Genomic DNA, 72,089 nt, shown 5'->3' with positions numbered 1-72,089 from the left:
CAATTAAATTGTTAACCTAAACTTTTATGGATTTATTAAACCTCTTTTAATTATCCACCTTAATTAATTAATAAAACCATAAGGGTGTGATTTGAACTTTTCAAAACATTACTAGGGTTTTAGAATTTAACATTCCTAATTAAACTTTTAATCAACTTTTAAATTCCAAAACTTGAGGGCAAGTTTTGAAACATTTCAAAACATTAGGGTTTAGAATTTAAATATACATCAAAATTAAACTATTAATCAAAATTTAAATTCCAAAACTTGAGGGCAAGTTTTGAAACCTTTTCAAAACATTAGGGTTTCAACTATTTAAATTTCAAAACAACAAAAGTTTTGGGTTCAAATTTAAACTATAAAACCTAAGGGGAAAATATGAAACTTTTCAAAGCACAAGGATCAAATAGCAAATAATCTAAATTAACATTTAATCACATAATTATCCATATTTGATTTATTTAATGATTTCTTGCAAAACAATTTACCAATTTAATTAAAATAATTAATCAATTATCACATAAGGAAACAAATATTTTATTAATTGATAAATATATTCAATTAGATCAAGAATATAGTCAAATATATCATAAAATCGGATTTATATTGATCTAATATGATAAGACAACTATCCTTAAGCAAAAACAGCAAGAAATCCCGGTTTACCCTCCATCTGACCAGCCGACTCGCCGAGTCAGGCATGGACTCGTCGAGTCACCTTGGACTCGGCGAGTTCATCTATGGACTCGGCGAGTCCAGCCTCTAGAACCACAAAAATTGAATTTTTCAATCACATAATGCATCAATACAATAGAAACCAGTCTAGGCTCTGATACCACTGATGAGTTTTGGTCATAAGACATCCTATGTGCTCATACAAACCCTAATGCTTGGATCTAGGTTTCTCTATTGTACATGCAAGTTATCCAAGACTATAAACCCTAATTCTAGCATTCAAGTAATCATATTAACATGAGAATAGGTTTAATATGTTACCTTGATTGTTATGTAGCAATAACAATCCCAAATCTCCTTGTATTGACTTTAGAAAGCTTAGAGTCACAATTATCACTCCTCTAATGGTTCACAAACACCATAAGCAAGAGGATGAAGATGAGAGAGGATGGAGGCTGCCCAAAACGTGTTCTAACCCTAGAATAGTGATTCCCCCACGTTTTTGGGTCATAAGGGTCTTATATATAGTGAGGCTATTAGGGTTATCTAACAAGGAAACCCTAATTTGGATGCTTAAGCCCTAAGCAACCGATGGACTCCTTTAATTAGGGCCTTGGACGATTTCCTTATGGGCTTCCCCATAGAATTCGTCCACTCCTTAATTTAAGACAATCCATAGCCCAAATTGCAATTATCTTATAATTACAATTCCAGTCCCTTAAGTTTAATTAATCTCTTTTAGTCACAAAATTAATTACTAATTAATTCTTGACTAATACTAATTAAACATTATGATTTCTCCTTTAATATATTATTCTCATAATATATTAATAAACCATATTTAATCCTTTCTCTCCATAATTCATCCTATCAAGTTGCTTTGGTGAAGGCAACCCAAAAGGACCATGCACCATCGGGTCAAGTACATACCAAAATAGTTATGGACTTAGACACTAATCCAACAAAGTGCTATGCCGACAGGAGGCGTTTAGACTTGGAGTTTCTGGTGGGTGACATGGTCCTCCTGAAGGTATCACCCTGGAAGGGTGTCATTAGGTTCTGGAAGAGGAGCAAGTTGGGCCCCAGGTTCATTGGTCCTTTTAGGGTTTTGGCCCGGGTGGGTCGGGCTACCTATCGATTGGATCTTCTAGCAGAGCTTAGCCAGATCCACAACACTTTTCATGTTTCTCATTTGAGAAAGTGTTTGGTGGACGAGTCAGCAGTTGTACCCATGGAGGATATTCAGGTTGATAGCAACCTGAATTATATCGAGAGACCAGTTGCAATCTTAGATCGAAAGGCGAAGACCTTGAGGAACAAGGTGGTTTAGTTGGTGAAGGTGTAGTGGCAGCACCGGAAGGGTTCGGAGTGGACATGGAAGGCGGAGGAGGAGATGAGGGAGCACTACCCCGAGTTGTTTCTAGAGACAGCAGACTTCGATGACGAAGTCTAAGATAAGTTGGGGAGAGTTGTAACGCCCCGTTCCTGGTACGTATTTATTTTGATTAAATGTTCTTTTAGGAAGATCTACTCGGCGAGTTGTAGCCCTAACTCGCCGAGTAGATGTCGAGTGGATGCGGGCTTTAAGTGATCTACTCGGCGAGTCCATGCCTGGACTCGGCGAGTAGGCCAATCAGGAGGAGACCCTAATCCTTAGGGTTTGCACCCTATTTAAACGTCCTTACATCCCCATCTCAGCCTCCATCACCCTCAGAGCATTCCTTATCGAAAACCCTAGCCTCCATTGATAAGTTTGAGTGATTGTTGCCTTGTTAAGGGACTTTTGGTGCACCTTGGAGCAAGTAGAAGAAGGGAGATGTTGAAGAGGTCAAGGAGGGGGACTTAGATCCAGAACACATTCATTTGTGGTCATCTATTCTGGTAATAAAGTTTCCATCTTAGTTATTGATCTATTAGATCTTGTTTGTCCCTAAATTGTTGCTTTTAAGCCCTAAAACCCCAAATCCTTGAAGAGAAACCTTATGGTTGGGTTATCCTTCAGATCTAGACTCTCATTACCTTCTTGAAGTGTAAAGTTTCAGTCATATTGGTGATTAAGGTCCCTCTTGAGCTTAGAACCCCATTAAGAGCTTAGTTTGGACATTTGAAGCCTCTAAAGCTATGCATGCACGTAAAGTTTGCAACTTTACATGATAAGCATGCCCTAGAAGCCTAGATCTATGGTTTGGAGCCGCTGCATGACTCAAATCAGGTCTGTATAGAAAAAGGACTGAATGAACTCGGCGAGTAGAATGATGGACTCGGCGAGTCCTATGAAGTTAGCCGTGGACTTGGCGAGTTGGATGAGCAACTCGGCGAGTCCGATGAAGATTGCCTTAGACTCGACGAGTTGTTCTTCAACTCGGCGAGTCAGATGAAGTTGGACTTAGTATGTATGCATCGAGGAAGAACGCGTCGAGTCTTCGCTAAGCTCGACGAGTAGAAATGGGTGTAGAACTAGAACAGATGGAAGGAACTCGGCGAGTTGGCGAGCCAACTTGGCAAGTCCGGGCAACCAGAAAGTTGACTTTGACCAGGATGTTGACTTTGACCGGGGGGTAAAATACTCATTTTACCCTAAGATTAGTTATCAGTATCTGACTTAGTGTTTATGGAAATTGTAGCCGGGGAGTTCCGGTTCAGTAGTTAGGCGCTCAGGAAGCAGACTTTCAGCACCTACTTCGAGGTGAGTTACCTTCCAGTAGCGGTGGGTCTAAGGCCACAATGCCGGCCCACTAGTAGGAATTGTATGATTAGATGATTGTCTCTGTGATATTCATCTAGGGTTGCCACTACCTGTGTTATGTTTAGGTGTTTGTACGATATGATGCTATGTGCTAGCGATAGTAGGGGAGATAGTCCCCAGGTTACCGGTCGATAGGGCCGAAGGGGCAGTCGTGCCCAGCCATGCTAAATAGATTAGGTGATACGTGTTATGTGGTAGTGGCAGGGGTGAAATAGTCCCTAGTATCCGGTCGAAAGGATCGAAGGGGAGACCAGCACCCAGATATGCTAGTCAGTATCAGGTCGAAAGGACCGAAGGGGAGACCAGCACCCAGATATGCTAGTCTGTATCCGGTCGAATGGACCGAAGGGGAGACCCGTACCCAGATATGCTAGTCAGTATCCGGTCGAAAGGACCGAAGGGGAGACCAGCACCCAGATATGCTAGTCAGTATCCGGTCGAAAGGACCGAAGGGGATACCAACACCCAGATATGCTAGTCAGTATCCGGTCGAAAGGACCGAAGGGGAGACCAGCACCCAGATATGCTAGTCAGTATCCGGTCGAAAGGACCGAAGGGGAGACCAGCACCCAGATATGCTAGTCATTATCTGGTCGAGAGGACCGAAGGGGTAGGCCGGGCACCCAAATATGTCTGACAATATTTTTACGTTATATGGTTATTTGGTATGCGGTATGTTGGGGGAACTCACTAAGCTTCGTGCTTACGGTTTTTAGTTGTTGTTTCAGGTACATCTTCAGCCAAGGGGAAGGAGCTGGCGCGGTAGCGGCATATCACACACACACGCTCTTATTTTTCCGCACTATGAGACATTCTGGGATTTGTACTCTGATATTATTATGAATTACGTTATGGTTTACAAACGCAAGACATGGTTTATTAAATGATATGGTCGAATGATATTTTGTTACTAACGTTTTGCAAATTACTTAATTAAAAATGAAATTTTTGGTCCATAATTTTGGGATGTTATATGGAGGATATCAAGGTCAACCAAAATCCATGGGATTTCAAAACACATACAACCTAAATTGGAGGAATAACTCAAACAACCCATACCCACCAAATCAAAACCTACCAAACATTTTGATGAGACCCAATTTTCTCAATACCCATCACAAACCCTCCCCCCCCCCCCCCCCATATACCCAAACATCTCATCCCACTCCAAATTACCAACAACCTCTACAACAAGGTCAATCAATTGGAAACCATCAAATGAGTCTTCAAGAACTCGTCACTTCTCTTGCTCAAAGCCAAACCCAATTTCAACAAGAGACTAAGAACACTTTCTCCAATAGTCAAGCACAAATTGGAGACTTGGCCACTGCTCTCAACAAGATAGAACAAATGGGTAGACTTCCATCTCAAACCAAGAAGAATCCCAATGTGAGTGAAATCACCTTGAAAAGTGGGAAAACACTTGGAGAAAGCAACCTCAAAAGAGTTTCAAGAGAAGAAAAAGATGAGGTTATTGTTGTTGAACCTTCGAAAGTGGTAGTTCCTCCAAAGGAACCGGTTGTTCCAAACATTGAGCAACCCGAATATTCCAACAAGCCTATCAAGCCAATGGTCATACCATCATCCTTCCTTTCCCGGTTAGCCTTTTCCAAGAAGATAGAGGAAGAAAATGAATTATTTGAAACTTTCCGCAAGCTCCAAATCAACATTCCACGATTGAATGTTATTAAGCAAATTCCAAGTTATGCAAAATTCCTCAAGGATTTATGCACCAAGAAGAGAAAATTCAAGGCAAATGAAAAGATTCAAGTCAATGCAAATGTGTCTGCGGTTATCTAAAAGAAGTTATCTCCCAAATTCAAGGATTCGGGAATATTTGCTATCCCTTGTACCATTGGTGATTTGCATGTCGAAAGTGCCATGTTAGATCTTGGATCCTCGATCAATGTGATGCCATATTCAGTTTTTTAATCTCTTAATGTTGGACCTTTGGAAGAAATCAGAGTAATCATTCAATTAGCAGACAAGTCAAGTGTGTCTCCAAGAGGACTGTTGAAGGATGTGTTAGTACAAGTTAATCAACTTGTTTTTCCCACGGATTTTTATGTCATTGATCTTGAAGAGAAGACTACTTCCAAATCATCTATGATGCTACTTGTAAGACCTTTCATGCATACCGCTCACACAATCATTGATGTCCATAAAGGAAAGATAACTATGGAGTTTGATGGAGAAACCTTTCACTTCAACATCTTTGAAACAATGAGGTACCCTAGCAACATTTCTCCATTGTATCGGGTTGATGTGATTGAGCCAATAAATGGGATAAGCCCTAATGTATGCACATACAAGATACTCATGGAAGATGATTACAAGCATAAGATGGAAGCTCAAATAAGATTGAATCATCCAATGATGGAAGTGATCAAGAAGAAGATAATTAAAAGGTTCAAAAGGTGCAAAGAGAAGAAAAAGACATTTCATGACAAGCACATAACCCAAAAACACTTTACCCCGGGTCAAAAAGTTCTTCTTTATCATTCACATTTAAAGCTATTCCAAGGAAAACTGCGATCTCGATGGCACAAACATTTTATTGTTATAAAAGTGTTTGATCATGGTGCGGTTGATATTAGGAATTTGGAAACGAATCAAATATTCAAAGTGAATGGGCACCGTTTGAAACCATTTTATGAAGGCTTTGACATAGGAGAATTCGACAATGTAACATTGGAAACTTCGATTTATGAGGATTGAAGGAAGCGGGACTATGTCTTGGCAAAGACATTAAATAAATGCATTGTGAATAAATAATCTCCACTTGAAGTTTGGATGTTTTTAGGCTTGAAGTTGGTCGAAAATAAGCATATTGAGGTTTATCAATGATCTTGATAAAGTATGGAAGAAAACCGGTGCTTGTGGAGCGAAAAATTACAAAAAATGTCAAAATCTGCAACTTACGCGACCCAGCCCCAGTCGCGCAAATCCGAGCTCCAAAATTCCTCCACCACGAGTTATAATCTGATGTGCGCGCATGGCTGATCCCCCACCCACACAAGTTTTGCGAGACCGGAACCCCACCCGCACAAATATGCCACTTCATAAGAAAATTTCGAGCCATTTCATATGCTTCCTTTGCACGACCAAGCTTTCATCCATGGGTATTTAGGCGGCCAAGAACTCCACCCACACATCATTGTATGACACATGTGTTGCTTCCATACCGTCCTCGCGAGACTCCACCACCTTGATCCCTGTATTATCCTTCCTTACTCTCATGCTAAGCATTGAGGACAATGCTTCAATTTAAGCTTGGGGTGTGGTATTCTTATCTCTTATTTTTTATTTCATTTAGGTATATAGTTGCATTTAAAGTAAGTCATTTAGGTCATTCATAAAAATTGCATAAAAATTTCAAAAATATTGCATATTTTTTTTCTTTCTTTTCTAATTTTCATACTTTTTAGATGCATTCTAGTTTAAGTTCATGCATTTTTGTTCTCTCTTGTCTTCTCACCCCTATAGGTACCATAGCAGCGATTCATAAGTATTGAATCATAGATTAGTCTCGGGCCTTGATATGGAATTCCTTGTTTTGGATAAATGGGACACGCTTTGAGCCTCATAGACCACTTTGAGACTGCTTGTGTGGGAGTCAGATGCAGGTAGCTTGATTGGGTCTAGGTGCAGAGGGATGTGGTTGGTCAAACTGATGTGTGCGAGCAAAGATTATCCCGGTAAGGTATTTTGAAGACATTGAAGACTCAAATCTTGGTTTTGAAGGGAGTACCCCTTAGTACTCCCGAGTCTCGTCCGAGTCTTACTTAGTTAGATTCTTACCGCCTTTTTAAGATATGTCATCATTGTTCTAGGGGTCTAGAGTAGATAGTTAGATAGATTTTGTTTATCACACCTTGCATTGAAGGGCTTGATGAACTTTGAAGTGGGTCCCCCAATTCCCAATCTTTTAGGACCAACTTTTTTTTTTCAGTAACACCTATTTTTGAGTCATACCCCACCCTTTTAGTAGATCTTGACACATTGTCAATGATCATTGTATTGATCTTAACCTCTATCTATAACTCCATTTTCACTATTAGAGTCCAATGTTACATGGTGAAATTCCTTAGACCTTACAAGAAGAAAGACAAGAAGAAAACACCAAAAAATGAAGAAATTGGAAAAGTGAAGACAAAAAGAAACAATGAAGAAGATTAATGAAAAAGCAACAAAAACAAAGAAGAAAAATGAAGAAAAAAAAGAGCAACACAAAAAGAAGTACAAGAATCCAAATCTTCTCTTCAAAAAAAAACACAAAAAAAGGGAGAGAAATAAGAAGACACAAGATCGAACAACAAGGAGACTGAAGACCAAATAACAGAAGTTCAAGATTGAAGATTTAAGTTGTTAGGTTTAGATTTAGGTTAAGTAGAATTTTTATTATTTTATTTTATTTTGATTTTGGTGAGAAAAGGCAATGAAGATGAGACGGTAGAGTGTAAAGGACAGTACCAGGGAGAAGCCTCTGAAACTGGATGTTTGCCCGGAGGCCGTGCTGCAAAACCCTATTTCGTATTAAACACTTTAGTCTGACAAATGTAGGAATCATCGTGTGTGAAGAGGCGCCTTTCCTTCATGCATTATGATATGCATTGATGATTTAAAGTGCCCCCACTAGGCACATCTCTGTTTCCTTTGTCTTGTACACCGTGACTACATCCAGTCGTGATCTATTCGCCCTTCAAGTGGTTCGAGAATGTGATTTATGGCTCTAAAGAGGGGAACATTTTGAAGATGCGTAGGATCCATGAAAGACTGATTCTGACCATGTTGACTGATATTGACCAAGTTCTATGGTATCTTTCTTTTTCCATTTTCAGTTTAGCTCATCGCGAGCTCATTTTAGTCTTGTTCTAACTTGAGGACAAGTTAGGTTTAAGCTTGGGGTGATTTGATAGCTTATTTTATTTCCTTATTTTTATTAGTTTATTTTAGATTTTTAGATCTTTTTATTAATATTGCATTGTATATTCTTTATTTTCCTTATCATGGATTGTGTCGGGTACTTTCTATTTTGCATGAGATATTTTGTAGGGTTTTGGAGCTCATTGCGGTTGCGGTTTGACTGAAGTTGGGCTTGGTGGGCTTTTCGATGCATTATTGGGCTTGGCGGATCCACCAAAGGAGATTTAGGCTTAAAAAGCTAAAGGCTTAGATGAAGTGGGCTTGTGAAGATGGGTCATGGATTATTATTTTGGGCTTGGAGCATCCATATTTGAAGCTAAAAGATGATTAGTTAATTTGAATCATGTGGGATATGGAGGGGACCAAGGGAATCTTTGGTAGTGGAATGGTTAGTGGAGGAAAAATGAGCCAATAACATTCCAGCAATATTTGTGCGGGTGGATTCTCACGTGCGCGGGTACCCGCGCAACTGCCCAAAATTGGGCATTTTGGTCATTGTGTTTACCATTTACCTTGGGGGGGGGGGGGGGTTGGATCTTTCAGCATAACTTTGATTTTACACCATTAGAGAACTGAAGAAGGTGATTTTGAAGCTTGAGACTCATTTCTTTTCATCTTTCCAAGTTATTGGTAGTTTCTTTATTAAATTAGACTTTTGTGATTGTTATTCTATTGCCATGAGTGGCTAAACTCTCTATTTTGGTTAACTTTGGCTAAAACCTTTGAATGTTTGTGGGTTTTTGAAGGATTCTTGTTTATTTATCATTTATCTTATGTTTATGGTTCTAGTTCATATTTCTTATGCTTGTTTAATTCTTTGATCATGAGCTTGGTACTTGAATGAGCAATTGTTGGTTTATTTCTTTGGTTTAGCATTGAATCATTGAGTTTACTTAGAACAAGAGCTTTATGATGGTAGAAATCATCTCTAGCTTATGAATCATAACTCCTTTATGGATGCGTAAGCATTGGCATCCTCTATGAATTGGGGATTCCTTCTTCTTAAGGCTAATTGACTTCATGGGTTCAATTGCTTCAACTGACCCTTGATTTTGATTAAGAAGGTATGTTGTGGGATTCCCCAACCTCCATACAACTTATGAGGAATCTTGGAATATCATGCTTCATGATTGCTATAACCAATTTGGGATGAATGATAAGCTTCCTGTTGAATCCTAATGATAAACACACAAATGTTCATTGTGTTGAATTGCCTTGGTTAACCAATTGACATCAATATTTTAGCATCTCATCATCTTGCTTAATTGCAAGCTTTTTTAGTTATTCAAGTCTTTTAGTTTTCAAGCAATCACAACCCCCCTTTTTAGTTTAATTGTAGTTAGTTAGTTTATTTACACTAGTTCTATTAGATTGCATTAGTAGTTGAATACAACCATTTCTCCGAGGATCGATACCCCTTTTTACCATTATATTACGTTTTATTTGCATACAAAGGGTGTAATTTGCTTGGTGGACTTGACATCCCACTAGGTTTTATATATGATTTTCTGATCACATGAGAGTTGAGTGATATTGTAGTGAGTTTTTCCTCTATAAAGTATGTGTACAAAGTTTTGGTTCATTAATGATATGAGTTGTACAAGTTGGGAAATTCACCTTGTGTTTTTGACATGGTATTAGAGCCTGAGGTTGCTTTGATCATCGTTCCGATCATCGTTCTTTGAGTGTTTCTTGCGATGACGTGATACAAAGGTTAGCTGTTCTTGTGATCTTCTTGTTTCCACTTTTATCTTTGTTTTTTCCTAAATATCTAGGGTTTTAGTGGTATGTTTTTGAAATATGCTTAGATATGACACTCATCGTGTCAAATCTAGGGTTTCGTTACTGATTCTTATTGACCGTGTCTTCATTCTTTTTAAGTTCTCCATTACTACAATCTGTTTGGCTGATCTGCAGATCCTCTAGAGAACTGTCTGGATCTTTTAGGATCTGTGAACGTTTGGTGAACACTACGTGATTGAGCAACTCTATCTTCATCATATTGGTCGTTCAATCTTTGATTAAGTTTTCAAAATAACTCATTAGAAAACAAATTTTGATCTAGAATAACTCTTTTATGAGAACATACCTTCAATCTGAAAAAACTCTATCTGAGAACGAAACCTAAGAGAAATGACACATGTCTTCAATCTTATCGTTTGTTGCTTTGGACTGTTGTGAGCCTTTATTGTTCCCTTCTACGCTGATTCCTAGTTATAGTTATGGGAGATCCTTGTTGTCTTGAGTACACAAGTTAATTGTTTGTTCATTTTATGTGTTTCATGTCTTGTTATTTTTTTGTTTTCTCGACTCTTTATTGGTTGTCTTAGGCCCCAACATACCGTGGTGACTATCTAGACGTTTAACCAATACAATTGTCTATTTTTTGTTTGATCTTCTATGTGTAGTGATTACTTGTTTCTTGGTTGTTTCATTATGACCGGTACCGGTGATATTCCTAGTGGCAGTGGTAAACATGATATTCCTATTGAATTTGATGATCCTTTGTATATTCATCAATCAGACAATTATGTCACGAAAATTATAACTATAAACTAATGGGAAATGAAAACTTTCTTTTGTGGAGAAGTTCCACGTCTAGAGATCTTAAAGCTAGGAATAAACTACGGTTTGTTAATAGAACTCTTACAAAGTAAATTATTGAACAAACTAAGACCTTAAAGTGGGAAAGGGCCAATGTTTCTGTATGATCTTGGATTATATCTTCTATATGTAATGCCCCATTTCTGGTATGTAATTTAATTAAAGTATCTTCATTTCTTAAGGGGTACTCGACGAGTCTGTAGCCCGACTCGTCGAGTAGAAGCGGGATGACCACACGATTTACGTTGGCTACTCGGAGAGTCCATATGCTGGGACTCGGCGAGTCTGCCTGTTTGGATGAAGCCCTAATTTCAAGGGTTTGCACCCTATTTAAACACATTTATGCACCCTAAACCAGCCTCCATCACCCTTAGAGCGTCCCTTACTAAAACCTAGCCTCCCTTTAAGCTTTTTGGAGTATTTCTCATATTGTGAAGGATTTTTGGTGCATTTTTGAAATTAGAAGAAGAAGAGAGAAGAGAGGTTTTCAAGAGGAGCAAAGGAGATCTGAGTTTCTTGTGTCATTTCAGCCTCCATTAAGGTATAAAGCTCGAATTTTGACTTGTCATCATGTAGATCTTCTTAAAAGCTTGCTTGTGCTCAAGGTTCCCACCTTAATTGAGCTAAACACCCATTCCAAACCTAGATCTCCTCTTTAAGCTTCTTATCGGGCATTTTAGCTTATCATGAGCATGCATGAACGTAAAGTTAGAAACTTTATATGTGAAATCAGTCCTAGGAACCCAGATCTATGAATTGGACGCAATAGAATTGAGAAAAATCGACTGTATAGTAATGGCATGCTTGGGACTCGGCGAGTTGTTCTTTAGACTCGGCGAGTCGAGTCGCGAGTCCTCGGTTTTTCACCGATTTGAGAGTTTAGGGTGAATCGATGAGTAGAGTAAGAACTCAGTGAGTTAAGACTTGGATTTGGAAGCAGTCGGACTCGACGTGTTGTTCATACGACTCGACGAGTCAAAGACTGGGTGTGTTCTTCTGTTGAAAGGGAACTCGACGAGTTGTTCATACAACTCGGCGAGTCGGATGAAGATTAGATTCAATGTTAGTATCGAAGAAGAACCCGTCAAGTCTTTGCCAAACTCGACGAGTAGAAGCGAGTAGAGGATTAGAATGGATGATGGGGACTCCACGATTTGGCGGTCCAACTTAGCAAGTCTGGTCTACTGAAAGTGGACTTTGACCTGGAGGGTGACTTGTTCAGGGGTAAATAGTCATTTTACCCAGAAATTTGTTATCAGTATTTTATTTAGTGTTTATGGGATTTGTAGTCGGGGAGTTCCGGAGCACCAGTCAGCCAGTTTTAGAGCCAGTATCTCAGCAGCCAGCGTTACGAGGTGAGTTTCCTTCCATTAGGAACGGGTCTACGGCCACAATGCCGACCCGTTTAGTTAGCAGTAGTTCCGGACGTCGGTCTGATGCAGTAGTTAGAGTGGTTGATGTCTTTGCGATTCAAGCATGTTTTGTGTTATGTGTTCCGGACTTTGGTCTGATGTAGTATTCAATGTATGTGTTCATGCTAGTTGATATGTTTATGCTATGCTACGTTCAGTTAGTTTCCGGACTTCGGTCCGATGCAGGGGACGGGATCTCAGTCAGTTTCGGACTTCGGTCCGATGCAGTTAGTTCCGGACTTCGGTCTGATGCAGGGGACGGGGTCCCTGTCAGTTCCGGACTTCAATCCGATGCAGAGGGCAAGGCCCTGATTAGTTCCAGACTTCGGTCCAATGCAGTTTCCGGACATCGGTCTGATGTAGTGGGCAAGGCCCAATAGTTGTTTATATGTTATTGTATGGTATGTGGTAGTTTGGGGGAGCTCACTAAGCGTTGTGCTTACAGTTTCAGTGTTGGTTTCAGGTACTTTCACTACCAAGGGGAAGAGCTCGGGATGATGGCATGGCACACACCATAGTTGCAGTTTATTCCTAGAAGTTTTATTTAGATATTTTAATGTGATATTAACTTCAGTTTGAATTAATACATTTACTATGATATTTTGAGACATACGATTCACGGTTTTATTATATAATAGTTGATGTTGTGGTTTTTAGTAATATTAAAAAAAAAAAATTTGGGTCGTATTTTGGGTCGTTACACTATATATGATTCCATTTATGCTAGTCATGCTTTATTTGAAGTAGTTGAAGACATTTGGAAGGATTTGTTTGAAACTTACAATAAATAAGATGGTTCTATGCTTTTTAATATACATCAACAAATCAATTCTTTAAACAGAAATGTCTTTATCTGACTACTTCAATAAGCTTTATTCATTATGGAAAGAATTTGATTGGCTTACTAGTATTACTAAGTGAACTTGTGAGGCTACTACTAAACTAAATGATGATTCTAAACCAATGAAACTCATGAAGTTATTAAGTAGGCTTGATGACCCTTATAGTCAAGTTAAAAGTCGTATTCTTCTTATGGATCCTTTACCCAATGTGAAATATGCGTTTTCTATAATTTCATGTAAGAAATATTATCAAAGAAATGGATCTTTGTCCAATTCACAATCTCTAGCTAAGTCTTAACCTGCTGTATTTAATAGTAAATTTAACAAGATGTTCAATTATAATAATTCTAATCAAGGGGTTCATTGTAAGCACTGTGGTCTAAAAGGTCATTTCATAATTGGTTATCCTAAAAATTTCAAAACAGAAACGAGTCTGTGAACCAAAGTAGTTAGAACAAAACCTTTTTTGTAAATTCTTTTGTATCTCTTGCATTACCTAACACTTCTCTTTTTTTTAGTCTATTGAGGAGTCTTGTAACACCCGTTTCCCTGGTATGTATTTAATTTAATTATTTATGTATTTTGAAAGAATGACTCGACGAGTTGCTGGCCTTAACTCGTCGAGTAGAGGGCAGACTATGCGCGAGGTTTTAGTTATCGACTCGGCGAGTATCTTGGCCAGGGTGAAACCCTAGATTCGGGGTTTGCACCCTATTTAAGCACCTTATTTAGCCTTCAACCCAACCTCCATCACCTCCACTCCCCACTTTCGAAACCCTAATCAACCTTGCGTGTTCTTGAGCTATTTTTCTTGCCATTTTGTGATTTGAAGCTAGAAGGAGAAAGGAAAGGCTAGAAGATCCAAGGAGAAGGCAGAAGATCTAGAGCTTGGGTTGCATTTCAGACTTGTTAGAGGTATAAAGCTTATACTTTAGCTCCTTTTCACTTAGATCTTCATTTAAGCTTGCTTGTTGTCACTTTTGGGCCATTTCTAAGGTCATTTCCGAGTTTTAGGCTCTTGGTGGAGTTAGGACTTAAGATATGGGCTCTCTTGAGCTTTAGAAGCTCTAAGCTGCCACCTTTATTAAGACATGACACCCTACTTCATGCACTAGGTCTCCATTTTAGCTTAGTTTTTGGTGTTTAAGTTCCATAACACCATGCATGCACGTAAATTTAGCAACTTTACGTGTTATGTTGGCCTAACATGTCCAGATCTGTGAGTTTGTGACATTAGAACGGATTAGAATCGACGATCAGCTTAGTAGCAAATATAAAAGATTCTGACGAATTGTGAAGGGGTTGTCGCAAGTGGCTACTAGATAGCGGTGTTGGGTGAAAGAGGTTGGTAGTGTTTTCGTTGGACCTCCGATGAAGGTGATTAACAGTGGTCCTGACTATTTTCGACAATGGATACGGTGCTTTTGCGTATTCCAAAGACTTTATGGTAGAACTAATAAATCAAAAAGAATTAATATTATACATTCAAAAAAAATTAATGATCCGCTAAAATATTATTTATTATATATAGAATATAATAAATTAAATGTAATATGCCAATAAAAAATCTAATACTTTTAAAAAAAATCCAATAGATTTTTTTAAAAAAATAGCTAATAGAAATTAATAAAATAATAATATAATATTTATTAATATATAAATATTATATATTAAAAAATAAAATTAAATGATATATAATAATCAGAAAAAAAAAATTAATCCAATAAAAGTAAAATTAAAAAAAAATTAATGTATAATAGTTCAATAAAATTAAAAAAAAATTAATGTATAATAGTTCAATAAAATTAAAAAGAAAGAAGAATTAATATATAATAATTCAATAAATTTAAAAAGAAAAATTATAGAAATGGTCCTCGTAATTTGTTAAAAAGAGATAACTACAAAAATAGTCTCTGAGGGTAAAATTGTCATTTTAAAAAAGTTAACAGCCAAATGTTAAAATTAACGAAATAAGGACTAAAATCACACCTAAACCACCAAATAATGATTTTTTGCTAATAAATTTTTTTAGACCTTATCTAAGGAAATTGACAAACCACAGGACCATTTTTGCAATTTTGTCAAATAAAAAGTATTGTCTCAACTTTTCATATGAAGTCTTAGGGCGATGTTACTTTTTGTGATTTTTTGTGAAGTCACGAAATGTCTCGTGTTTTTGCAGTTTTCTTTCTGTCTAAACTACAAAAACAATCACTGGACTATTTATTTACTATTTAGAGGAATTTAGTCATCAGAAAAGAAACCCTTTCAATCCCCCGAGTACACGGAATAATAGTTGTTGGTCCTACAAGGCTACAATTTGCACACAACTTCATAATAGTTTATGAACCTTAAACCTTAAACTTTTCAAATAAGGCCAATAAATTACAAAAATTACAGCATATATAACACTTACCCTTTACAATTTTCTCAAATGGAGTCTATCGTGATTTAAAAGGTAGAGAATTACAAGAACATGGTTATTATTGGTAAAAGTATAGTAAATCGCTCACATGAGCAACAAGACAAAATTCATTGCCACATTTCGCCATTAGCTCCATAACAAAGTCCTTATTATTCATGCGCAAGTCATGGTTTTTATGAACTTATGGATTAGCATAGTCCATGGGACCATAAGGTTGAAATAAGTCGGCCCAAAACCCCTTTTTACGTCGAGGGTTCCAACCCATGTCTTTGCAGAGTTGATCATTATACCATATATCCAAAGCTGTTATGCATGACCTTTGATAGTATTCACCAGATGATTTTTTCATATAATCATCCCAGTTTGAGATATCTTTCTCCATTTCTTCAATGCTTGGTAGCTTGAATCCCCCATCGAGAAGCTCTACAACCCATCTGCACCTTATTTCCGATGTGAACAGGTTCGAAAAACTCTCTGAGAACCCAATTACAGCTAATTGTGGTATTCTTGGCTGAATGCATTCCCTAATACAATACAAAAGATTAGCATGCTGTTTGTGTTTACAAGCATGATTTTTTATGCAGTTTTGGACATGACAAAACAGATTGTACCATGTCAATTAGACCGGAGATAAAATTTTCAATTTTTTGTTGGTGTGGCAAAAAGTGCAATATTTTGTAAAGGGCCTCCTCAACCTCATCATGAAAAATAGCCCTAAAATTTCTAGCATGCTTTTTAGGCTAAAAAGCATGCTAGATGTCTCAGCATTAATGTCACTAAACTCTTCGCAACGGATTTGCTCATTGCTAAAAAGTTCCTCACAGATTTTGGCCTCGAATGTGTCGCTAATTCATCAATACATCAATAATGACCCATTTTAGTGACAGTGAATCCGGAGCTAATGGCCTATTTTTAGTGACAGATTGAATGGTTCATGTGTCTTGCTCACCTGTAGAGAGAAACTCTGGAATCTGGTGAAACCGCAATGAAATGGCGAAAATCTTGTGATGTGAAAATGTTTTTGAGCTTGTGAATCCCTTTGAATCCGGTAGCTAATATGACTATATCCGTTTGAATCTGTTTATTTCCTCCATCGACCACAATGCCATCCTTGTAAAATCCAAAACCGGGAGATTTCTGTAAGTGAATTCTTCCGGTTTCGACTCGGTTGAAGAAGTCTTTGGGCATTGCCGCAAGTAAACACGAACGCATGTCATTAGAGAAGCTACGCTCAGGTACCATGTTGAATTTCGCTAGAGGAAGATTCTTTTTTATGTGGGTTTCGACCAGCTTTGAAATACCCCACCTCTGGTATAAGATATAAAAACGTACATTTATTGATTTGTTTATTCTAACATCTTGTTTTTATTTCTTCCTATTACATGATTATACATAGAAAATTCACCGTGTCATCTATATGCAAAACAATTTTTACTACTATAACTCAACTGACACAACTGACAGATGTTTTAAAGCATAATATTCTAATAAGAAAAAAAATGAAAATATAATATTATAATTGAATAAAATTTTCAAAATAGAAAGTATCCTCCCTAATAAACGTTGTAACTTGTCATTCTCCCTAATAAACGTTGTAACTTGTCATTCTCTTATGCATTATATCACATGTTATTTTATAGTAAATTTAGATTAAATTATATCCATGTGTCATTTTGTGGTTTTTTCCATTTTATTAATTTCTATATAATACTTGAATGTAATAAATATAATAATAAACGTATATCCAAATTATTAATGCAACTTTTTTTTTATAATTTCTAAATTTTATAAATTGAATATAATTAGTTTACTTGTTTATTTATTTAAGTCATTTTTTTAGATTTAAAAGATAAATAAGCACTTGAATTTTAATAATTAAATATTTTACTTTTTTGTTATAAATTTAAATTTTCGAAATTGTTAGATCTTCATGTTAGTTTAATTTTTTTAGTACTTGAGTCTCACAAGTAATTCATAATATAAGGAAAAATAATAAAAAAAATACAATGTTGTAATAAAACCAAGGAAAGTAGAATGTTATAATAGAGAAGTAAATGAGCCTTAAGCTCAAGCTCGGATAAGGTGCTTACAAGAGGTGATAGAAGGGTTGCCAACATACCGAGTAGAAAACCTTCTCCGGGTTTATGTACCATAAGCTCTGAAAAGCGGTTTAAATATAAATATTGCAACGGAATTCCCCATGGACTGAAATCAGACATCTTCCATCGGTCTTTTCTATATACAATGGTACATGGATTTTCTGGTCCTGATATCATCAGAAACGAAGCTAAGGAAAACCAGATACGGTTATATAAATGCAGCGTTTCATTCTTTAACCAATTATGCAACCATTTCTCGCTTTTTTACCATTTAATTGGAAAATATCTAAGCACTTTTACAAATGTATTAAAACATGTTTAAGGTTTTATCAATTTATGCAACTAGCACGAATGATGAAAATTTACGGTTATAATGTTGCATATTTGGTCGTAAATGAAACATAGTAGTATACTTCATCTAAATATGTTGTATGCAATTGTAGATAGATTATGATCATGTGCATCGAACCATTTTCTGATGAACATTCCATGGCGATATCAAGCCCTTGTTTTTGGAACCCTACAACAACAACTCTCTTCCCTTTAACGAATTGCTTAGCTCTTTCATGATCCATAGCAGAATAGTCCATGGAGTGAATTACTTTGCCATGGAAAACTTCCGGGCTTGTGTCGTGAGTGAATGATGGTATGTTTGGAACATCTTTGAATCTTCCCACACACAAAATCACAAAATCTGCTTCGTACACCTGTTTTGGAAGTAACTTTAATCTCTCAAAGGAATTGGAATCTAAAGAAAGTAAAAATGTGTCACATGTTTAGTTGCCAGGAGAATGAAATTCAATTTCATTGATTTCTTAAAATCATCTTTCAAGCAACTAATTGTTGTATCTTCAACAAGGAGGAAATGCTTGAAATTTGTTATCCGCGCGCACATGACAACACATTATGAAACAAACTTTAAACAACTTACAAAATTTAATAATTAAAGAAGAAACATACGCACTATGATATTAATAATAGCCAAATTTGTTATGAAGTTTTAGGAAAAAGAAAAACTAATTGTGGTATCTACAACAAAAAGTAAATACTTGAAATTAAATCCCGTGAGTTTAAGATCGAATGTTGGAATCAATCACTCAAAGAATTTTGTGAATTCCACTTACCTTCGTGGATGGTGTTTGACTTTGACTTGTCTCAACAGTGACTTTCCATTTACCTTGCGGAAAAGTTCCGTTGATTCCATTCCAATGCGACCACATATGCGAGGATTCTCCATGGAAGTCAATTTCTTTCACTCCGGAATGGAATCGAATATGCTTCATCAAGTCAAAATGAGTGGCATAGGAGCGAAGATAACTTAGGACTTGGTCTTGTGTAGGGTAGTCATCAATCACTGAAGAAGGCCATGGGAAATCTGAAAACTGGTACATCCCTTTGAATGTTTGTAGCTTAGTGGTTCGTATGGTTTTAGCCCATACCCCACCAATATCTCCATCAGACTCGAAAACAATCGGATCAAAGCCTTTGGAAAGACAGTATTTACATGCTACAAGACCACTAATTCCAGCTCCAATGATTACCACTTGTTTCTTCTCCATGCGATAAAGACGTTGAATTTCTGTACTGGTGTACAAATCAATTGGGTTGAAGACTTGAAGTCTGGAGTGGTTAGGATTGGGTAACAAGTACTAGGACGAAAACCAAAACTTTTTGTTTGGCGGTGGGTGATTACTACGAGGTCAAGATTTGTCGGGACATGGATAATTGTTAGTGGAATGAGGAGATTCCCTTTTAATACAACATTGTAATAAAATACGATTCTAAGGGAGGGAGTCATTTTCTACTAATCCATTTGTTATATCAGTTTTTGTCCTTTTTTTTTTTTTTTTTTTTTCAACCCACAACCAGTGGCGGACGCAGAAAATTGTCACAGCAGTGGCATAATTTTTTTTTTGTCCGAATATAATAATATAAAAAAAGTTAAAAGTACTAGTACATCAAATCGATCCATTACATCTTAATATCTAAATTTGACATCTACGGGTACACATTTTTTTGAAACCGATTCATTACATCTTCGATCTTCACTTTCATAAGCGCTTCTTTTTCAACATAAGAAATCATGGCATCGTTCAAAAAATCATCACCTATTTTGTTACGCAAATCCGTCTTCAAAAACTTCATCGCTGAAAAACATCTTTCAACCGTTGCGGTTGCAACGGGTAAAACCAAAACCAACTTCAACAACCTATAAATCATAGGATAAGACCGATGTTTCCCCGTTTCCACCATCAAACGAGAAAGGTCGGAAATTCCTTGCAAACTAGTGAACCGGTCATCTTTATGCAAAGCGTGATAATATATTTGAAGTTCACCATCAAGTTGCATCCTCTCCGCATCATCAAAATCTTTTGTGTATAACTCACTCAACTTTAACAATTTTGTTTTGTTAAATTTAGCAAATGAATCACAAGGACTCAAAGCCCCCATGTATTCTAGTAATTGGGTGCTAAGTTCACTAAATCGGACCCCGAATTCTATAATTTGCATATCCATGACGGTGTTGAAAATTTCAACTTCAAAATGAAATTGATTAGTAACTTTAGTCTTACGGCCTCTTGATGTGACATAATTTTCCGTCATCTCCACAATATTAATATCATGTTTTTGACAAAAAGAAAATACATTCGATAAAAGTTTAGCAAACCCCGTGTCTCTTAAAAACTTCAATGCGTCCATTGTCCCTCTAATCAAAGAAGCCGCTTCTAAAATATTTTGATCCTTTTTTTGAAGATGCTTTGACAATACGTTCGTGAGGTGTAAAATTTCATACATGATGTAAGTAAAACATGAAATCTAATGTCTTGAAATATTTTAAGATACCAAATGCTTGATTTCGGTTACTTAAAGTGGATCCTTCCTCTTCGACATAAGCAAGAACATGACGAACCTCCGGAAATAAGTTCATCAAACTTGTGATGGTTTTGAAATGTGAACCCCATCTTGTATCTCCTGCTCGAATAAGAGAGCTCTCTTGGTTTAACCCTCTTCCAGTTTCAAGTTCACCATTTCCAATTGACATTTGCACCCTTTCTCTTTGACTTTCCCGTAGCATGTCTTGTCTTTTACATGAACCACCTACCACATTAACCACCAAAGAAAGTTGCTCAAAGAAATCATCAACACCATCATGCTTCTTTGCTACACCCACAATAACTAACTGAAGTTGGTGTGCAAAGCAATGCACATAATGCGCTGAATCATTATCTTGTAAAATCAAAGCTTTTAGACCATTAAATGCACCACGCATATTGCTTGCCCCATCGTAACCTTGTCCTCTTACCTGATAAAAAAAAGATAATAAACATTAAAGCGAATAATATTCAAATAAAATTCATAATAAGGAAGAAAAAAATGTTATATTTACCTGAGACATACTCAAATTGTTACGGGTAAAAACGTCATCTATGGCTGCTTTAAGAGTCAAAGAGGATGTATCCTTCACGTGCACTACTCCAATGAATCTTTCCTTCACCACTCCACGGTTGTCGACATACCTCAAAACTATGGCCATTTGTTCTTTTTTTGATACATCACTCGATTCATCAACCAATAAAGAAAACACATCTTTACCAATTTCTTTGCAAATATCTAAAACTATCTCTGTTGAAAAGCATTCAACAATTTGCTTTTGAGTCCTCGGGCACGTCACTTGATTATTTTGAGGAGCATTTTCTAATGTAACATTGCGAATGCCTTCATTATGGTCTCTCAAGAAAGATAATAACTCCAAGAAAAGCCCTCTATTAAGAGAGTCACTCGACTCATCATGACCCCGAAATGATAAACCATTTTTCAATAAAAATTTACAACACCAAATTGAAGCACCTAAACGAAGTTTATAATTACTCTCCTCAATCTTGGTTTGCTTGTTGAAGGCTGCACTAATAGATTGTTTTTCTTTCAATAAAAATTCACAATTTTCTTTTGCTTTGTGATGAAAACTATCAATACCACCCATATGATCTCTCAATGATTGTCTTTTATTCTAACTATCAAAACCTTGTGAAACAAATGCATCTCTCCCATATTGTTTTCCCACCATGTCTCCACATACATAGCAAAATAAACAAAATGCTTTGTTCTCTTTTATGCTATATTCTAACCAATCAAAGTCATCAAACCACTTAACAACAAAACGTCTTTCTTTTGAACCTATTTTCTTTGAAGGGAAAATATGGCCCCTTGGTTGACAAGGTCCTTAAAGCAAATATGCCCTCCTTATTTCATCTCTTTGATTTGGATGGTAAGTTGTAATCTTTGGTCTTACACCCGGGTCTTTTGGAAGATCTTTCTATTCAACATTTGTAATTGGAGTAGTTGTAGGTTGTGGATTTACATTAGAACCGAAGGGAATGACTGATTAGAAGGACATGCTCTTTTAGAGGATGCTTCAAAACTTAAATCATTGGAGCATGGTATTTTGGAGGATTCTCCAACACTTGATTTATTGATGCTTGTTCTTCCAAAAAAAGACCCAATTTTATCCTAACAATTCAATATCAAACAAATAAGCCATCCAAGATTCCAAGTAATTTCAAGTAATTTCAAGGTTAACAAATAACAACTACTAATTTCAAGTAAACAAGTAATTTCAAGGTTAACAACTACTAATTTCACCTAAACAATAAGAAATTTCAACAAAAAAGTAACTAATTTGACTAATTTCATAAACCTAAAATTATCAATAATTACTTGTTTCATTGTATTTATAGGATTGAAAGGAGTTCCAAGCCAAGCCAAACAAAATTGAATGGTTGAACACTTGAATCGATTGAAAGAAGCAAGTGTCCCAATGTCCGATTTTTTTTTTTCTTCGTCGATGGCCTTCACTTCACAGTTCACAGTGCCGTTTTTTTTATGTAATCTCGTTCGTAGACAAGGGCACAAGGCTAGCACTCCAATTTCTTTTCTTTCAAAAGCCGATGGACACCTAATAGAGATTGGGTATTGGGCTAATTCTATTGGTTAAAAAATTAAATAAGCAATTTGGGCAGTTAGGCTACAAACTCAAAATGCATTTGGGCTAATTCTAAATTGAGGTATTGGGCTAATTTTGTTTATTTGTTGGACTAGCATTTTTTATTGTTTTATTTTTTGGGCCTCGATTTCTCAAAAGTATAGTGTCACCCGAACGAATTTGAAGCCGGTGCACCTAATAGAATTTTTTTTTACCCTAACGGACCGAAGCGGAGCAGTGGCCCGGGACCCCCCGAGCACCACACACATCCGCCACTGCCCACAACACATGAAAATCATATCTTACAATAAGTTTCCAAACCCCAAGGTTCAGTCTTTTTGAGTTATTTTAGTTATGAATTAGGTTCTTGTCAAATTTAAAAAGAGCAATGTATGTAGCCTAGGTTGTCAATCGTGTCATGTTCGGATTGACGGATCACACTACAGTAACCCCCAAACATGACCTACTTAACTATACACATCTTGGATTGGCAGGTTTGAAATATCGACTCAGACACCACCCATCAACCCATTTATTTATATGGGTTCGTGGGTTGTTGGTCAGATTTGGGTTTGCGGGTCAGGTTCGAGTTCGTGGATCATATACAAAAATAGATAACACATGAACTAAATGTTGAGTAGTATACCAAGTAAGGGTGTGTTTGATACCTGTATGACCCGGTCTGAGTTAGCGATTTGCGCTGACTCTGTCAGACAGTTGCTGTTTGATAGTTGGCTTTCTCGGTCAGCCGTATGGCTATTTTTTTCTTACCGGGTCAGCTTTGTATCATTTACTGACTGGGAATAAAGACGTTCCTACCCTCCTCTACCCTCCTTTGTATTGTTTCTTCCCCCATTACCCATTATCGTAACCTAAAAAAAGCACATAGACACAAATCGACGCCTCCTCCATCAAAGGTTCCCCGTCGTATCGCCGGCGTCGGTCGCTGCTTTCTCGCCACCATTTAGCCGCAATCAAGCCGCCATATCATCACCATCTCATCCGCTGAAGAGAGGTTCCCATCTCCGATCGGCTATTGTAATTCATTAAAACAGATGCTATTCTTCTCCTTGTATGTTAATAATTTTTGAAATCAAAATCGGGTATGCTTTGATGTTATGAAATAGATTGTTTGTGCTATGAAATCAAAATCGGTTATCTTTTTCAGTTTCTCTTGTTGCCACATTGCCACAAAACATTTTTTTTGCATACAATTCAAGTAATAGATTATTGTAATTGATGAATTTAGATGCTTCAAAATGATATACTCATTCAATTTCACCACAGTTAGAGGTTAGATTTTGAAAATTGAAATAGGAGTTGTTCCATGTGAAGTTAGGATCAAATTGATTGATGAAGAGAAGAATTTGGTGAGAAGTTTATAGCTATGCAATCAGTTTGTTTATAAGCTATGCAATCACTTTGGTGAGAAAGTGATGTAGTGAGAAGAAAGTGGAGATTACACTTCGTTTTGTTCATAAATTGATTGATAAAGAGAAGAATTTGGATCAAATAATGCGTATGGTTTTGTTACTACATGTTTGATTAGTAGAAAATTGTTTTAGATAGTGAGAAGAATTCGGATCAAATAATGCTTATCGTTTTATTACTACATGTTTGATAAAGAGAAGAATTTGGATCAAATTGTTTTATGTAGCGAGTAGAATTAGGATCAAATAATGCTTATGGTTTTGTTACTACATGTTTGATTAGTAGAAAATTGTTTTATGTAGTGAGAAGAATTTGGATCAAATAATGTGTGCAATTTACATTTTGTATGACAATATGTATGTTTTTATAATTATTCAGCAATTTAATCCATCACTATATATAACAACAGGGTAAAATGGTCATTTTTTTATCACTCAAAACATTCAGTCAGATGTACAATCAAACAACATGATTTCTTACTCAGTCAGGATTTCATATCCAGGCAGACATTTTCCAGTCAGAACTTTCTCAGTCAGCAACTATCAAACGGGGCCTAAGTAAATGGAATGTTTTATCTGAATAAGGATAATGACTAAAAAATGTAATATATTTTTCGATTTATACACATTTGGTCACTGAGTTTTTTTTTTCGTCCAAATTTACCATTTCAACTTGTTAAACTTCACACATTCAGTTCTTATGACCAGTTAATCTATGTTAGCCGGAAAAAATGACTTAATAGGGTAATATATTTTTCATTTTGTACATATTTAGTCCTTAATATTTTTGTACACATTTAGTCATTAATATTTTTTTATTTCGAAATAAGTCATTTTTTTACTCATTCAATACTTCTGAATGATTTCATTAGGTTTTTCTCACGTCATCTTACATGTGACAATCATTGATGATGTGTTTGGGGTTGTTGATGCTTATGTCCATCGCGATCTCAACTGCTTGGTTGTGTAGGTCTTATGGTTTGGCTTAGGTCTTATGTTCTGAACGACGTAACTTTTTCATATAATATCATATTTTAACGATCTTTATATCCATGTATTCGTTTTTTGAGTCTACTATAACTTTGCTTAAGATTACTCCTGTTAAAATGTAATATATTTTTACTTACGATTTTATAAAAAAAACATTCATACATGTATTCATAAAAAAACTTATGGATATAAAGATCGTAAGTAAAAATATATTACTTTTTAACGGAAGTAATCTAAACGAAAGTTGTAGTAGTCTAAAATACGAACACATGGATATAAAGATCATTAAAATCCAAGATTGTATGAAGAAGTTACGACGTTTAGAACACATGACCTAAGCAACAAAGTAGTCGAGATCGCGATGGACATAAGCATCAAAAGCTTACAACATCTCATTAATAATTGTCCACGTAAGATGTCATGAAAAAAACCGAAAGAAATCATTCATAAATACTGAATGAGTATAAAAACAAAAATGACTTATTTTTACAACAAAAAAATATTAAGGACTAAATGTGTACAAAATGAGAAATATATTACTCTATTAAGTCATTTTTACCGGCTAATCTGGAGTAGCTGATCATAAGGACTGAATGTGTATAATTTAACAAGTTGAAGGGGTAAATGTGGACGAAAAAAGCTTAGTGACTAAATGTGTACAAATCGACAAATATAATATCCTTTTAAGTCATTATCCCACCCAAATATATAACCAATAGATTTTTTATTAATCAAATAGGTTGTTTACATTGTCTTACATAAGGAAGAAGCCTTTCTTTTATCAAGATTTACAACCACCGTTGAAACGTGTGACAAAATTCTCATAATATTTTGTATTCTAAGACTCAAAAAATATATACACTCAAAACCATATTCAAAATATACAAGGACAAACAACAACAACAACATAATTCATCATATATTTTTGCAAATATAAAAGAAAAAAAAGACACAATTAAGGACAGCATGAGCAAATCAATAAGAAAAAAATGTTTTCCGACGCAATAGTAAGCTTATACGACATATAGTAATTTATAGTGATCTGAAATGAATAGCACAAAAAAATATACAATTCAGGACAGCATTGGCAAATCAATAAGAAAAAAAAATGTTTTCCTATGCAATAGTAAGCACATCATTTGGGCTTTTATATATATATATATATATATATATATATATATATATATATATATATATATATATATATATATATATATGGGGATAGGGAATATACATTACAGCCCCACCTAAGCTTAGGTACTAAACCTCTAAAATATGTCGTTTTAACATGCTAAATATACCCGGTTTGGTTTCACTTGGTAAATATATCATTCTCCATAACATTTCTTTCTATCATTATCGTTTTATCAACTCTGTTTTCTTTCCTCAATTATCGTTTATTACTTCATCCTAGTGAACATTACTAAACCCTAAACCTAAACCTAAACCTAAACCCTAAATTTAAACCCTAAACACCAAAGCTAAACCCTAAACCCTAAATCTAAACACTAAACCCTAAACCCTAAACCCTAAACCCTAAACCCTAAACCTAAACCCTAAACCTTAACCTTAAACCCTAAACCCTAAATATAACCCTAAACCCTAAACCCTATTATGTCGATCTTGAATTTACATCTTGAAGTATTAATCGTGAATCCATTAACCGTAATCTTTATATAGTAAAACAATGTATTTTCAAGAGGTTTAGTACCTAAGCTTAGGTGGGGCTGTAATGTATATTCCCTTTTCCCTATATATATATATATATATATATATATATATATATATATATATATATATATATATATATATATATATATATATTTCTTTTAAGTTTAAAACCTAAACGGATCACGGGTTGATCCTGGATTTTTTTACAAACCCGAATTTGACCAATTTAATAAATGGGTTGGCAGAAAAACTCAACCTAAACTCATTTATTTTCGTGTCGGGTTGGTGTCGTGTCCAGTATTGTATATTTTAGCCTTCGATTTTTTTTATATTTCCTTCAATTTTTTTTTAAATATTTATCGCTATTAAAATAGAAAAGGGTCACACATTCACGTTCATTTTCCCCGGTGGACCTTACCAACACCCTACGTCACCATCTAAAGGTGAAGACCACCAAGATTATCTTTCTTTCCACCGACGACCATCACGACTGTATGACGCAAAATGATGATTACGAGTCCATATCAAGTCCAAAGAGTTAGGTGTTGTTTGTTTTTTCAAAGCGAAAACCATTGAAGTCTGTGGACCATATCTGCAACCATCTACAGAAGAAGAGATGAACCAAATTGTTGCACTCTGTAATAAAAAGTTTGTTTGCTTTTTAATGTTTGCAGGGTACTGCAATAAACTGAAATTAACTATATAATAGTTAAAAATATTTCTAAATCAAAATTTTATTTATTTTAATTGTATGTAAATCAAATATAAAGATCACTATAATGATATGATTTTTTAAGGACGTTTATATAAAATAATTAAACAAAATATTTGCTAAATAACAATAAATAAAATTGTTAATTTAGCAAAAAACATGTTCATTTTTGTTAAATTTTCGAAGATGATGGTTATTTTTTCGGTTAGTTTTTATACATTTAGTAATTTTAGTGATTAACTTTATAATTTATTAATATTTGGTTATAGGCAATGTAACACAAAAAAAAAATTATATGAAATTTACCAAATGATACTACTAGAAAACAACCCTTTAATGACACGTGAATAATGACATGTGCTAGTTTACGATATGCATTTTTTGTGTGTCCTAAATATAATATCCGCTTTTTAAAATTTGAAGGATAAAGGACACACATTTTGCGTTCCCTAAAATTAGTGTCCAACAAAAAGAATTATAAACACAGAGGACGCTTATCTTAAACGTGTGTCCTCTACAAATTTCATTTTAAAACTTTTAGTGAAAGGCGCATTTCTTATCACAAAATCGCACGGACTATTAATTCCAGGGCTTTATTTTTTAGGAACAATCACTCACTATGTGCTTTCTACAATCAATCTGCTTCGCGACCTCGCCTTGCCAGCAACCTCAGACTCACTTCTCCCCCTCCACCAGTATGCATCTCTTTCTCTCATTCTCGATTTAATCTTCTACAAAATCAAGCAAACATAAGAAAGATAAAGACAACGCACCATGGCAAACTATCTTCTACAACAAGTCGTTAATCCAACTGGCAAATCATCAAACCATCTTTGTCAACCAACAAAACCTTACCGTTCAAGTTTTCCTTCACCCTAACCTTAAGCTATGTGCCTCATCTTCAACAGAACCATTATTCTAGTCGTGGTTGCCCACCCTTTCTCCAACTTCAGCACCAAGAACTTCCGTCTGGTAATCTAACATCCTCCACTTTCCCTTTCTTTTAAGATAAACAAACCCTATTTTTCTTTGTTTAAAATCCCTGTCACTGAAACAGTCTCCTTGATTTCAGAGAATTACTACATAAATTACCACCACCAGAACCTCTTCACTTGTCACCACAATCCTACTAGTCACTGTTGGCCCTTCCTTCAACCATATTTATTCCATCGTGAACCAAGAGCACCATATGTTGGTAATTCTTCAATCCCTTTACAATTTGCTCGATTTTCATCTTTTATTTTATATATGTACATGTTAATTTCTAGATAGAGATTAGTTAGCCTGAGCATAGTCTAGGTTTATCCTTTGCCTCATAAACAAAGGAAATTTGATATCTTCTTAATTTGGTCTCCACATGTGTTTGATAAGGATATGGGTTTGTTTATTTATGTTGTGGTTCTAACTTGTTGCTTCCAAATCAATAATTACCTGAAAAATATGTTCCAGAAGATTTTGCCAGTAAGGTGTTTGATTAATGTCCAACCTTTTCATGAACATTAAGATGTTGAGAAGCTAAAAAATCTTTTTTTAAGTAGGAAGAAAAGTTGTTCTATTCCTTCAACTTCAATGGTAAGTGCTCCTAATGGAGCTGTTAAAACAACAACTGCATCATTAGTAGACTTTCTTGATTTTACTAAATTTTATTGAATTTTGAAATTAAACTTCAAATAGGAGCTGGAAGTTAGCTAGGACTGGTAATGGTTGATGAAACAACCACCGTAATTTACTCGTTGAACTTGAGTTTCTTCCTCTGTGCATGATGGGTCATCATTGCTATCACATAAAAGAGGATGAACATGATGTGGAACCAATTGGATGTTGTATGAAGATGAAACTTACAAGACATCTTTGAGATCACTTGATCTTGTTTGGTTGCTTGTTTTAGAGAAACTCATGATAAAAAGACTATCAGTATATGTCTTCCAGGCAAAAAAAAAAATTTTTTTTACAAAAAACTTCAGTTTGTTTTATTTCCATTAACACCCTTCCTCACCTTCTCCCTTAATAAACAAAAACTCGAAATGGGTGAAATTTGTTCATGTTATAGTTTTTTTTAATCTTAGAGTTGTGATGGTGACTATTTTCTTAAGTCTTCAGGAGAAACCAACAGGAATTTCGAGAGTGTGTATAGTGGAGGCACCATGAATACGTCTGAATCTGGTAAAGTGCTCTAATATTGGCATTGTTGTACATCCGAAGATCCCTTTGACCTTGGTTGCACAACTTCTCCTCTCCTTATTCTTCATCTGATGATTGATACCCAAAAGTTTATTTCAACCCAAATTTCTTTCATTTAGGTTTTTCACTCCACCAAGAAATTGTTGTATCTCCTATTAAAATTTTGGATATAGTTCATGTAAGGAATGGAATCGTAAATTCTGATTCCAATTCCACCAGAAGAAAAGTGGTTGTAACCTTTGGAAATAATTTATTTTCATATTGAAATAAATAACTCAATAAATACATTTATTGGACCTCAGGCGCTACCAATTCCCAAAACCAATTAGTGTTAGGAAAGGCACAACCTTTGTACATATAGCACATTCAACCCTCTAGCGCCTATGACATTCGACTGTGACTAGGAACCCTTCCTTACATCTCATGGAGATTGAGCCATTTCTAACCCCAATAATCCCCCTCGCATCATAAATTACTCCTAGAGAGAATTGAAGCCACAATCCTAACTCTGATACCATTTATTGGACCTCAAGTGCGGATAGTTTATTTTATTTCCTTCTTTTTTATAGTTTATTTTAGAATTTTTAGCTCTTTTTATTAGTATTTCATTGTATATTCTTTATTTTCTTTATCATGGATCGTGTCGTGTACTTTCTATTTTGCCTGAGGTATTTTGCAGGGTTTTCGAGCTCGTTGTGGTTTGTGTATTTGCTTGGTGATGGGATTTGTGGGCTTTAGAGGCGTCATTGGGCTTTACGGATCCATTAAAGGAGATTTGGGCTTAAAAATTTAAAGACTTGGATGAAGTAAGCTTATGAAGATGGGTATTGGATTCTTATTTTGGGCTTGGACTATCCACATTTGAAGCATGAAGATGATTGGTCAAATTTCAATCATGTGAGGTGTAAAGGGGACCAAGGGAACCTTGAGTAGTGGGGTGGTGTAGTGGAGAAAAAAGAGCCACTATCATTCCAACAACACTTGCGAGGGTGGAGTCTCAGTCATGCAACACTTGCAAGGGTACCCGCACAACTTCACAATTTTGGGTAGTTTGGTCATTTTGCTCATGATTTACTTTAGGAGTTAGGTATAGCAGCTCATACATTGATTTTCCACCATTAGAGCACATCAGAGTTGATTTTTGAGAGCTTGATACACATTCTTCTCATATTTCTAAGTAATTGTTAGTTTCTTTATGCAAAAACACATTTGTGATTGCTATCTTATTGCCATGAGTGGCTAGTTTATTTATTTTGGTTAACTTTGGCTAAAACCGTTGGATAATTGTGGGTTTGAAGGATTCATGCTTGAATGTCATTTATCTTATGTTTATGATTCTAGTTCATATTTCTTATACTTGTTTAATACTTTGATCATGAGCTTGGTACTTAAATGAGAAATTATTGGTTTATATCTTTGGTTTAGCGTTGAATCATTGAATTTACTTAGAAAAAGAACTTTATAATGGTAGAAATCATCTCTAGCTTATGGATCATAACTCATTTATTGATGTGTAAGCATTGACATCCTCTAAGAATTGGAGATTCCTTCATTCTTAAGGCTAATGAAATTTCTTGGGTTCAATTGCTTCAATTGAATCCTTAATTTTGATTAAGAAGGTGTGTTATGGGCTTCCCCAACCTCCATACTACCTATGAGGAATCTTGGCATATCATGCTTCATGATTTCTATAACAAATTTGGGATGAATGATAAACTTGATATTAAATCCTAATTATAAAAACACAAATGTTCATTATGTTGAATTGCCATGGTTGACCAATTCTCTTCAATATTTGTGCATCTCACCATCTTGATTAATTGCAATTTTTTAGTTATTCAAGTCTTTTAGTTTTCAAGCAATCACAAAACCCCTCCTTTTCGTTTAATTATATTTAGTTACTTTTATTACACTAGTTCCAGTGGATTGCATTGGTGATTGAATACAACTATTTCCCCAGGGATCGATAACCCTTTTTAACATTATATTAAGTTTTATTTGCAAACAAAGGGTGTAATTTGCTAGGTGGACTTGACATCCCACCTAGTTTTGGCATCGTTGCCATGGAAATTGGTTATTGTTTTTTGATTTTTTATGCCTAGGTCTACAAGAACCGTTGAACTACTCTACAATCCGGAGATTGAAAAAGAAGCGAAAAGGTTGAAAAAGTTAGCCAAACAAGCAAAGCAACAACAACCCGTTCAAGCTTCTTCCTCTTCTCTACTAATCGACATAGAGACCATGTTCATACTTTAAGTGATACCTGTTTGGTTTTCAACACTATAACACTCTTATGGTGCACATGCAATCCTAGATGCTTTGGAACTATGTTTTGTCTAATTATACATGCAATTTTCAAATTTCCAAAGCATATACCTTAACTAGCATATAATTGAATATAACAACTAGTTAGATAGCTTACCTCTTGTGTAGTTCTTGGCCTTTGGAAGCTTAAGCACCTCAAATGCATGGTTGCAGAAATCGGGATTAATCGGCGATTAATCGTGGATTCATTGCTTGGCGTTCTCCAACCATCGAGGATTAGGGCACTAATCGGTAATTTAAGATTAATCGGGTTTGGCGGGATTAATCGGTCAACAAAAGTCAAAAAAATCGAAAAAAGTCAAAAAAAAGTCAATAAAAGTAAAAAAAAGGTAAAAAAAAAAATTTAATTCAAAAAACCAACTTTCTTTTTTTACTCCAAAATTTTCAAATTTTCAAATATTATACCAAAATGTTCATATTTTCGTATTTCCAAATTACAATTTTTCTTATTTTCTAATTTTGAAGTACTTGTTTTTCTTAAGATATATTAATATTTAATTACTTTTAATATTTTATTAATAATCTATGGTCCCCAATTAATCCTCGATTAATCCCCGCCAAGACCAATTAATCCCTTAACACCAGTCGACCGTCGAGCTACCGTCAAACGATTTTTACAACCTTGCTCAAATGTAATACCTATAATGTGTCACCAACACCAAATGCAAAGGAGGCTTTTAGAAAATAGGTTTAGCTAGTACAAAATCGGTTCACAACATATGTAGAGAGGGGGTGCCGATTTTGACACAAGGGGGTTCAATATATAGTGTTACAAACTCTAGGGTTTCATCCATGTAACCCTAATGCACCATGACCTTCCATATCCCTAAAGCTCCATGGGTTAAAGCTCCATGGACTATCCATGAACCACTTAGCCCACCCTAATGGATCTTTGGACCATACTATAAGAATGATTGATTTACATAATCAATCCCTTTGATTTAATTAGTCTCTTTTGATCACAAAATTAATTCCAAATTAATTCTTGATCAATACTAATTAATTAATATGATTTCCCAATTAATATATTATACTTATACTATATTAATAAATCATCAAAAAACCTTATTCTCAAAAAGTCCATCATATCAAATTGCACTGATGAAGGCAACCCAAAAGGACCATGCTACAATCGGGTCAAGTACATACCAGATATAGTTATGGGCTTAAACACCAAATCCAACAGTCTCCCACTTGGATAAGTCTAATAACTATAACTACCAATGTAACTTCAAGATCCGATTAGCAATCATAGATTCCAAAAGGGTTTGTCAAACTCTGATCCAGTTAGTGACTGTCCTTAGATAAGTGATCATAGATTCCTCTGTTCTTCAAGATATCAGCGGAAAAATTCATGGAACATAGTCATACTTATTGTCCTGCAATTAGTTTCCTGATTTCCGATTACTTTGACATAGAACATAATTGAACACATCAATTTAGTTCTGACCAGTCTCGGTACATAGGTCAAAACAAATCATCGAGAGGGCCTAGATATCGCTTTTAATCTTTTTAGAATAAAAGGAATAGATAAACTTTCACTTTATATGCTTGTACTGACTACTCGTCAAATCATGCACAACGATATGTTTTATAACATCAAGTTACTGATGTGTTTTCGTATCATCAATGCACAACCAATTTGTAGTCAACAACTCATATATCTTGGTTTAATGATTGTATGATATTATCATCTCATAATCACTTGTGATAAATTCCATGAAGTTATTCTGATGAGTGCGGGTTGATCCAATGCTCAAATTCTTATTTCACAAGCATTCATGAATTGTGCAACAAACTCTTGCCATGTCTAACTCCTTAGACATCTACAGCCAACTCATGACAGTCTAGCCTCATACCTACTTCCAATGTATGATCGACCGTGGATAGTTTGAATAATTATATTATTCAGGAAGTCAAAACATGCAAAATGAAACAATAGTAAATAATTGACACAAGACAGTAACTTTACTTATAAATAAAACTCCTTTTATTCAATCATCAAAATGTCAATTACAATTTAGCTATTACAAGTTTCTAATTTATATAATCACTAAAACTAATATCGTCCTTTAGCCCGATGCCTCTTGCGTGCTATAAGTGCTTAACCCTACTAAGTCCCTTTGTAAAGGGATTTGTTGGGTTATCCTGTGACGATATCCTCTTCACCACGAGGTGTCCTTCTACCTGATGTCTTACAAAGTGGTACTTGTTGGATATAGTGTCTAAGTCCATAACTATATTTGGTATGTACTTGACCTGACCTGGCATGGTCCATTTGGGTTGCACTTCACCCTAACAATTTATCTTTTGAGAATAGTATAAGTTATGATTTATTAATATATTATACGTTCTAATATATTAATATGAAATCATATTATTTAATTATTGTTGATCTATAATTAATCTAGAATTAATTTAGAGATCAAAAGTATGACTAATTAAATAAGGGCTCTTGTATTTATATAGTGTGGGCTAATGCTTATTTGGAATGGGTTAGGCTTGCATGGAAAGTTCATGGATACTCCATGGAGCTTTAACCCATGGATCTCATGGAAATGAAAAGAAATGGGTATTAGGGTTTACATGGATGTAACCCTAATCCACCACACTATATAAAGGAGGCTTTAGTTCTTGAAATCACACTAGTTGTGCTGAGTATACTAAGAGGACCGATTTCAAGAAGGTTGTGACTATTCTCTCAAGTTTCCAAAGTTTGTGGTGATTTGTGACTTCCATTTGAGGCATCCACATTATTGGTGCTAGGCTCTCAAACTCCAAGCAATCAACTACAACTACAAGGTAAGTAATTCTACTAGCTTTATTTGATTCAAGTACCCCATGCCATGCTAGTTAGGATAAGAACCTTGGAAAAATAATTATTTGCATGTATCTTAGTCAAACATAGATCCATGGTTTCTAGGGTTGCATGTACACCATAGGAGTGTTAGAATGCTCAAAACCCATTAGTGGTATCAGAGCCTAGGCTTGTTTACTTGATACTTGATGTAAATAGCTTGGAAATCGAATTTTTTGTTCAATGCACGTATGAACTCGCCGAGTCCATGGGGGGACTCGACGAGTACATGAAGAAATGCATGCTACTTGTCGAGTCTATTCATGCACTCGACGAGTAGAGGCTGCAGTGTCTAGTTTTTCGAGCTTTGTTGCTGGAAGTGGACTAGAAACATTACCCTAAACTGTTTTGGTGTTATAAAACTTCTTTTAGATGTAATGTTTATTCTAATCCATTTACAACGGCTATTATAAAAAATTTCAAGTTTTATATAAGTTATTTATGATTCTTGAAATTATTGATAATCATGTTCTTGAACTTATGAACTAGATGACCATAGGAATTGTTTGTAACCTCCTTGGTAGTTTAATTCTTGATCATTATGTGTTTTAATGGAGTCTATAACTTGTCCTCAAGTTATGGAAAACCAAAGGTCACACTTTAATTAAAAAACCATTATAAGAACACATGAGTTATAAAAATGAAGAGTCTTCATTTTAATACTCAATTAATTCATAAGTTATGAGAATTTTAATACTCAATTAATTCATAAGTTATGAGAAATGTAAAGTTTTAAAAGTTTACAAAACTTTCCCTCATGTAACTAAACCTTATTTAAGTATGATGAATATACTAAAGTAACTAAACCTTATTAAATTCTCAATCTTAGTTACTTTAGGAAAATGTGATAAGGTGCTAATCCATGAAATTACACTTTACACTTTGATTAAGTCATTAGTGGAGCGTGTATGGTTAACCGGCACACTAACCTAGACTTATCAAGGTAGGCGAAGGGTGACTTAATGTTTATCATAGTATCAATGGAGCGTGTGTGGTTAACCGACACATCGATTAAGGGGTAATACATTGAGGGTGCCAAGTAATTTGCATGGTTACTTCACACCTTGTTTTGTGATCCTCGGCATACCAGTCACAAAACTTGAAGGGCACACTCGAGATTGAAACATGCCATTGAAAAAGCTCAATGAATCTCAAAGAATCTAGGAGTTTCTAAACCAATTAAAACCTAATTTAATATTTCGTTTTTCATGGTGGAAATTGGTGAATTGTCATTCACATACCTTGAAATATTTTATAGCTTAGATTACGACATCCCTCTTCTAAGTTATAAAATATTGTGTTGGGTCATAGCCTTAATATTACATTTAGGTGTTTTATTAAGGACAATCTCTATATCTAATCTAATCTATCCTTTCTTCTTTTCAGATGTCTTCCAATAACAATGCTTCTGGCTCGAACCCTACTGGCTCCTTCTGTCTCATGAATCTTTGTGGGAGAGTCATCTTTGATGGATCCAACTTTACAGATTGGATCAGAAACGTCAGGATGGTCACTCGGTATGAGAACAAAGAATATGTTCTCGAAAAGGAGCTAAAGGTACCCGAGCAAACTACTACTCCTGAAGAGCTTGCTGAATATGAGGTACATGAAAGAGATGCTACAAAAGTGGCATGCATCATGATGGCCACCATGACAGCCGAGCTCCTAAAGTCCTATGAGGACTACTATCCTTTTGAGATGTACCAGGACTTGATGGACTGCTACCATAAAAGTGATTGTCAAGAGCGATATGAAATAATCTCCTCCATGATAACAACCCGAATGAAGGATGGTGAACCCATCACGGGCCACATGCAGAAAATGCAAAGGTATGTGGACTGTCTAATTAAGCTGAATGTGAACTTCCCCGAGGAGTTAGCAATAGACATCATTTTGCACTCCTTACGATCGTGTTATGATCAATTCCGCATGACATATCACATGAACAAGGAAGAAGTCACCCTCAGAAAACTTCAAGGACTCTTGAAGACCGCCGAAAGTGGTCTAAAGGGTAATTCGGTTGTTACTACTCCTACTCCTACTCCAACTGCGGCCAATATCTAGGCAATCGGGCATGGCAAAGGGAAGAAGAGAAAGAACCCTTCTAAGGGTACCAAGGGTCGGCTCCTCTTCAAGCAAAACCAAGAAAGGTTTTGTCACTCCTTCTACTAACCCTAATGACACTGAATGCTTATATTGCCATGAAAAGTCGCACTGGAAGCGAAACTGCCCAAAGTACCAGCAAGATGTGAAGGATGGGAAAGTAAAACCCAACCATGCAGGTATATACACTATATTGTCTAATAACTCACCTCATACTAAGTCTTGGGTCCTTGATACAGGTTGTGGAATTCACATATGTTCTGATTTGCAGGGACTAAAAAGAAGTGAGAATGTGGAGCAAGGAAAGATAAACTTGATCATGGGAAACAGGAAAGCTTCACCTGTCACCAAGATAGGAGTTTAATTCTTATTGCTAAATAGTGGGTTTACATTAGATTTGAATAAATGTTATTATTCTCCAAAAATGACAAGAAATGTTATTTCATTTCATGCATTGTATAAATAAGGTTTTACCTTTTATTTTGATAATAATAATGGTGGTATTGATGCTTTCTTTAATAATGTTCTTTATTTTAAAGCATTACCTTGTGATGGTGTGTATGAAACTGTATCTGTTGTAGATAACCTAGGAAATAATGTATTGTGTATTGACTCTTCCACTAGCATAGATAAAGCATCTTTATGGCATTGTCGTCTTGGATATGTAATCAAGAAACGCATAGGCCAACTCCAAAAGGATGGAGTTTTGGAGTCATTTGACCTAAAGTCGGATGATAGTTATGAATCTTGTTTGCTTGGTAAAATGACAAAGTCACCTTTTACTGGCACTTGTGCTAGGGGTGAAGTTTTGTTGGACCTCATACATACAGATGTGTGTGGACCCTTCAGAACCGCCACAAGAGATGCTAATCGCTTCTATGTGACTTTTACTGATGATTTTAGTAGATATGGATATGTCTACTTAATCATGCATAAGTCAGAAACCTTTGAAAAATTCAAAGAGTTTAAGCAAGAAGTGGAGAATCAGTTAGGAAGGAACATAAGATGCTTCGATCCGATCGAGGTGGTGAGTATCTTAGTACTGAGTTCCTTGACTATCTTAAGGAATGTGGGATTGTCTAACAATTGACACCTCCTAGGACACCACAGTTGAATGGTGTAGCTGAGAGGCGCAATCGGACCTTGTTGGACATGGTGCGTTCCATGATGAGCGAGATTCGCTACCAATCTCATTTTGGGGGTATGCCTTAGAGACTGCCGCCCATATCCTTAATCTAGTCCCTACAAAGAAGGTTGCCAAAACACCTCACGAGATGTGGACTGGAAAAGTTCCCAATCTAGACCAGATCAAGATTTGGGGTTGCGAGGCTTTCATGAAATGCGAGACTCACGATAAGCTCGAACCCCGAAGCGAGAGGTGTATTTTCATCGGCTACCCACATAAACCCTTTGGTTACATCTTCTACAGACCCAGTGATAATGTGGTCTTTGTAGCAAAAAGAGGATTCTTTCGAGAGAGAGAATTCATAAGCCAAGGAGACAGTGCGAGGCAAATTAAACTTGAGGAAATTCAAGAGTCAAGTGGTGAAGGAACCTCAACCTCTAGACCTCAACCTGAGGAGGAAACTCCTATTAAGCCGACTGAAGAATCTATACCTATGAGGCGTTCCACCAGAGTTAAGTATGCACCTTAGCATTATTATGGTTTTCATATTACTGCAGAAGGTGAGACACTTATTAGTGATAACACACTGGTAAATCTGGATGAGCCTAACAACTACACGGAAGCCATGGCAGGCCCTGAGGCTGCTAAATGGAAAGAGGCTATGGATAATGAGATACAATCCATGATGACAATCAAGTTTGGAACTTGGTTGACAATGTACCTGATTGTAAGACAATTGGGTGCAAGTGGATCTTCAAGAAGAAGACCGACATGCATGGTAATGTAGACACTTACAAGGCACGACTGGTTGCAAAGGGTTATTCTTAAACTCCAAGAGTTGATTATGATGAGACCTTTTCACCAGTGGCCAAGATTAAGTCTATTAGGGATCTGTTAGCCATTGCTGCATTTCATGACTATGAAATATGGCAAATGGATGTCAAAACCGCTTTCCTTAATGGTAAGTTGGTTGAAGATGTTTACATGGTTCAGCCAGAGGGTTTTTTCATCACAGAGTACCCTAATAGAGTGTGTAGGCTTGAGAAATCCATCTATGGATTGAAAGAAGCACCACGCAGATGGAATCTTTGCTTTGATGAGAAAGTCAAAGAGTTTGGCTTTTCGAGGAGTGAAGATGAATTGTGTGTATATGTCAAGGCTAGTGGGAGTATAGTTAGCTTTTTGGTATTGTATATGGATGACATACTTCTCATAGGAAATGACATCCCAACCTTGCAGGATGTAAAGTCTTGGCTTGGGAAGTGTTTCTCTATGAAGGACCTTGGAGAAGCTGCATATATCCTAGGGATAAGGATTTTGAGAAACAAGAGTAAAAGACTAATTGGACTTAATCAAAGCACCTATGTCGAAAAAGTGTTGAAAAGGTTCAACATGCACAATTCCAAGAAAGGTGAGTTACCTATCCAGTGTAATGCCAGACTGAGTAAAACTCAGAGTACGAGTACAAAGGCTAAGATAGATGAGATGAGTCGAGTACCATATGCTTCCGCTTTAGGCTCGATCATGCATGTTATGACTGTTGGATAAGGTGTCTAAGTCCATAACTATTTCTAGTAAGTACTTGACCCGACCCGGCATGGTCCATTTAGGTTGCATGGCACCATGCAATTGGATAAGCTAAATGAGAGAAATAACACATATGATTTATTAATATATTATAAGTTCTAATATATTAATAATAATGTTTAATTAGTTTTGATCAAGAATTAATTTAGAATTAATTAAGTGATCAAAAGATAACTAATTAAATATATGGGTAGATTATGTAAATCTTCCATATCTTATATAGTGGGCTAAGAGGCTCCATGGATTATCAAGTTGGGTTCCACCCATAGGATGCTCCATGGAGTTAACCATGGATCAAGAAATGAAGAGTCATGGAGCATTAGGGTTTACCTAATGCAACACACTATATAAGCAATGTAACTCTCCCCAAAATCGGCTACACTAAGAAACAAGAGGGCTTGGCTGATTTTGCATGTGTTAGAGTATTCTCTCAAGTTTATTCTTTACATTTGGTGTTGTGTGAAGCATTTGAGGCATCACACTTGAGGTGCTAGGCTCACAAGGTTTCAAGGAACACTTTCAACAACAAGGTATGTAGTTCTATCTTTTATACAAAGGAAATTGTACCCCGTGTATGCTAGATAGGTTCATAACCTTGGAAAACAACTTTGCATGATTATTAGACAAACATAGATCCAAGGTTATTAGGGTTGCATGTACACTTAGGAAGTGTTAGAATGCTCAAAAACCATCAATGACATGTACTCGTCCTGATGTTGCCTTTGCTTTGAGAATGATCAGTAGATATCAGGGGAATCCTGGCAAGGCTCACTGGACAGCAGTAAAGAATATTCTCAAGTACATGTGAAGGACTAAGGACTGGGCCCTTACCCTTGGTGGGAGTGATGACTTGAGAGTTACAGGGTATAGTGATGCTAGGTTTCAGACTGACAGGGATAATTTCCGCTCTCAGTCGGGCTGGGTCTTTACCTTAAACGAAGGGGCAATTACTTGGAAAATTTCCAAGCAAGATACAATGGAAGATTGCACTTGTGAATCAGAGTATATATCAACAAGCGAGGTAGCAAAGGAGCCTATATGGCTAAAGAACTTCATTGGAGACCTTGGAGTCGTACCAGCTATAAAGGAGCCAATGGAGATTTTCTGTGACAACAATAGTGTAGTTGCCTTAGCCAAGGAACCAGGAGATCATGGGAGATCCAGACACATTAACAGAAAATATTACTTCATCAGACATCGAATAGAAGAAGGAATCCTCGTGGCAAAGAGGGTATCATCGGATGAGAACCCCGCAGATCCCCTCACGAAGGGACTGACTCGGGTTAAGCATCTCCAACATGCTCGGAGCATATGGCTGAAGGATGATATTAGTTTTAGTAGTCAGATAATCTTGAAATTTGTAAAATATAATTGACATTTGATGATGAATAAAAGTTGTTATTTATAAGTAAAGTGTTGCTATCTCTTGTCAATCGTTTACTATTATTTCTTTTTGCATGTTTTGACTTCCAGAATAATTACGTTATGGTTTATATCATATTATTCAAACTCTCCACAGTCGGTCATATGTTGGAAGTAGATATGAATCAAGACTGTCATGAGTTGGCTTGTAGAGGTCTAAGATGTTAGACAAAGCGGGGCTACAACACTCATGAGTGCTCATAAGTTTTGAGTATTGGATTCAACCTACGCTCACTGGTATCACTTCTTGGAATTTATCTCGAGTGATCTTGAGACGGTAATATCATATAAGTCATCAAACCTAGAGATATGATTTGTTGCCTATGCATTGGTTATGCATTGATTGCATGAAAACGCATTGGTAACTCGATGTTATAAACCGTGTCTTTGTGTGTAATTCAACAAGTAGTAGAGAAAACATATGAGTCAAAGTTTATCTATTCCTTCTAGGATTAGAAGCGATATCTGGGCCCCTCGATGATTTTGTTTTGACCTATGTACCGGGCCCGGTCAGAACTAAACTAATGTGTTCAGTTAAGTTCTATGTCAAACAAATCGGAATTCGGGAAACAAATGCTAGACAATAAGCAAGACCACGTTCCATGTATTTGTCCGGCTGATATCTAGAACAGATGATTATATGATCACTTATCTAAAATGGCGCTTCATAGTTCAACAGAGTTTTAAGAGCTACGATTGCGGATCGGTTCCTGAAGCCATACTTGCAACTATAGTTATTAGACTTATCCAAGTGGGAGGCTGTTGGATATAGTGTCTAAGTCCATAACTATATTTGGTATGTACTTGACCCGACCCGACATGGTCCATTTGGGTTGCACTTCACCCGAACAATTTATGGATAATCTTTTGAGAATAGTGTAAGTTATGATTTATTAATATATTATAAGTTCTAATATATTAATATGAAATCATATTATTTAATTAGTGTTGATCTATAATTAATCTAGAATTAATTTAGAGATCAAAAGTATGACTAATTAAATATGGGTTCTTGTATTTATATAGTGTGGGCTAATGCATATTTGGAATGGGCTAGGCTTGCATGGAAAGTCCATGGATACTCCATGGAGCTTTAACCCATGGATCTCATGGAAATGAAAAGACACAGGTATTAGGGTTTACATGGATGTAACCCTAATCCACCACACTATATAAAGGATGCTTTAGTTCTTGAAATCATACTAGTTGTGCTGAGTATACTAAGAGGGCCGATTTCAAGAAGGTTGTGACTATTCTCTCAAGTTTCCAAAGTTTGTGGGAATTTGTGACTTCCATTTGAGGCATCCAAATTATTGGTGCTAGGCTCTCAAACTCCAAGCAATCAACTACAACTACAAGGTAGGTAATTCTACTTGCTTTATTTGATTCAAGTACCCCATGTCATGCTACTTAGGATAAGAACCTTGGAAAAATAATTATTTGCATGTATCTTAGTCAAACATAGATCCAAGGTTTCTAGGGTTGCATGTACACCAAAGGAGTGTTAGAATGCTCAAAACCCATCAGTACTTTATGTCGATATGTCTGGATCTATTGTGATCTCTTGGTTCCTTGGCTAAGGCAAGCACCCCTTCATTACCGCATAAAACTTCTATGGGCTCCTTTATGTATGGCATAACTCCAAGATCTCCAATGAAGTTCCTTAACCATACCACCTATTTTGATGCTTCGCTCGCTGCTATGTACTCTAATTCACACGTTGAATCAGCCACAGTCTCCTATTTGGAACTTTTCCAAGTTATTGTTCCTCCATTTAGGGTAAACACCCAACCCGACTGAGAACGCATATTATCTCTGTCGGTCTGAAATCCGGCGTCACAATACCCTAATACTCTCAAGTAATCACTCCTACCAAGAGTAAGGATCCAATCCTTAGTCCTCCGTAAGTACTTAAGAATGTTCTTAGCTGCAGTCTAGTGAGCTCTACCAGGATTTACTTGATAGCTGCTGGCCATGCTTAAAGAAAAGGCCACATTAGGGCGAGTACAAGTCATAGCATACATGATTGAGCAGACTGCGGAAGCATATGGTACTCGGCTCATTTCTGCTATCTCAGCCTCTGTACTCGGACTCTGAGTCTTACTTAGTTTGGTATTGCTTTGGATAGGCAAGTCACCTTTCTTGGAGTTCTCCATGCTGAAACGCTTCAGCACCTTGTCCAAGTAGGTACTTTGATTAAGTCCCATTAGTCTCTTACTCTTATCTCTCAAAATCCTTATCCCTAGGATATAGGTAGCTTCCCAAAGGTCCTTCATAGCAAAACACTTCCCAAGCCAGGACTTGACTTCCTGCAAGGTTGGGACGTCATTTCCTATGAGTAGTATCTCATCCACATACAACACGAGAAAGCTAACTATCCTCCCACTAGCCTTGACATATACACATGACTCATCCTCGCTTCTCGAAAATCCAAACTCTTTGACTTTCTCATCGAAACAAAGATTCAAACTACGAGATGCTTGTTTCAATCCATATATGGATCTCTCAAGCTTACACACTCTATTAGGGTAACTTGTATCGACAAAACCCTCTAGCTGACTCATGTAAACATCTTCAGCCAACTTTCCATTAAGGAAATCGGTTTTGACATCCATCTACCATATTTCATAGTTATGAAATGCAACTATGGTCAACATAACCCTTATAGATTTAATCTTTGCAATTGGTGAGAAGGTCTCATCATAGTCAACTCCCTAAGTTTGAGTAAAGCCCTTTGCAACCAGTCGCACCTTATATGTGTGTACTTTTCCATCCATGCCAGTCTTCTTCTTGAAGATTCATTTGCACCCGACGGTCTTTCGACCTGGTTCATTGTCAACTAAATTCCAAACTTGATTGTCATACATGGACTGAATTTCGCTATCCATAGCCTCCTTCCATTTAGCAGAGTCAGGGTTTTCCATGGCTTCCTTGTAGTTGTTAGGCTCATCCAAATTCACCAATGTACTATCACTGATAAATGTGTCACCTTCTGTAGTAATATGGAAACCATAATAAAACTCAGGTGCAGTCCTAACTCTAGTGGAACGCCTCAGAGGTATTGATTCGTCAATAGGTTCAACAGGAGTTTCTTCCTCGGGATGATTGCTAGTGTTTGAGGTTCCTTCATCGCTTGATACTTGAAGCTCTTCAAGGTCAATTTGCCTCCCACTGTCCCCTTGTCATATAAGCTCTCTCTCACGAAAGAACCCTCTTCTCGCGACGAAAACAACATTGTCACTTGGTTGATAGAAGAGATATCCAAAGGATTTCTATGGGTAGCCGATGAAAATACATCGCTCACTCCGAGGTGTGAGCTTGTCGTGAGTCTCGCGCCTCACAAAAGCCTCACAACCCCAAACTTTGATGTGATCCAAAGTGGGAACTTTCCTAGTCCACATCTCGTGAGGTGTTTTGGTAACCTTCTTTGTAGGGACTAGATTAAGGATATGGGCGGCAGTCTCTATGGCATTCCCCCAAAATGAGATTGGTAACGAAGCCCGACTCATCATAGAATGAACCATGTCCAACAAGGCTTGATTGTGCCTCTCATCCACACCATTCAGTCGTGGTGTCCTAGGAAGTGTCAGTTGTGAAACAATCTCACATTCCTTAAGATAGTCGTGGAACTCAATACTAAGATATTCTCCTCCTCGATCGGATCGGAGTACCTTTATCTTCCAGCCCAATTGATTCTCCACTTCTTCCTTAAACTCTTTGAACTTTTTAAAGGTTTCTGACTTATGCTTGATTAAGTAGATATAGTCATACCTACTATAATCATAAGTAAAAGTCACATAGAAGCGGCTAGCATCTCTTATGACAAATCTGAAGGGTCCACACATATCAGTGTGTATGAGATCCAACAAACCCTCACCTCTTTCACAAGTACCAGTAAAGGGTGACTTAGTCATCTTTCCATGTAAACAAGATTCGCAAGTGTCATCCAATTTCAAGTCGAATGATTCCAAGACTCCAGCCTTTTGGAGTTGGCCTGTGCGCTCCTTGTTGACATGTCTAAGACGACAATGCCATAAGCATGCTTTATCCAAATCATTGGATGAATCAATATGTAACACATTATTTCCTAGGTTATCTAAAACATTCACAATTTCATACACACCATTGCAAGGTAAAGCTTCAAAATAAAAGACACCATTATAATAAGCATAAATACCACCATTATTATTATTAAAAGGAAAGGTAAAACCTTGTTTATACAAACTATGAAAGGAAACAATATTTCTCGCCATATCGGCAGAGAAACAACAATTATTCAAATCTAAATTTAAACCATTACTAAGCAATAAAGAATAAACTCCAATCTTGGTCACATGCAACACTTTCCTATTTCCCATAATTAAGTTTATCTTCTCATGCTCCACATCCTTACTTCTTTTTAGTCCCTGCAAATCAAAACAAATGTGAATACCACAACATGTATCAAGGACCCAAGAATTAGCATGTGATGTTCATTAGAATGAATAGTGTAAATACCTGCAAAGGAGTGCTTGATTTTCCCATCCTTAATATCCTACAAGTAATTTGGGCAACTTCACTTCCAGTGCCCCTTTTCATGGCAATGGAAACACTCTACTTCCTTTTGGATTGGTAGAGGGCACAACAGAACCAACTTTGGTTCCGCTAGAAGAATATCCATCCCGGGACTTTCCCTTGGAAGGTGTAGAGACCCATTTTTATAACGAACAGTGAGTGCAGAAGAAATAATCTTGAGATTAATCGTGTATCAAAAATATCAAGAACATATTATGAGTTTATAGAAAAGAAGTAAGAACAAAGAGAGAATATTCATAAGAACTTGGTGGGAGAGAAACTCTCCCTGGGTGGGAGAACCCACCACTTTCTCTCTCTAGAGATTACATTGTGAGAAGTGTATTCTCTAACTAAGGAAAAGAAATGAGCTAGCTAACTTAGGAAATAAATGACCAACTCTCCCTTTATATAGGAGGGAGAGTATTTACACCAACAATACAAATAAAGGGAAAATATAACCTAACTATCACTTATTATTTGTGGAGCATTTACATGCACCAACATTATCTCCCTAAATGCTTACAAATGATGAGAGATACAATAAGTGATACAAGGCTATAATACAGTAATCCGACTAGCAAGTGTGGTAATAAAATGAACTCAAGTGCTGAAATGTCTCAGAAACTCTGAAGTGTCTATGAAGTCTGAAACTGGCCATGAATCTCTGAAATGAAGGTCTTCGACTTCAAAGCACAACCAATGAAGCAGAAAAGATAAGATCCAAATCTTCAAACCAATCATAATCACCCGAAGAAGGAGGTCACCATGAGCAAGTAGAAGATCCAATAAATGAAACACTTCGTCTTCAAAAGTCTGAAAAACATCTCGAGTTCTCGAATCATAATACACCGAAATTCTTCAAAGAATAACCTGCTAAAAATATGAAGGATCCATAACATGAAGTCCGGATAAAAATAATGTGAGTCCAAAAACATGGTCTAGCAATGCCGAAAATTTGATCCAAGGACCAAAAATAAGTGCCACATCACATTGCGAAAATAATCTTCGTCTTCAACATATCACAAATCCAAACTCGTGAAACCATAAGATCTGAACCGGATGTGAACACAAAATCATCCTATGGTAGAGTCCAAATAATAAATAATCTGAATGGAAAAACATCGAGTAATGCCAAAAATTTGATCCGTGAAGACCAAAAATAAGTGCCACATCGCATCACTAAATAAATAATCGTTTTCAGAAGTCTTCAAAAATCCAAACTCAAACAATAATAACCAAATCCGGATGATATTCTCTCCCTATTTTTGATAACCAATGACCGGATATCAAAAATCAACAAATCATCAGATGGAGAGTGTCGGATACCAAGAGCTAAGAGAAGCTCTCCCTAAATGTATGAAGGGTCTCGATAAGAAACGAGAAAGAGTAATACTCTTGTGGTCATGAGAAAGCTGGTGACAGTTGCTGAAGCCGTGCTGAGAAAATCTGTTGTGCCAAAAATATATCCAAATATCCAAACTGCGGTGCTGGAACACTTGAAGTGGTCTTCAATAGAGAATAAAGTCCACATGCTCAAGATACATGATTCGTCAACCAAAAATCATAAGCAACAAGTCATCAAATCCCATAATGTGAAGAATGCGAAACAACTTTGGTGATCAATCGCCGTTGCGGTGCAAGCGTCACAAAGATAATATGAAGTCCGACTGCGGTAGGAATATTCTTCCAATAATAATCGGCATGAAATGAACCAATGTGACAATCCATGGGTAGGTTGTGGCAAAAATTGGCGTTAAAAAAAATAATTGGTTTTAATAAAAAAAAAATGGTTATAATAAAAAAATGGCTAAATAAAAAAAATTGGCTAAATAAAAAAAATTGGCTGAAAAAAAAATAATTGGTTAAAAAAATGGCTGGAAAAAAAAATAAATTAATTAAAAAAAATGTAGGAAAAAAATGAATTAAAAATTAAGTGTAGAAAAAAAAAGGTTTAAAAAAAAGGGGAGGGGAGAAAAAAAAAAGGTAGGGGAGGAGGAAGGAGAAAGGAGAGGGAGAAGGGGCTGAAGGAAAGAAGGAGGAAGGAGGGAGGAGGAGTGAAGTCTGGGAGGAGGGAGGAGATGATCCGAAGTTGGAGAAATAAGGTGGCTGCGGTGCTAAGGTGTTGCGGATCAAGGGGAAGGCGGAGGTGGAGTTGTGGTCGGTGGGTGCGGATGATGCTGGTCTCGGATGGAGCTGGTCGCGGATGGAGCAGCTGACTGCGGATGCGAGGAATGATAAGTGCGCCTGCGGTCCGAAAGATCGCAGCTGTGCATGCGAGCTGCGGTAGGGTGAGCAGCAAGCGAGAGCCTGCGGATGATGACTTCGGTCCGAGATTGCGGTCCGACAGGAGTGCGCAAGAGGCGACTTTAGTAAGCAGGCTGCGGTCAGAGGGTTAGGAAGGGAAGGCTTCGGATCTATGCTGCTGACCGAGGCTGCGGATAGGGGCCTGAGAGGACTTCGGATCAAGGCATAAGATGGGCTACGGGTAGGCTTCTAAGGGGACTCCGGTAGGCAGTTTTTGGCTGCGGTTCGGGGGCCCGGAAGGGGCTGAACAGGTGACGAAAAATGCTCTATTTTCATGAAAAATGGTACCACAAAGGCCATTTATTCATATTTTAATAAGGGAATCTTTTTATAAAGCATTTAAGTCAACAAGTGGGTCTTGGGAAGGCAAAAAGAGGAGTATGCAGGGGGTTTTTAGGGACAAAAGGTGATGGGATTGGACAATGTCACATGGTTTTTGTCTTTTTGAGGGAGTAACTAGTGGAGTACTCTTTACCCAAAAGAGTAACAAGAACAATATGCTTTATGTAAACAACACATTACGTCCAAACAATTCAATTGAAGATCTACAACAACTAAAATATGAGAATCAAGAGCTTCTTACCTCAAAGTGAGAAAAGTTGCTGGGAAAGAAAAAACTTCAAAAAGAAATGATTTTCTCCAATTTCTTCAAGAAAAATAAACCCATTAAATTTGTGTCTTCTCATTTCCATGAACATATACCTCCTGGAACAATATCTTCATCATTTTGGAGACCAAAAAAATAATTTCTTCTCCCATTTTTGCTTCATTTCTTCAACAGAAAAATAATAAGAACATGAAGAACACCATTTTTCCAGCAAAAATAGAACGATCAGCAGCAACAACATTTTTATTTTGTTGAGATAGAATCACCCAAATGCTAGAAATAAGAAAGAACATCATAAAAAAATTCTGGTTTGCAACCCGAAAAATTTTTCTTGTAGAAACACGGAAAAATCACAAGATAATCATCGAACGAGAGTCGTTCCCTTGAACTAATCGTGAGATCTTCAATGTACGGCTCTGATACCAATTGTAGAGACCCATTTTTATAACGAACGGTGAGTGCGGAAGAAATAATCTTGAGATTAATCGTGTATCAAAAATATCAAGAACATATGATGAGTTCATAGAAAAGAAGTAAGAACAAAGAGAGAATATTCATAAGAACTTGGTGGGAGAGAAACTCTCCCTGGGTGGGAGAACCCACCACTTTCTCTATCTAGAGATTACATTGTGAGAAGTGTATTCTCTAACTAAGGAAAATAAATGAGCTAGCTAACTTAGGAAATAAATGACCAACTCTCCCTTTATATAGGAGGGAGAGTATTTACACCAACAATACAAATAAAGGGAAAATATAACCTAACTACCACTCATTATTTGTGGAGCATTTACATGCACCAACAGAAGGGGCCTTCCTCCTTTTACCCTTACCATGTCCAATTGCCAAGACAGGGACAGTAGCAGTAGGAGTAGGAGTAGCAGCAACAGATTTGCCTTTCATGTTGCTTTCAGTAGTTCTGAGGAGTCCATGAAGCTTGCTAAGAGTGACCTCCTCCTTGTTCATATGATAGGTCATATGAAACTGATTATAACAAGGAGGCAGGGAATGAAGAATAATATCAATAGCTAATTCTTCATCAAAGTTGACATTTAATTTTAGCAATCGGGCCAAATATCTTTGCATTTTCTGCAAGTGGCCCCTGATGGACTTTCCATCCTTCATTTTAGTGGTGATCATGGAGGCTATGATCTCATACCTCTCCTTCCGAGCTGATTGATGGTATGTTTCAATCAAATCTTGGTGCATTTCATAGGGCTAGAAGTCCTCATAGGACTTTTGTAGCTCAGCAGACATGGTAGCTATCATTATACACGACATTTTTGTTGCGTCCCTCTCATGAACCCGGTACTCCTCAATTTGCTCGGGAGTAGCAATTTGCTCATCAATTTCCTTCAGCTCCTTGTCAAGGACATATTTTTTGTCCTCATATCGAAGGGTCATGCGAATGTTTCTGATCCAATCATTGAAGTTGGATCCATTAAAGATGGTTCTCCCTACTAAGTTCATTAGGGAGAAAGAGCCTGAAGGATTTGAGCCTGAAGCATTGTTTGGAATAGATATCCGTGAAAGAAAAGGAACAAAGTTTAGATTAGATAAGAATCCTTAATATAACACCCAAATGAGATATTAAGGCTAGGATCCAACACAATATTCTATAATTGCAAAGAGGGATTCCGTAATCCAATTGTAAATATTTGAAGGTAGGTAAATGATGATTTACCAATTTCCACCATGAAAAACATAATAGATTATTAAGTTTTAATTGGATTTGAAATTCCTAGATCTTTGAGATTCATTGAACGTTCAATAGCATGTTTAAATCTCGATTGTGCCCTCTCAAGTTAGTGATTGGGATGCCGAGGATCACAAACAAGGTGTCAATAACCATGCAAATATATTAGGTACTCTTAATGTTACAAATCACCTAATCAATATGCCGGTTAACCACACACGCTCCATTGATCTATGATTAACATTAAGCTACCCTTTGCCACTCCTTATAAGTCCCAAATTAGTGTGTCGGTTAACCACACACGCTCCACTAACGACTTAATAAAGTGAAAAGTGTAATTTCATGGACTAGCACCATTTCACATTTTTCCTAAAGTAACTAAGATTGGGAATTTAATAAAAGTTTAGTTACTTTATAATTTCTGTATACTTTTAACGAGAATTAGTGTCTTATCCTACCCGTTCGGCCAACGACCCTCCACCAGTCAAGGAAGCGGTGGGTGAGAATGGACACCCATTAAACTGCCATTTTATAGGCAGTAACTTTATACCCTCTTATAGACCGGCTTTGTGAATGAGGCCTACTAACGGTAAGACTGACTTTATATATATATATATATATATATATATATATATATATATATATAATTATAATTTAATATTATAATAGTATAAGGGTAGAATTTTAATCTTTTTAAAACTCTAGGGTTTTGGAGTTAAATGTCTTATTAATGTGTCACACCCCAAAACCGGAACGGCGGAAACGTTCTGGGGTGGATGACGTCATGTCAAGTATCACAACACATGCATTATAGTAATCAAAGTACAACAAAACATTGCATTAGTTGTAATAATTTTACATGGTTACAATACAGCAATTTAAAGTAATACAACTAAATTTGATAAGAACAACATGGTACAAAGCTATCTTCATCAGCAGCTCTGGGGATGTACCTGTCTATATTCTGACCTGAGATCACAAGTTATTTGAAAAGCGAGTATCAGCATTTTTACAAATGCTGGTGAGTTCATAAGTATTAGGTGACGTTTCAATCAAATAACTTTAATAATTAGTAGTTTAAGTGTTTTCTGTGTATTAGAGTTCTCTCCAGAAAATCCTATATTTTCTTTAATAAAAGCAGTCTTCTACCAAGACTGGTCAGCGTTATGTGGTAAAAAGTAGTTTTCCCTAAATTGCTATCATTATCAAAATACTGAATTTGATTATTGAGGAAAGCAAACGATATCAGGGAATAACATATGCCTCAGCAGTGAGGACTGCTGACTAAGGCAGGGAATCATAGACTACAGGAGAATATCGAACTAACGACTCGCCTGGTTCAGTCTAACAAGTGGAGACTCAGACCCCAGAAGGTACCAAATGAAAGGCACAGCTGGTAAGGTCTAAAACAGTGAATGACAGACCCCAGACAGTATCAAATGAAAGATACATCTTGTAGGGTCAAAACAGTGAAAGACAAACCCCAGACGGTATCAAATGAAAGATACATCTTGTAAGGTCAAAACAGTGAAAGACGGACCCCAGACGGTATCAATGAAAGATACATCTTGTAAGGTCAAAACAGTGAAAGACAGACCCCAGACGGTATCAAATGAAAGATACATCTTGTAAGGTCAAAACAGTGAAAGACGGACCCCAGACGGTATCAATGACAGATACATCTTGTAAGGTCAGAAACAGTAAAAGACGGACTCCAGACGGTATCAATGACAGATACATCTTATAAGGTAACCCGGGATACTCGTAACCATACTGACTAGAGTTCCAAACGCCCTACAAGCGTCTATAAGATGTGACATTTGTCACCCGTTGGCTTGGTAGGCCGGGACTGTAGCTAGCAATCTGGGTGCGGGGTTGTCAATCCCGTATAGATCTATATACACAATGTCCGCTCTCCCTACAGGAGACTCTGGTTACCAACTAGACGACGGAGAAGGCCGTGTCCTGAAGATGCATCCCAAATAGTGGGTAGAGACTTCCAAATAGTGGGTAGTGTGTAAGTTTTGAACTAAAGGTAGAGACTTCCCAATAGTGGGTTTCTAATGTAAGTATAGACTAGAGGTAGAGACTCTTAACTGAACTGACTAGAGAATTCCTATATGTCCATACTCATATACATAATATATAACTAATGAGTCAAACGACCTTCGGACGGCCATCCAATCCCACCAGACCACATCTCAACGAAGAAAAGGAAATAGGGCGGATGAGCCTTCCTAAGTCCCTCAATCATTACTTATATGTATCTATATACGCATAGACATACATCTAACTATGGATGGGTGTGTATTAAGTGGGGACATATCATTATGGTGTGAATTTATACAGTGTAGATAGATCGAGTCGCGAAGTAGAAGCATACCCGGTATAAGTGATATAGAGACGATAACAGGTATAAGCGATATAGAGATGATAACAGGTATAAGCGATATAGAGACGATAACAGGTATAAGCGATATAGAGACGATAACAGTATAAGCGATATAGAGATGATAACAGGTATAAGCGATATAGAGACGATAACAGGTATAAGCGATATAGAGACGATAACGTGCATAAATTCATCACGAAGTGTAAGCATTATCGAGTAGGAGTTTAAAATATATGAAAGTGAAGCTGCAGTATCTAAAAGTAAAAGTATAAGTCGTGAAAGGATACTTTGATGAAAAATCTTCATACTCAGGAAAAATCACAGTTGGTATTCTTTTGTAAAATATGTTTAAAACCCTTGGAAATCCTTCATAAACCAGTATAGAATGAATTTGGATAAATCAGTATAAGCAAAAGTTTTGAAATAAGTAAAGTCATTATAGTGTCCTACTCGGTAAAACAGTGTAAAGTGGTAAAAATCTTGTGCATGCAGGTTATCAATCACATGTGATTGATATGATAACTGGCATGTTTAACTTGTAATCCCCCTATAAAACATTTAAAAGCATTTAAAAGGTTCATTTAGGGGTATGAACTCACCTGGTGTAAGTAGGTCCGACGAAGGTGTCGTTTGGGCGTTCGGTGTCACGCAAGGACTTGAACACACACAATGACCTATTTAACATATGATAACATATGTTCACATACAATTAGTATATTTAATACTAATTAAACAAATATACGCGCTCACAGGAGCGGAAAACACTTTGGCTAAGTGTTTTGGGTGTCCCGGGTAGCGTTTAAGGGTGTGAATGGCTAAGGAATGAAGTTTATTGCCCGAGAGTATGCCCTTATCTAGTAGTTTACGGCCCAGGGGCTACTCACCATGAGTTTACGGCCGTAAACTCATGGTGATGGGTTCTAGAGTGTTTTAAGGCTTCTACTAGCATCATAGAATTATTCCAAGCACTTTTCCTAAAAGGCATGAGTGGATTTGAGGCTCCTAAGGGCTTTATAATGGAGTTTACGGCCTAGGAACAACTCCTAAAGGAGTTTACGGCCGTAAACTCTGGATCATTGAGTTAAGTGAGGTTTCAAGCCTCAAATACCCTTCTAGCAATTTCTAGTGAAGTGTGATGCCATTTTGGGGGATTAAATCTAACATTTGCATGAGTTTTGTGGAGTTTACGGCCTAGGTACTTGCTTGGTCCGTAAACTCCAAGTCACCCCATATTTCCTTGTGTTTAAGCCCTTAAATCCTTCCTAGCATTTTATAGAAACAGCCTATGGTCATTTGGGGGGGGGGGGGGGCAAAAACTACATTTTGGGCATGTTTTGGAGAGTTTACGGCCTTGGTATAGATCTAGGTCGTAAACTCCTTTTTGTCCTTCATTTTGATGTGTTTAAGTGTTCTAAACCCAAATTACTAAGTCCCCAATTTATGTGTTAAGCCCTAGGGAGGTTTGGGAGTGTTTTTGGGGCCTTTATGCAAGATTTTGAGGTGTTTACGGCCTAAGCTTGTGCTTGGGCCGTAAACTCTCCTTTGTGCCCTAAGACCATGAGTTTTAATGTTTAAACACTCCTAGGCTAGATCCCTAAATAGTTTCCAAGCTTAAGGGCAAGTTTAGAGGCATGTTTGGCACCATTTTAGGGGTTTACGGCCCTAGAGTGTTCCTGGGCCGTAAACTCCTTATTCCATGCCTTCTTAAATGGTTTTTGGGCTATAATTACAGTTAGTGATGTTTAGAACAAGCTAGGGTAAGCGGACTTACAATTTGGAAGCGTTTGGTTGCGGATTCGGGGCGAAAACGGGTCTAGAGAGAGAGTATAGAGAGAGTGTGTAAAAAGTCTCCAATAGACTCCACTCACCCTTATATAGGGTTTTGAGTCGGGGCTCAGTGGGATTTTACCGGATACTGCCGTTAAACGGGGCTTTTGGTCGCATCCGATTTAGTGGTCGTATTAATAAAACTTGACATCTTCCAATTTAATGGAAATGTGTGTCATGCGTTTTTATTCCCTTTTATCACGACTTAACGGCATATTAATTATAAACAAATGGAATGTTTATTAAATTAACGCCCTCTAACTAACAGAACTTTTATACAGTGGGATATTTCGTTAATGGTAACGGGGAAAATGTAACGGGAACACTTGGGTTGTCACATCATCCCCCCGTTAGAGGGAATTTCGTCCCGAAATTCAGGTTTAGGCAAGGAAGTAGGTATGAATGGCCAAGTAAAGGTAGGTGGGTACTTCCTATACGGTTGTCCTCGCATACCCAAGTGAACTCTAGTCTGTGTTTGTCATTCCGACAGACCTTCACGTACGGGATGCGGATTCCGTCTAGTGTAGCTAGTGGGTTCCAACTGGTATATTTATGAAGTCAGGGTCCTCAACGGTTTCTATCAAGATGTGTGAGGCACGAAAATTGTCATCGGGAAATCACGTATCAAATCTAAGAAGTGGATCTATCAGGTGTGAATCTTGTGGCATATCCGAGGGTAGTAGCGGCTTGAAAAGTGTTGGACCAGGTCTCCATGAGGATTTTGGATGGTCCTACGCTCTCGGAAGGGTAGAGCTTTTCATTACTTAGAACATAGTGCACTTCTATGGCAAGATCATCACTGGCGTGATCGCCATTCCGAAGTTCCTAACGTTCTCTCTCGTACTGATAGTGTAGTCCTTCAGGTTGGTTCTTAGAAATCTCGGGTGGCCTTCGGTTTCATGTTTTCTGTCAACTGGCTGATAGAGACTTTCTAGATTGCTGTGTGGATTGCGTGACTATGGTCATCGGTTTGCTATAGAGTGTCTATCCCAAAATCGTGCAAAATCGACCTGCACTAACGATGCTTGAGATACGGAAACCCTGAGGGTCGGGGAGATAGGGTCTCACTAGACGAGCATTGGACCATCTCGGGAGGTGTTTCTACTCTCTCTGCGTGAGATAGTATTCGTGGAACACCTAATACTCCAAGGAATCTCTAAGACTATGGTTTATTTTAGTGTGGAAAGTGTATGTTCCTGCATAACCCGTCGACTAACGCCAGGGCTGGTGTCAAGTCTATGATCTCTTTGGGATCCGGGTCATGAGATTTAACGCAGCCACTTTCACACTTGACCAAATATTCTTGGCTGCGAAGGTTATCCTGTGGTTCTCGGTATCCTAGTGTTCACCTTGGAGAATGTATTTCATCATCTACAGGGCGACGACGATTTCCTCCATGCGAGAGGGTGGAGGACGATAGGCACTACCTGTCTATGACAGCATGGGCAAGGAGCCTGAGTAGTTAGAGCATCAACTGCAACTACTCTTCCGAAGGTTCTGAGTTTTTCTTAGTCTATGTCAAATCTAGTGGGTATAGAGTTTCGTCACCCGGAACTTTACTCGCTCAACCCGTAGTGATTTTCGTGACGCCGGCTCCTATGTCATGGAATAGGGTGGAAGTGTTTTGCAAAAAGGTTCATGGTAGAACTCATGCTTGGCTTAACCGCCAATACTTGATGTATGCCAGCGTATACCTGGCTATAGTGGTCAGCCTCGTGAGTTCTATTCTCTGGGCTCACGAACCTGATGTGCGAGGTGCGAAGGATCTCCCGGGGGAATCTAAGAGGTATGCTTCGGATGGTTGTCGTTTCCTGAAGTATCTGTAGTGTCTTTCGCTTCGGTGTTTATCTGACCACGAGGGGTCGGTCCACAGTGTATGGTACCCTCCCTTGGGTACTTTGGAAGGTTTGAGATAAGAGGGACGATCGACGGATCGTATTAAGTTTGATTATTTGTGTTAGGTTTAGGTTCGGAAGAACCTTTCTTTGCCGACATGGCTATGGAGAAAGTTCTTTTTACACAGCACTTAAGGATATACACACGGTTGCACGAAGTCAAACCATGATCAATAGAGTCGTCGAAGTTGGCACACTCCAACATGATATAAAGTGAAGATCGATAGAGTCATGTGTCGAACAGGCACACAAGTTCTAGGCGTCTCGGGGTTTCGTCCTATGTATCACTACCGCGGATACCTGGACTGATAGAGTTGACGCGGAACTATAAAGAGTTCTAAGTGTTTCCGAATAGAGTATCTTTTCATGAACGAATTCCCACAAGGCATTTCTATAATCGCCTCACATATACTAGTCATGTATATTTAAGGTGGGGAGGACTGTTGACTGAGCGACCCCGCCCTAAATCCACAACCAAACGAGGAACAGGAAATGAGGCGGCATTCGCTCACTCTAGGTCTGTCCATCTTAAATATACATGGCCGTAGCGTATATGTTCAGTCATTATAGTTTTACCTAATGGATTTTAAATTTTTTAACAGTGTTGCGACTTTCGCCTTACTAGAAAGAATTTGCATTTGAATTAGTCTTTTATTGTTCTTAGCTTAGTTATCTGAGATCGAGAGACGTACCAAAAATCTACCGAGTTCCTTGACGTTTCCTCCTAAGCGGTAGAGTTAGGCTCCTCCTGTGCCTTTGTTGTTTCTTTCAATTGGGCAATCCCTTTTAAAGTGTCCTTTTCCACCACATCGGTGACAAACTATGTCGGTTGCTACTCTAGTGGTTGGTGTAATAAACTCCACCGGGGCTCTGCAGGTACGGGAGGTGTGCCCCTTCCTGTTGCATCTAAGACAGTGGAGTTCCCGACAGATACCATGATGATGGTAGTTGCACTTGCCGCAGTGGGGAAGGTCTCCTAGGTATGGTCTGCTTGAAGTCGGGAGGGAAGGGTTGGCAAGAGTTGCTTCTGCTTGTTGCCCTTCGGAGGGTCATTGGGCCGAGGTACTTCCTTCCTCCATCTTGAGTTTTCTCTTTAGTAGGTTCGCTTGAGGTTCTTGGGAGACTGGGCTTGGAAGTATTGGTTGTTGCTGTCCATTGTTAGGATCGGAATTCCCGACAGGGCCCTTGCTAACATTGGCAGTGTTAGCATTTAGGTGAGCCATGATAGCTGCTATGGCTGCTGAGACCGCAGCTTGGAACGTAGCTTCATCGAATAAGAGAGTAGGTTTCTTGCTTGTGGACTGATTGCGCTTCTTCAGTGGCATGGTTTTCCTACATGGAAAAGAATACAAGATGATAAGAGGCTATAGCTAACCCTGGACATTTTTGTCCTAAATGTGTCAGGCCTAAATTTTCCCGTGCCTCGGGTACCGGTTGTTTGAACGTCGACCTACATCCCTATCATGTAGTCCTGGTAATTGAGGTAGGAGTATGAGTATCGGAAAAATGCCATAAGATGCGAGGTCGTTCCTACTAAGTTACCTTTTATACTGGGATAAGTTTCACTCTCCGGCCTGCAGAGATTTGAGAACGGTTCGGAACGAAACTGCGGAAAGAGAGGCTCTCAAGGGCAGATGGCTAAAATTCTCTCATTAGAGATGCGGGGATCCGCCTTATTCGTGTAACTGGCAACGGGAAACGTCTATTTACCTAACACATAGCGTGAGTAGTGTAGCCACTAACTCACTAATTAGTATTATTTTAAGGGTGTATTAGCGTGAGGAACACGAGGAAAAGACAATTCCCGGGTTCCATGTACTGGCTCCCTCGGTTTGCCTCGTGTTTTTGACTGGAATCGACGTTGGTTTCCTCCGGGTAGTTTCCTAGGGTTCTCTTCTTGTATGAACATATTGAATTCCTACTCCGCCTTCCTTCTAATTTCAACTCTGGGTGTCATCACTTCAGGGTGGATGACTGGGAATCTCCGAAGTTTAGGCGAATTCCTCACCGGTGTCCCTAAAAGAATATGGGCACTTGGTGCATTCAATAGTCTCGACCCAGTTCATTTATTTCCGAACAGGAAATCTTCTCAATGAACTTCTTCTGGGTCGAGTTCAACTCTTCTGTCAAGCACTGAAGTGGGTAGGGTCGTCTACAGGGTTCGCACGAGAATGGAAATGTCTAAAGAATTCCTAAGAGATTATTAACATTCCACTGGATGATCCATATCAAGTCCTGCTACGATTACACAAGGTATACAAATCATATATAGTTTAGATCTGATAGGCCTTCGAATATGTTATACTACTCTAGAACCACATCCCAACGAGGAAAAGGAAATAGAGCGAAACCACACATTCTTAGTCTATGGGATCCTTGTTATATATAACCTTGGAAGTATACCCTCTGTAGTTGTAGGTATATCAATAAGGATCTTTTTAGTTATTCCCGTAAGGTTGTTTATGATTCCTAAAATACCCCTATGGTATTTTAATTCTTGTTTGAGTCTTATCTTCTGAATATGATTCTGGGATTAGTGTGAATCTTTTAGCGTTCAAAAATACTCCTATAGTATTTTAACCTTATGTTTGGCTCTAGCATCCCTAGTTGGTAAGTTTCAGACCTGTTATACACCAGTATCACTCCCAAGCACACGTTCATCGCATCTCGGATAAATGTAGTTGATCAGGTTACATTTATCCCAGCTTACGATTACATAACTACTCAGGTTTGACTGTAGTGCTCAACGTCCGAATACTCTTATTATTGTTCTTCTTGTGATACTTGTGTTCGGGTGTTTAGATTCTGGATGTTATTATACTTTGGTAAAATATGGTTATATTTTAAAGTATAACTTTTGGTCAGAGTGTTTTATCCCTTTGCGTTTATAGGTTGTATATCTTTTATGAATTGATATACTTAGCTCACTATAAACAATGCTCTGATACCAATCTGTCACACCCCAAAACCGGAACGGCGGAAACGTTATGGGGTGGATGACGTCATGTCAAGTATCACAACACATGCATTATAGTAATCAAAGTATAACAAAACATTGCATCAGTTGTAATAATTTTACATGGTTACATTACAGCAATTTAAAGTAATACAACTAAATCTGATAAGAACAACATGGTACAAAGCTATCTTCATCAGCAGCTCCGGGGATGTACCTGTCTAATTTCTGACCTGAGATCACAAGTTATTTGAAAAGCGAGTATCAGCATTTTTACAAATGTTGGTGAGTTCATAAGTATTAGGTGACGTTTCAATCAAATAACTTTAATAAGTAGTAGTTTAAGTGTTTTCTGTGTATTAGAGTTCTCTCCAGAAAATCCTATATTTTCTTTAATAAAAGCAGTCTTCTACCAAGACTGGTCAGCGTTATGTGGTAAAAAGTAGGTTTCCCTAAATTGTTATCATTATCAAAATACTGAATTTGATTATTGAGGAAAGCAAACGATATCAGGGAATAACATATGCCTCAGCAGTGAGGACTGCTGACTAAGGCAGGGAATCATAGACTACAGGAGAATATCGAACTAACGACTCGCCTGGTTCAGTCTAACAAGTGGAGACTCAGACCCCAGAAGGTACCAAATGAAAGGCACAGCTGGTAAGGTCTAAAATAGTGAATGACAGACCCCAGACAATATCAAATGAAAGATACATCTTGTAAGGTCAAAACAGTGAAAGACAGACCCCAGACGGTATTAAATGAAAGATACATCTTGTAAGGTCAAAACAGTGAAAGACGGACGGACCCCAGACGGTATCAATGAAAGATACATCTTGTAAGGTCAAAATAGTGAAAGACAGACCCCAGACGGTATCAAATGAAAGATACATCTTGTAAGGTCAAAACAGTGAAAGACGGACCCCAGACGGTATCAATGACAGATACATCTTGTAAGGTCAGAAACAGTAAAAGACGGACCCCAGACGGTATCAATGACAGATACATCTTGTAAGGTCAGAAACAGTGTGACTCTAAAAATGAGTTACTAACATACAGTGTAGATTGCCGGTGAAATACCGTTACCTTAAAGCCAAAGAATTATAAGGTAACGCGGGATACTCGTAACCATACTGACTAGAGTTCCAAACGCCCTACAAGCGTCTATAAGATGTGACATTTGTCACCCGTTGGCTTGGTAGGCCGGGACTGTAGCTAGCAGTCTGGGTGCCGGGTTGTCAATCCTGTATAGATCTATACACACAATGTCCGCTCTCCCTACAGGAGACTCTGGTTACCAACTAGACGACGGAGAAGGCCGTGTCCTGAAGATGCATCCCAAATAATGGGTGGAGACTTCCAAATAGTGGGTAGTGTGTAAGTTTTGAACTAGAGGTAGAGACTTCCCAATAGTGGGTTTCTAATGTAAGTATAGACTAGAGGTAGAGACTCTTAACTGAACTGACTAGAGAATTCCTATATGTCCATACTCATATACATAATATATAACTAATGAGTCAAACGACCTTCGGACGACCATCCAATCCCACCAGACCACATCTCAACGAAGAAAAGGAAATAGGGCGGATGAGCCTTCCTAAGTCCCTCAATCATTACTTATATGTATCTATATACGCATAGACATACATCTAACTATAGTTGGGTGTGTATTAAGTGGAGACATATCATTATGGTGTGAATTTATACAGTGTAGATAGATCGAGTCGCGAAGTATAAGCATACCCGGTATAAGTGATATAGAGACGATAACAGGTATAAGCGATATAGAGATGATAACATGTATAAGCGATATAGAGACGATAACAGGTATAAGCGATATAGAGACGATAACAGGTATAAGCGATATAGAGACGATAACAGGTATAAGCGATATAGAGACGATAACGTGCATAAATGCATCACGAAGTGTAAGCATTATCGAGTAGAAGTTTAAAATGTATGAAAGTGAAGCTGCAGTGTCTAAAAGTAAAAGTATAAGTCGTGAAAGGATACTTTGATGAAAAATCTTCATACTCAGGAAAAATCACAGTTGATATTCTTTTGTAAAATATGTTTAAAACCCTTGAAAATCCTTCATAAACCAGTATAGAATGAATTTGGATAAATCAGTATAAGCAAAAGTTTTGAAATAAGTAAAATCATTATAGTGTCCTACTCGGTAAAACAGTGTAAAGTGGTAAAAATCTTGTGCATGCGGGTTATCAATCACATGTGATTGTGTAACAACGCAAATTTTTAAACAAATTTTTCATTTTAAAAATATATTTATTTCCATTCAAAACAAGGCATAAATAGTTTAAGTACTCTGTCAAATACAAATAATCAAAATCCCAAGATCACAAAAGCATTCTTCAGTGTGTATCGATCACGCCGGCGCCTTCCCACGGTCCTCGCTAGTACCTGAAATACATGCACAACAACTGTAAGCATAAATGCTTAGTGAGTTCCCCAATATACAACTTACGCACATACGCCTTTCCAGGCCCTGACCTTCCGGTCCATGTGTCTCAGGGGACTTCCGTCCCTGCTGGGTAAACCTTCCGGTCCTACCCACGCCGACCTTCCGGTCCATCACACGACATATCGCCTTCCGGCCCATAACATATTGCCTTCCGGCCCATAATATATTCGCCTTCCGGCCCATGACATACATAGCACATATAACAAATAACTTACCACATAAAGCATACATATCACATATCATATCCGACCTTCCGGTCACACAGTCAAACCCTTCCGGGTACAGTATAATGAGAAGACTCACCTCGTAAAAGCTGAAAGCTAGCAAATCCCGAAATGACTCGTGCACAATTCGACGAGCTACAACCTCCCTATAACATCACATATCTCATTAACACTTATATCTTCTAAGTGTGACTATCCCTAAGAAGTCAGACTTAGGTCAACTCTGGTCAACGGTCAACTCGACCGGACTCGGCGAGTGCCATGGCGACTCGGCGAGTCTAGACGTCCTCCAACTCTCTGAGATTCCCTATCTACTCGTCGAGTATCCTCCTCGACCCGACGAGTTACTCCTGGAAGAATCGCGGGGCCACCCCGACTCCACTCGCCGAGTCTGATGAACAACTCGGCGAGTCCCAGTGAATCTTCAAGCTACTCGCCGAGTCTGAAGAACAACTCGGCGAGTCCATGCCATGCAGACGAGCAACTGCTTCCTAAATTACGTATGGTCCCGAGGTATACAATCATGGGACTTTCTGGACTTCTCAACATCTTATTACTGGGGTATAAACATCTGGGTAATAACATAATAACCCATCTAATCACTAAATGGGTTTCATAAACCCTAGATTCGTATACACATCAAAATAACAGAAATGGTCCGAGTATTACCTGAAAACGCACTCTCTATGTCCCCTAAACCTCAGGACTCAATCCTCCTTGATATTCCTTTGGCCAAATTCTTCTTCTTCTTGCCTAACAAGTTCCTCCAAGTTCCAATAGCTTTCTCTCCTGCTCTAGACGTCCACAACGATTAGGGTTCTTCTCAATCGACCAAAAGACGGACAATGACGGCCTAAGAGGCGTTATATACGATCCAAAACCGAATGGTTAGGGTTTCTGCTGAACAGCGTCGACTCGCCGAGTCCATATCTGGACTCGTCGAGTCCAGTCGCGAACCCGTGACCAAGTCTGCGATCCTACTCGGCGAGTCTAGGCTCCAACTCGCCGAGTCCCCTCTTAAATCACCCCCAAAAACATAATTTAATAATACCTGAGATTCCGGGCTGTTACAGATTGATATGATAACTGGCATGTTTAACTTGTAATCCCCCCCTATAAAACATTTAAAAGCATTTAAAAGGTTCATTCAGGGGTATGAACTCACCTGGTGTAAGTAGGTCCGACGAAGGTGCCGTTTGGGCGTTCGGTGTCACGCAAGGACTTGAACACACACATTGACCTATTTAACATATGATAACATATGTTCACATACAATTAGTATATTTAATACTAATTAAACAAATATACGCGCTCACAGGAGCGGAAAACACTTTGGCTAAGTGTTTTGGGTGTCCCGGGTAGCGCTTAAGGGTGTGAATGGCTAAGGAATGAAGTTTATTGCCCGAGAGTATGCCCTTATCTAGTAGTTTACGGCCCAGGGACTACTCACCATGAGTTTACGGCCGTAAACTCATGGTGATGGGTTCTAGAGTGTTTTAAGGCTTCTACTAGCATCATAGAATTATTCCAAGCACTTTTCCTAAAAGGCATGAGTGGATTTAAGGCTCCTAAGGGCTTTATAATGGAGTTTACGGCCTAGGAACAACTCCTAAAGGAGTTTACGGCCGTAAACTCTAGATCATTGAGTTAAGTGAAGTTTCAAGCCTCAAATACCCTTCTAGCAATTTCTAGTGAAGTGTGATGCCATTTTGGGGGATTAAATCTAACATTTGCATGAGTTTTAGGGAGTTTACGGCCTAGGTACTCGCTTGGGCCGTAAACTCCAAGTCACCCCATATTTCCTTGTGTGTTAAGCCCTTAAATCCTTCCTATCATTTTATAGAAATAGCCTATGGTCATTTGGGGGGGGGCAAAAACTACATTTTGGGCATGTTTTGGGAAGTTTACGGCCTTGGTATAGATCTGGGCCGTAAACTCCTTTTTTTCCTTCATTTTGATGTGTTTATGTGGTCTAAACCCAAAGTACTAAGTCCCCAATTTATGTGTTAAGCCCTAGGGAGATTTGGGAGTGTTTTTGGGGCCTTTATGCAAGATTTTGAGGTGTTTACAGCCTAAGCTTGTGCTTGGGCCGTAAACTCTCCTTTGTGCCCTAAGACCATGAGTTTTAATGTTTAAACACTCCTAGGCTAGATCCCTAATTAGTTTCCAAGCTTAAGGGCAAGTTTAGAGGCATGTTTGGCACCATTTTAGGGGTTTACGGCCCTAGAGTGTTCCTGGGCCGAAAACTCCTTATTCCATGCCTTCTTAAATGGTTTTTGGTCTATAATTACAGTTAGTGATGTTTAGAACAAGCTAGGGTAAGCGGACTTACAATTTGGAAGCGTTTGGTTGCGGATTCGGGGCGAAAACGGGTCTAGAGAGAGAGTGTAAAAAGTCTCCAATAGACTCCACTCACCCTTATATAGGGTTTTGAGTCGGGGCTCAGTGGGATTTTACCCGATACTGCCGTTAAACGGGGCTTTTGGTCGCACCCGATTTAGTGGTCGTAATAATAAAACTTGACATCTTCCAATTTAATGGAAATGTGTGTCATGCGTTTTTATTCCCTTTTATCACGACTTAACGGCATATTAATTATAAACAAATGGAATGTTTATTAAATTAACGCCCTCTAACTAACGGAACTTTTATACAGTGGGATATTCTGTTAATGGTAACGGGGAAAATGTAACGGGAACACTTGGGTTGTCACATCATCCCTGACTTTACAAATTACAAAAATTGAGGGCAAGTTTTGAAACTTTTCAAGACCTTTCATATTCATAACCTATGAACCATTATGAGTTTTAATATCCATGAATGTGACTTTTCATATAACTTGAGGACAAGTTACAATAACACATTACATTAACAATTAGATCAAATTTTGGGATCAAACACAATTATCATACAATTTTTTTCTATTGATCTAAACAAACTCATAACAAGACAATTCATATAAAATACTACATCTAATTACTTTATTATCTAAACATTTGACAATTGCCTTTTAAATGGATGAAGACTATCATTACCAATTCAGAAAATACAATTTTTATGATTACAAAACTATTTGTAGTAATGACTCTATCCATTTCTAGCGAAGAACTCGAAGTTTCTGCACACAGGAGCACCAACTTGTCAATTACATGAACTGGACTCGCCAAATTGATACCTTACTGAGTGGACTCGTTGAGTCTGTTCATGGACTCGGCGAGTTCATCTGTCAGAACGCAGAAAAGTTGATTTTTCAGCTTTGAAAACTAGTGTGCATCAAGTATAATAGAAAGCAATTTTAGGCTTTGAGACCACTGTTGGGTTTTCAGCACTATAACACTCCTATGGTGCACATGCAACCCTAGATGCTTTGTAACTATGTTTTCTCTAATTATACATGAGATTTTCAAATTTCCAAAGCATATAACTTAACTAGCATACAATTGAATATAACAACTAGTTAGATAGCTTACCTCTTATGTAGTTCTTGGCCTTTGGAAGCTTGAGCACCTCAAATGTAATGCCTCTAATGTGTCACAAACACCAAATGCAAAGGAGGCATTTAGAGAATAGGTTTAGATAGTATAAAATCGGTTCACACACACATGTAGAGAGGGGGTGCCGATTTTGACACAAGGGGGGTCAATATATAGTGTTACAAACTCTAGTGTTTCATCCATGTAACCCTAATGCACCATGACCTTCCATATCCCTAAGGCTCCATGGGTTAAAGCTCCATGGACTATCCATGAACCACTTAGCCCATCCTAATGGATCTTTGGCCCACACTATAAGAATGATTCATTTACATAATCAACCCCTTTGATTTAATTAGTCTCTTTTGATCACAAAATTAATTCCAAATTAATTCTTGATCAATACTAATTAATTAATATGATTTCCCAATTAATATATTATACTTATAATATATTAATAAATCATAAAAAAAACCTTATTCTCAAAAAGGCCATCCTATCAAATTGCATTGATGAATGCAGCCCAAAAGGACCATATTATAATCGGGTCAAGTACATACCAGATATAGTTATGGCCTTAGACACCAAATCCAGCAATACCGACACCGAGATGAGTTCTCCAGTTGTTGGTCATTCCTCGAAGACATTCTGTTTGAAAACTACATAGCCATGAATCACACTCCACCTCACAATCCCAACCCAAACCTAAACAATCAAGATGCCAATACCCCACCCTAAGAACCAAGACAACAACAACACCAAGAATCTCTCATAGATATGCCACCTTGGAATCAACCCCCTCCTCACCCAATCAACCCAATTATCAACAACCACAACCACAAAAGCAAAACTTCCACCAAAACAACCAACATCAAAACAATGCTCTTCAAGTTCAATAATAACAAGAACATCAACCACAACAACCCATTTATCAACAACCTCCAATGTACCAACAACAACAACCTCTCTACAACCAATATCCCAACTACCAACCTTATACACCACAAATGTATAATTACCAACAATTACCATACCCACCTTACCAAAAACCTCCCGATTACATGCAACAAAACCCCAATCCTCCTCAAGAGTTGACACTTAGACAAATGATGGAGACAGATGTTACCCACACACCTCTTGGTATTGTTTATCCCGCAAACTACCAAGGAGCTGAATTGAAGTCAAGTTTCATACGTCAACTCACCAAGTTCCATGGTTTAGATAAAGAAAATCCTCAAATGCATTTGAAGTCCTTTCATATGATATGTGTTAGCATGTTGCCCGAACATGTGACATTGGATGATTTCAAGCTAACCGATTTCCCTGTCACCTTGGAAGATAAAGATAGAGATTGGGTATTCCACTTACCACCAGGATCTATTCACACATGGGAAGAGTTACTCAAATCCTTCAATACCAAGTTCTATCCCACTTCCCGAATATCAATTCAAAGGAGTGACATTTTAGGGATTCGTCAAGGGGAGAATGAGACTTTTCATGATTTTTGGGAGTGATTCAACAACTTGTGTACAAGTAGTCCTCAACACAACATACCCGAACAACTACTTCTTCAAAAACTTTATGAGGCTATGAATGACAAAAATAGGAGGATGATTGATGCTTCTAGTGGTGGTGACATCTTCAACAAGACACCACAAGAGATAATAATACTTTTTGGTATCATTTCTCAAAATCAAAGAAACTTCAAGCCTCGAAATGAAATGAAGAGAAGTTTTCCATAAGTAGTTGAAGAAGTTAGAAACACCTAACACTTGGAATCAAAGCTCTTAGATTTGACTAATGTGTTTAGTCAAATGGTGGTAGAAAGTAGTCAACAATTGAAGGTTTGTGGTATTTGTGCAATGACAGGGCATTATACTGATAAGTGTCCCATGCTTAGAAGTGAACTGGAGGATGTTAATGCAATGGGAGGATATCAAGGTCAACCAAGACCCATGGGATTTCAAAATATATACAACCCAAATTGGAGGAATAACCCAAACAACCCATATCCACCAAAGCAAAACCCACCAAATGATATGATGAGACCCCGATATCGACAATATCCTTCCTAAAAACCTTTGTATCCACAAACATCTTATACCCCTCCAAATTAATAACAAACTCAAAAACAAGGGAAATCAAGTGGTAACCATCAAACGAGTCTTAAATAACTTGTTACTTCTCTTGCTCAAAGTCAAACCCAATTTCAACAAGAGACAAAGAACACCTTTTCCAACATTTAAGCATAACTTGGAGATTTGGTCACCGCTCTCAAAAAGATGGAACAAATTGGTAAAATTTCAACTTAAAATGAGAAGAATCCCAATATAAGTGCAATAACCTTGAAAATTGGTAAAAACCCTCGGAGAACGCAATCCCAAAAGAGTTTCAAAAGAAGAAGAAGATGAGGTTATTTTTGTTGAACCTTTGAATGTGGTAGTTCCTTCAAAGGAACCGTTTGTTCCAAACATTGAGCAATGCGAATCTTCCAACAAGACCATCAAGTCGTTGGTCATACCACCACCTATCCCTTCCTGGTTAACCCCCTAAAATAAAAAGGAGGAAGAGAAGGAGCTTCTTGAGACTTTCCGCAAGGTCCAAATCAACATTCCACTATTAGATGCCATAAAGGAAATTCCAAGCTATGCCAAATTTCTCAAATATTTGTGCACCAACAAGAGGAGTTTCAAGGTGAATGAAAAGATTCAAGTCAATGCAAATGTTTGTGCGGTTATCCAAAATAAGTTACCTCCTAAATGCAAGGACCCGAGAATGTTTTCTATCCCTTTCACTATTGGTGATTTGCATGTTGAAAGTGTCATGTTAGATCTTAGGGCCTCTATCAATGTCATGTCATATTTGGTTTTTCAATCTCTAAATGTTGGACCTTTGGAAGAAACCGGAGTAATCATTCAATTAGCGGACAAGTCAAGTGTTTTTCCAAGAGGAGTGTTGGAAGATGTACTAGTGCAAGTTAATCAACTAGTATTTCCTACAGACTTCTATGTCATTGACCTTGAAGAGAAGACTCATTCCAAGTCATCTATGATCCTCCTTGGAAGACCTTTCATGAATACCGCTCACACGATCATTGATGTCCATAATGGGAAGATCACATTGGAGTTTCATAAAGAGACCATTCACTTCAACATCTTTGAAGCAATGAGGTACCTTAGCAACATTTCTCCATTGTATCAGGTTGATATGATTGAGCCAATAACCCAAGAAATATTTGATTTATCAAATGGGGATATTTTGAAGATGGTACTCAACATGAGCCTTGATTGTGAGAATTTGAAGAAAACATTGGAAATGTATACATTGGACTCCAAAGTTGAAGTGATTGTGAAGACTTTGGAAGTTAACAAGTTAACAAAGAAGGATGTCTCTCAAGTTTCCTTATCTTATTCTCCAAACAAGATGCCCCTTTCCATAATCCACCCACCCACATTTGAATTGAAAGTCTTACCTAGCCACTTGAAGTATGCTTATCTAGGTAAGGACGAAACTCTTCTGGTGATCATATCCTCTCAATTGAGAGATTTTGAAGAAGACCAATTGGTTGATGTTTTAAAAGATCACAAAGAGGTATTGGGGTGGACAATAGCGGATATCAAGGGGATAAGTCCTAATGTATGCTCTCACAAGATCCTCACTAAATATTATTGTAAGCCTAGGAGGGAAGCTCAAAGAATATTAAATTATCCAATGATGGAAGCTGTTAAGAAAGAGATAACCAAGCTCCTAGAAGCAAATATGATTTACCCCATTTCAGACTCCAAATGGGTTAGTCTGGTTCAAGTGGTTGCTAAGAAAACAGGAATCACGGTTGTTGAAAATAACAAGGGAGTAATGGTACCCACTTGAGTTCAAAATTGATGGAGGGTATGTCTTGATTACAGGAAGTTGAACTCAAGCACACGAATATATCATTTTCCTCTTCCTTTCATTGACCAAATGCTCGAGAGGTTGGCGGGCAAATCGCATTATTGCTGCCTTGATAGGTACTCAGGTTTTCATCAAATACCCGTTGCCCCAAAATATCAAGACAAGAACACTTTTACATGCCCCTTTGACATGTTTTCCTATAAGCCGATACCTTTCGGATTATGCAATGCCCCCGTCATATTCCAAAGGTGCATGGTGAACATCTTCTCTGAGTATGTTGAGAATATAATTGAAGTGTTCATGGATGACTTCACCATATATGGCAATTCGTTTGATGAATGCTTGGATAACCTTACGAAAATTTTGAAAAGGTGTATTTAGAAGAAATTGGTGTTGAATTTTGAGAAGTGTCACTTCCTAGTCTATCAAGGCATCATCTTGGGACACATCGTCTCCAAGAAGGGAATTGAAGTTGATAAAGCCAAAATTGATGTCATACAAACCCTTCCTTACCCAAAATGTGTTAGAGAAGTGAGATCTTTCTTGGGCCATGCAAAATTCTATAGTAGATTTATCAAATATTTTTCGACGATTACAATACCAATGTGCCTCCTTCCCTAAAAATATGTTGAATTTGACTTCAATGTCGCAGGTCAAGAAGCCTTTGACAAACTTAAGACTTTCTTACCTTCGCTCCCGTAATCTAACCTCCAAATTGGCAGCTTCCTTTTAAAATCATGTGTGATGCAAGAAATTTTTCTATTGGAGCGATTTTAGGTCAAATGAGGTAAAGACATCACATGTTATCTACTATGCCTCCAAAACCTTGGATAATGCTCAAGCCAACTATTTTACCACAGAGAAGGAACTTCTAGCCGTTGCCTTCGCCTTGTAGAAATTTCGACAATACCTTCTAAGGGCAAAAGTGATTGTATACTCCGACCATATGGCCTTGAAGTATCTAATGACCAAGAAAGATGCCAAGCCACTGGTGATTCGGTGGATTCTTCTTTTACTAGAATTCGATCTTGAGATAAAGAAAAAAGTGGTGCCGAAAACCTAGTTGTGGATCACTTAAGTCGTTTGAATGTTGGTGGCTCCTCTTCTCCCATTCTTGATGAATTTCCGGATGAACGCCTCTTCTACATTTCAAACACCATTCCTTGGTATGTAGATATTGTCAATTACTTGGTTACTAAAGAAATCCCTCACATATTCACCAAGTACCAAAAGGCCAAGTTGAAAAGTAACTCCAAATACTATGTGTGGGACGACCCTTATCTTTGGAAACATTTCCCGGATCAACTAATACGAAGGTGTGTTCACCAAATTGAGGTCAAACCAATCTTGAAGTTTTGCCGTGAATATGCGTGTGGAGGCCATTTTGTTTAAAACAAAACCATGCGGAAGGTGCTCGAATGTGGACTCTATTTGCCAACAATGTCAAGAGACACCTATCTATTTTGCAAGAGTTTTGATAGATGTCATAGAATGAGAACTGTGTCCATGAAGAACGAATTGATTCAAAGGCCTATCCTTATTTGTGAGATCTTTGATGTATGAGGAATCGATTTCATGGGCCCATTCCCCATCTCCTTCGGTTATACTTACATACAGATGGCGGTTGACTACGTCTCAAAGTGGGTGGAAGAAAAGGCAACAAAACATGATGATGCTAAAACCGTTATTGACTTCTTGAAATCAAACATTTTTACAAGTTATGGTGTACTAAGAGCCTTGGTTAGCGATAGGGGCACTCATTTTTGCAACAAATTGATGGAAGCCATGATGAATAGATATGGTGTCACACACTAGATATCAACAACCTGCCATCCAAAAATAAATGGCCAAGCCCGAAGTGTCAAATAAAGAAGTCAAGTAAATTCTTGAAAAGACAGTCAACACCACACGAAAAGATTGGAGCTTGAAGTTAAAAGATGCATTGTGGGCGTACCGAACTACCTACAAAACTCCAATTAGAATGTCTCCATTTTGCCTCATCTATGGAAAGTCTTGTCGTTTACCAGTAAAATTGGAACACAAAGCATATTGGGCGGTTAAAAAGTGTAATTTCAATCTTGAAGAAACCGGGAAGCACTTAAAGAAGCAAATTTAAGAAATAGAAGAGTTGAGAAACGAGTCTTATGAAAATGCAAGCATCTACAAAGAAAAGACAAAGACGTTTCATGACAAACACATCACCCAAAAGCATTTTATTCCGGGTGAAAAAGTTCTTTATCATTCGTGGTTAAAGCTATTCTGAGAAAAATTGTGATCTCGATGGCACAGACCTTTTATTGTTATAAAAGTGCTTGATCATGGTGCGGTTGAAATCAAGAGTTTGGAAACGAATCAAACCTTCAAAGTGAATGGGCACCGGTTGAAACCATTTTATAAAAGCTTTGACACCGTAGAATTCGACAACGTAACACTGGAAACTCCGATTTATGAAAGTTAAAGGAAGCAGGATTGTGTCTTGGCAAAGACGTTAAATAAATGCATTGTGAATAAATAATCCACGCTTGAAGTTTGGATGGTTCTAGGCTTGAAGTCGATCAAAATAAAGCATCTTGAGGTTTAGCAATGATTTTGGTGAAGTTTGGAAGAAAACTAGAGCTCGTGGAGCGAAAATTTTCAAAAAGTGTCAAAAATCTGCAATCTGCGAAAATTTTCAAAA

At 37.6% G+C, this 72,089-nt stretch overlaps 3 protein-coding genes across 3 annotated transcripts; all 3 read right to left on the bottom strand.

Moving 5' to 3' along the window:
• Window positions 1–15,546: 15,546 nt before the first annotated feature.
• LOC145102394 (putative flavin-containing monooxygenase 1) lies at window positions 15,547–19,441 on the bottom strand. The gene is made up of 5 exons (XM_079039780.1): window positions 18,854–19,441; window positions 18,199–18,436; window positions 17,721–17,896; window positions 16,580–16,938; window positions 15,547–16,154 (listed from the first exon to the last, which is right to left on the bottom strand). The coding sequence occupies exons 1-5, from the start codon at window positions 19,286–19,288 to the stop codon at window positions 15,812–15,814; spliced, it is 1,551 nt and encodes a 516-aa protein (XP_078895906.1). The 5' UTR covers window positions 19,289–19,441; the 3' UTR covers window positions 15,547–15,811.
• A 286-nt stretch (window positions 19,442–19,727) lies between these two features.
• LOC145098751 (uncharacterized) lies at window positions 19,728–20,429 on the bottom strand. Its single transcript, XM_079036357.1, has one exon. The coding sequence runs from the start codon at window positions 20,427–20,429 to the stop codon at window positions 19,728–19,730; it is 702 nt and encodes a 233-aa protein (XP_078892483.1).
• An 88-nt stretch (window positions 20,430–20,517) lies between these two features.
• LOC145098750 (uncharacterized) lies at window positions 20,518–21,711 on the bottom strand. Its single transcript, XM_079036356.1, has 2 exons — window positions 21,118–21,711; window positions 20,518–21,033 (listed from the first exon to the last, which is right to left on the bottom strand). The coding sequence occupies exons 1-2, from the start codon at window positions 21,709–21,711 to the stop codon at window positions 20,518–20,520; spliced, it is 1,110 nt and encodes a 369-aa protein (XP_078892482.1).
• Window positions 21,712–72,089: the final 50,378 nt, after the last annotated feature.

This window comes from Lactuca serriola, chromosome 4 (assembly GCF_051521515.1).
Source record: "Lactuca serriola cultivar US96UC23 chromosome 4, Lser_US96UC23_V15, whole genome shotgun sequence".
NCBI lineage: Eukaryota > Viridiplantae > Streptophyta > Magnoliopsida > Asterales > Asteraceae > Lactuca > Lactuca serriola.
This window is presented reverse-complemented; position numbering and strand designations above follow the sequence as displayed.

Excerpts from the sequence above, each read along its gene's own strand:
- LOC145102394 (XM_079039780.1), bottom strand. The coding sequence starts at position 19,288 with ATGGAGAAGAAACAAGTGGTAATCATTGGAGCTGGAATTAGTGGTCTT. Across the intron at positions 18,437-18,853 it reads GTCAAACACCATCCACGAAG|GTGTACGAAGCAGATTTTGT; the intron begins GTAAGTGGAATT and ends CTTCCAAAACAG. Across the intron at positions 16,155-16,579 it reads TCCAGAGTTTCTCTCTACAG|GGAATGCATTCAGCCAAGAA; the intron begins GTGAGCAAGACA and ends GTATTGTATTAG.
- LOC145098751 (XM_079036357.1), bottom strand. The coding sequence starts at position 20,429 with ATGGACGCATTGAAGTTTTTAAGAGACACGGGGTTTGCTAAACTTTTA.
- LOC145098750 (XM_079036356.1), bottom strand. The coding sequence starts at position 21,711 with ATGGGTGGTATTGATAGTTTTCATCACAAAGCAAAAGAAAATTGTGAA. Across the intron at positions 21,034-21,117 it reads ACAATTTGAGTATGTCTCAG|GTAAGAGGACAAGGTTACGA; the intron begins GTAAATATAACA and ends TTTTTTTATCAG.